Genomic DNA, 72,089 nt, shown 5'->3' with positions numbered 1-72,089 from the left:
TATTACGTTATATGGTATAACGTTATAACGTATTACGTTATATGGTATAACGTTATACCGTATTACGTTATATGGTATAACGTTATAACGTATTACGTTATATGGTATAACGTTATATCGTATTACGTTATATGGTATAACGTTATAACGTATTACGTTATATGGTATAACGTTATAACGTATTACGTTATATGGTATAACGTTATAACATATAACGCTATATGGCATTACGTTATAACGTATTACGTTATATGGTATAACGTTATAACGTATTACGTTATATGGTATAACGTTATAACGTGTTACGTTATATGGTATAACGTTATATCGTATTACGTTATATGGTATAGCGAAATGACGTTTTACGTTATATGTTATAACGTTATAACGTATCACGTTATATGGTATATCGAAATGACGTTTTACGTCATATGGTATAACGACATACCATATTACGTTATATGGAATAACGTTTTAACATATTACGTTATATGGTATAACGTTATATCGTATTACGTTATATGGTATAACGTTATAACGTATTACGTTATATGGTATAACGTTATAACGTATTACGTTATATGGTATAACGTTATAACATATAACGCTATATGGCATTACGTTATAACGTATTACGTTATATGGTATAACGTCATAACGTATTACGTTATATGGTATAACGTTATTCCGTATTACGTTATATGGTATAACGTTATAACGTATTACGTTATATGGTATAACGTTATATCGTATTACGTTATATGGTATAACGTTATAACGTATTACGTTATATGGTATAACGTTATAACGTATTACGTTATATGGTATAACGTTATAACCTATAACGCTATATGGCATTACGTTATAACGTATTACGTTATATGGTATAACGTTATAACGTATTACGTTATATGGTATAACGTTATAACGTATTACGTTATATGGTATAACGTTATATCGTATTACGTTATATGGTATAGCGAAATGACGTTTTACGTTATATGTTATAAGGTTATAACGTATCACGTTATATGGTATATCGAAATGACGTTTTACGTTATATGGTATAACGACATACCATATTACGTTATATGGAATAACGTTTTAACATATTACGTTATTTGGTATAACGTTATAACGTATTACGTTATATAGTATAACGTTATAACGTATTACGTTATATGGTATACCGTTATAACATATAACGCTATATGGCATTACGTTATAACGTATTACGATATATGGTATAACGTTATACCGTATTACGTTATATGGTATAACGTTATAACGTATTACGTTATATGGTATAACGTTATATCGTATTACGTTATATGGTATAACGTTATAACGTATTACGTTATATGGTATAACGTTATAACGTATTACGTTATATGGTATAACGTTATAACATATAACGCTATATGGCATTACGTTATAACGTATTACGTTATATGGTATAACGTTATAACGTATTACGTTATATGGTATAACGTTATAACGTGTTACGTTATATGGTATAACGTTATATCGTATTACGTTATATGGTATAGCGAAATGACGTTTTACGTTATATGTTATAACGTTATAACGTATCACGTTATATGGTATATCGAAATGACGTTTTACGTCATATGGTATAACGACATACCATATTACGTTATATGGAATAACGTTTTAACATATTACGTTATATGGTATAACGTTATAACGTATTACGTTATATGGTATAACGTTATAACGTGTTACGTTATATGGTATAACGTTATATCGTATTACGTTATATGGTATAGCGAAATGACGTTTTACGTTATATGTTATAACGTTATAACGTATCACGTTATATGGTATAACGTTATAACGTATTACGTTATATGGTATAACGTCATAACGTATTACGTTATATGGTATAACGTTATTCCGTATTACGTTATATGGTATAACGTTATATCGTATTACGTTATATGGTATAACGTTATAACGTATTACGTTATATGGTATAACGTTATAACGTATTACGCTATATGGTATAACGTTATAACATATAACGCTATATGGCATTACGTTATAACGTATTACGTTATATGGTATAACGTCATAACGTATTACGTTATATGGTATAACGTTATTCCGTATTACGTTATATGGTATAACGTTATAACGTATTACGTTATATGGTATAACGTTATATCGTATTACGTTATATGGTATAACGTTATAACGTATTACGTTATATGGTATAACGTTATAACGTATTACGTTATATGGTATAACGTTATAACATATAACGCTATATGGCATTACGTTATAACGTATTACGTTATATGGTATAACGTTATAACGTATTACGTTATATGGTATAACGTTATAACGTATTACGTTATATGGTATAACGTTATATCGTATTACGTTATATGGTATAGCGAAATGACGTTTTACGTTATATGTTATAAGGTTATAACGTATCACGTTATATGGTATATCGAAATGACGTTTTACGTTATATGGTATAACGACATACCATATTACGTTATATGGAATAACGTTTTAACATATTACGTTATTTGGTATAACGTTATAACGTATTACGTTATATAGTATAACGTTATAACGTATTACGTTATATGGTATACCGTTATATCATATTACGTTATATGGTATAACGTTATAACGTATTACGTTATATGGTATAACGTTATAACGTATTACGTCATATGGTATAACGTTATAACATATAACGCTATATGGCATTACGTTATAACGTATTACGATATATAGTATAACGTTATATCGTATTACGTTATATGGTATAACGTTATAACGTATTACGTTATATGGTATAACGTTGTAACGTATTACGTCATATGGTATAACGTTATAACATATAACGCTATATGGCATTATGTTATAACTTATTACGTTATATGGTATAACGTTATAACGTATTACGTTATATGGTATAGCGTTATACCGTATTACGTTATATGGTATAACGTTATAACGTATTACGTTATATGGTATAACGTTATATCGTATTACGTTATATGGTATAACGTTATAACGTATTACGTTATATGGTATAACGTTATAACGTATTACGTTATATGGTATAACGTTATAACATATAACGCTATATGGCATTACGTTATAACGTATTACGTTATATGGTATAACGTTATAACGTATTACGTTATATGGTATAACGTTATAACGTGTTACGTTATATGGTATAACGTTATATCGTATTACGTTATATGGTATAGCGAAATGACGTTTTACGTTATATGTTATAACGTTATAACGTATCACGTTATATGGTATATCGAAATGACGTTTTACGTCATATGGTATAACGACATACCATATTACGTTATATGGAATAACGTTTTAACATATTACGTTATATGGTATAACGTTATAACGTATTACGTTATATGGTATAACGTTATAACGTATTACGTTATATGGTGTAACGTTATATCGTATTACGTTATATGGTATAACGTTATAACGTATTACGTTATATGGTATAACGTTATAACGTATTACGTCATATGGTATAACGTTATAACATATAAAGCTATATGGCATTACGTTATAACGTATTACGTTATATGGTATAACGTTATAACGTATTACGTTATATGGTATAACGTTATATCGTATTACGTTATATGGTATAACGTTATAACGTATTACGTTATATGGTATAACGTTATAACGTATTACGTTATATGGTATAACGTTATAACATATAACGCTATATGGCATTACGTTATAACGTATTACGTTATATGGTATAACGTCATAACGTATTACGTTATATGGTATAACGTTATTCCGTATTACGTTATATGGTATAACGTTATAACGTATTACGTTATATGGTATAACGTTATATCGTATTACGTTATATGGTATAACGTTATAACGTATTACGTTATATGGTATAACGTTATAACGTATTACGTTATATGGTATAACGTTATAACATATAACGCTATATGGCATTACGTTATAACGTATTACGTTATATGGTATAACGTTATAACGTATTACGTTATATGGTATAACGTTATAACGTATTACGTTATATGGTATAACGTTATATCGTATTACGTTATATGGTATAGCGAAATGACGTTTTACGTTATATGTTATAAGGTTATAACGTATCACGTTATATGGTATATCGAAATGACGTTTTACGTTATATGGTATAACGACATACCATATTACGTTATATGGAATAACGTTTTAACATATTACGTTATTTGGTATAACGTTATAACGTATTACGTTATATAGTATAACGTTATAACGTATTACGTTATATGGTATACCGTTATAACATATAACGCTATATGGCATTACGTTATAACGTATTACGATATATGGTATAACGTTATATCGTATTACGTTATATGGTATAACGTTATAACGTATTACGTTATATGGTATAACGTTGTAACGTATTACGTCATATGGTATAACGTTATAACATATAACGCTATATGGCATTATGTTATAACTTATTACGTTATATGGTATAACGTTATAACGTATTACGTTATATGGTATAACGTTATACCGTATTACGTTATATGGTATAACGTTATAACGTATTACGTTATATGGTATAACGTTATATCGTATTACGTTATATGGTATAACGTTATAACGTATTACGTTATATGGTATAACGTTATAACGTATTACGTTATATGGTATAACGTTATAACATATAACGCTATATGGCATTACGTTATAACGTATTACGTTATATGGTATAACGTTATAACGTATTACGTTATATGGTATAACGTTATAACGTGTTACGTTATATGGTATAACGTTATATCGTATTACTTTATATGGTATAGCGAAATGACGTTTTACGTTATATGTTATAACGTTATAACGTATCACGTTATATGGTATAACGTTATAACGTATTACGTTATATGGTATAACGTCATAACGTATTACGTTATATGGTATAACGTTATTCCGTATTACGTTATATGGTATAACGTTATAACGTATTACGTTATATGGTATAACGTTATATCGTATTACGTTATATGGTATAACGTTATAACGTATTACGTTATATGGTATAACGTTATATCGTATTACGTTATATGGTATAACGTTATAACGTATTACGTTATATGGTATAACGTTATAACGTATTACGTTATATGGTATAACGTTATAACATATAACGCTATATGGCATTACGTTATAACGTATTACGTTATATGGTATAACGTCATAACGTATTACGTTATATGGTATAACGTTATTCCGTATTACGTTATATGGTATAACGTTATAACGTATTACGTTATATGGTATAACGTTATATCGTATTACGTTATATGGTATAACGTTATAACGTATTACGTTATATGGTATAACGTTATAACGTATTACGTTATATGGTATAACGTTATAACATATAACGCTATATGGCATTACGTTATAACGTATTACGTTATATGGTATAACGTTATAACGTATTACGTTATATGGTATAACGTTATAACGTATTACGTTATATGGTATAACGTTATATCGTATTACGTTATATGGTATAGCGAAATGACGTTTTACGTTATATGTTATAAGGTTATAACGTATCACGTTATATGGTATATCGAAATGACGTTTTACGTTATATGGTATAACGACATACCATATTACGTTATATGGAATAACGTTTTAACATATTACGTTATTTGGTATAACGTTATAACGTATTACGTTATATAGTATAACGTTATAACGTATTACGTTATATGGTATACCGTTATATCATATTACGTTATATGGTATAACGTTATAACGTATTACGTTATATGGTATAACGTTATAACGTATTACGTCGTATGGTATAACGTTATAACATATAACGCTATATGGCATTACGTTATAACGTATTACGATATATGGTATAACGTTATATCGTATTACGTTATATGGTATAACGTTATAACGTATTACGTTATATGGTATAACGTTGTAACGTATTACGTCATATGGTATAACGTTATAACATATAACGCTATATGGCATTATGTTATAACTTATTACGTTATATGGTATAACGTTATAACGTATTACGTTATATGGTATAGCGTTATACCGTATTACGTTATATGGTATAACGTTATAACGTATTACGTTATATGGTATAACGTTATATCGTATTACGTTATATGGTATAACGTTATAACGTATTACGTTATATGGTATAACGTTATAACGTATTACGTTATATGGTATAACGTTATATCGTATTACGTTATATGGTATAGCGAAATGACGTTTTACGTTATATGTTATAAGGTTATAACGTATCACGTTATATGGTATATCGAAATGACGTTTTACGTTATATGGTATAACGACATACCATATTACGTTATATGGAATAACGTTTTAACATATTACGTTATTTGGTATAACGTTATAACGTATTACGTTATATAGTATAACGTTATAACGTATTACGTTATATGGTATACCGTTATATCATATTACGTTATATGGTATAACGTTATAACGTGTTACGTTATATGGTATAACGTTATATCGTATTACGTTATATGGTATAGCGAAATGACGTTTTACGTTATATGTTATAACGTTATAACGTATCACGTTATATGGTATATCGAAATGACGTTTTACGTCATATGGTATAACGACATACCATATTACGTTATATGGAATAACGTTTTAACATATTACGTTATATGGTATAACGTTATAACGTATTACGTTATATGGTATAAGGATATAACGTATTACGTTATATGGTATAACGTTATAACGTATTACGTTATATGGTATAACGTTATAACATATAACGCTATATGGCATTACGTTATAACGTGTTACGTTATATGGTATAACGTTATATCGTATTACGTTATATGGTATAACGTTATATCGTATTACGTTATATGGTATAACGTTATAACGTATTACGTTATATGGTATAACGTTATAACGTGTTACGTTATATGGTATAACGTTATATCGTATTACGTTATATGGTATAACGTTATAACGTATTACGTTATATGGTATAACGTTGTACAGTATTATGTGGTATGGTATAGCGAAATGACGTTTTACGTTATATGTTATAACGATATAACGTATCACGTTATATGGTATAACGTTATAACGTATTACGTTATATGGTATAACGTTATAACGTATTACGTTATATGGTATAACGTTATATAGCATAATGTTATGTGGTATAACGTTATAGCGTATTACGTTATATGGTATAACGTTATAACGTATTACGTTATATGGTATTTCGTTACAACCTATTACGTTATATAGTATAACGTTATAACGTATTATGTTATATGGTATAACGTTATAACGTATTACGTTATATGGTATGACGTTATACCGTATTACGTTATATGGTATAACGTTATAACGTATTACGTTATATGGTATAACGTTATACCGTATTATGTTATATGGTATAGCGAAATGACGTTTTACGTTATATGTTATAACGTTATATCGTATCACGTTATATGGTATATCGAAATGACGTTTTACGTTATATGGTATAACGATATAACGTATTACGTTATATGGTATAACGTTATAATGTATTACGTTATATGGCATTACGTTATAACGTATTGCGTTATGTGGTATAACGAAATGACGTTTTACGTTACATGGTATAACGTTATAACGTATTACGTTATATGGTATAACGTTATAAAGTATTACGTTATATGGTATAACGACATACCATATTACGTTATATGGAATAACGTTTTAACCTATTACGTTATATGGTATAACGTTATAACGTATTACGTTATATGGTATAACGTTATAACGTATTACGTTATATGGTATAACGTTATATCGTATTACGTTATATGGTATAACGTTATAACGTATTACGTTATATGGTATAACGTTATAACGTATTACGTCATATGGAATAACGTTATAACATATAACGCTATATGGCATTACGTTATAACGTATTACGTTATATGGTATAACGTTATAACGTATTACGTTATATGGTATAACGACATACCGTATTACGTTATATGGTATAACCTTTTAACATATTACGTTATATGGTATTACGTTATAACGTATCACGTTATATGGTATAACGAAATGACGTTTTGCGTTATATGGTATAACGTTATAACGTGTTACGTTATATGGTATAACGTTATACCGTATTACGTTACATGGTATAGCGAAATGACGTTTTACGTTATGTGTTATAACGTTATAACGTATCACGTTATATGGTATATCGAAATGACGTTTTACGTTATATGGTATAACGATATATCGTATTACGTTATATGGTATAACGTTTTAACATATTACGTTATATGGTATAACGTTATAACGTATTACGTTATATGGTATAAGGATATAACGTATTACGTTATATGGTATAACGTTATAACATATAACGCTATATGGCATTACGTTATAACGTATTACGTTATATGGTATAACGTTATACCGTATTACGTTATATGGTATAACGTTATAACGTATTACGTTATATGGTATAACGTTATAAAGTATTACGTTATATGGTATTACGTTATAACGTATTACGTTATATGGTATAACGTTATACCGTATTACGTTATGTGGTATAACGTTATAACGTATCACGTTATACGGTATAAAGTAATAACGTATTACGTTATTTGGTATAACGTTATAACGTATTACGTTCTATGGTATAACGTTATAACGTATTACGTTATATGGTATAACGTTATAACGTATCACGTTATACGGTATAAAGTAATAACGTATTACGTTATATAGTATAACGTTTTAACGTATTTCGTTATATGGTATAACGTTATACCGTATTACGTTATAAGGTATAACGAAATGACGTTTCACGTTATATGGTATTACGTTATAACGTATTACGTTATATTTTAATAACGCTATACCGTACTACGTTATATGGTATAACGAAATGACGTTTTACGTTATATGGTATAACGTTATAACGTTTTACGTTATATGGTATAACGCTATAACGTATTACGTTACGTTACGTTATATGGTATAACGAAATGACGTTTTACGTTATATGTTATAACGTTATAACGTATCACGTTATATGGTATATCGAAATGACGTTTTACGTTATATGGTATAACGTTATAACGTATTACGTTATATGGTATAACGTTATACAGTATTATGTGATATGGTATAGCGAAATGACGTTTTACGTTATATGTTATAACGTTATAACGTATCACGTTATATGGCATATCGAAATGACGTTTCACGTTATATGGTATAACGATATAACGTATTTCGTTATATGGGATAACGTTTTAACATATTACGTTATATGGTACAACGTTATAACGTATTACGTTATATGGTATAAGGATATAACGTATTACGTTATATGGTATAACGTTATAACATATAACGCTATATGGCATTACGTTATAACGTATTACGTTATATGGTATAACGTTATAACGTATTACGTTATATGGTATAACGTTATACCGTATTACGTTATATGGTATAACGTTATAACGTATTACGTTATATGGTATTACGTTGCAACCTGTTAAGTTATTTAGTATAATGTTATAACGTATTACGTTATATGTTATAACGTTATAACGTATCACGTTATATGGTATATCGAAATGACGTTTTACGTTATATGGTATAACGATATAACGTATTACGTTATATGGTATAACGTTTTAACATATTACATTATATGGTATAACGTTATAACGTATTACGTTATATGGTATAACGTTATAACGTGTTACGTTATATGGTATAACGTTATATCGCATTACGTTATGTGGTATAACGTTATAACGTATTACGTTATATGGTGTAACGTTATAACGTCTTACGTTATATGGTATTTCGTTACAACCTATTACGTTATATAGTATAACGTTATAACGTATTATGTTATATGGTATAACGTCATAACGTATTACGTTATATGGTATAGCGAAATGACGTTTTACGTTATATGTTATAACGTTATAACGTATCACGTTATATGGTATATCGAAATGACGTTTTACGTTATATGGTATAACGACATACCATATTACGTTATATGGAATAACGTTTTAACATATTACGTTATATGGTATAACGTTATAACGTATTACGTTATATGGTATAACGTTATAACGTATTACGTTATATGGTATAACGTTATATCGTATTACGTTATATGGTATAACGTTATAACGTATTACGTTATATGGTATAACGTTATAACGTATTACGTTATATGGTATAACGTTATAACGTATTACGTCATATGGTATAACGTTATAACATATAAAGCTATATGGCATTACGTTATAACGTATTACGTTATATGGTATAACGTTATAACGTATTACGTTATATGGTATAACGACATACCGTATTACGTTATATGGTATAACCTTTTAACATATTACGTTATATGGTATAACGTTATAACGTATTACGATATATGGTATAACGTTATATCGTATTACGTTATATGGTATAACGTTATAACGTATTACGTTATATGGTATAACGTTGTACAGTATTATGTGGTATGGTATAGCGAAATGACGTTTTACGTTATATGTTATAACGATATAACGTATCACGTTATATGGTATATCGAAATGACGTTTTACGTTATATGGTATAACGATATAACGTATTACGTTATATAGTATAACGTTTTAACATATTACATTATATGGTATAACGTTATAACGTATTACGTTATATGGTATAACGTTATAACGTATTACGTTATATGGTATAACGTTATATCGCATAATGTTATGTGGTATAACGTTATAGCGTATTACGTTATATGGTATAACGTTATAACGTATTACGTTATATGGTATTTCGTTACAACCTATTACGTTATATAGTATAACGTTATAACGTATTACGTTATATGGTATTACGTTGCAACCTGTTAAGTTATTTAGTATAACGTTATAACGTATTACGTTATATGTTATAACGTTATAACGTATTACGTTATATGGTATAACGTTATACCGTATTATGTTATATGGTATAGCGAAATGACGTTTTACGTTATATGTTATAACGTTATAACGTATCACGTTATATGGTATATCGAAATGACGTTTTACGTTATATGGTATAACGATATAACGTATTACGTTATATGGTATAACGTTATAATGTATTACGTTATATGGCATTACGTTATAACGTATTGCGTTATATGGTATAACGAAATGACGTTTTACGTTATATGGTATAACGTTATAACGTTTTACGTTATATGGTATAACGTTATAAAGTATTACGTTATATGGTATAACGACATACCATATTACGTTATATGGAATAACGTTTTAACATATTACGTTATATGGTATAACGTTATAACGTATTACGTCATATGGTATAACGTTATAACGTATTACGTTATATGGTATAGCGACATACCGTATTACGTTATATGGTATAACCTTTTAACATATTACGTTATATGGTATAACGTTATAACGTATTACGATATATGGTATAACGTTATATCGTATTACGTTATATGGTATAACGTTATAACGTATTACGTTATATGGTATAACGTTGTAACGTATTACGTCATATGGTATAACGTTATAACATATAACGCTATATGGCATTATGTTATAACTTATTACGTTATATGGTATAACGTTATAACGTATTACGTTATATGGTATAACGTTATACCGTATTACGTTATATGGTATAACGTTATAACGTATTATGTCATATGGTATTACGTTATAACCTATTACGTTATATAGTATAACGTTATAACGTATTACGTTATATGGTATAACGTTATAACGTATTACGTTATATGGTATGACGTTATACCGTATTATGTGGTATGGTATAGCGAAATGACGTTTTACGTTATATGTTATAACGTTATAACGTATCACGTTATATGGTATATCGAAATGACGTTTTACGTTATATGGTATAACGATATAACGTATTACGTTATATGGTATAACGTTTTAACATATTACATTATATGGTATAACGTTATAACGTATTACGTTATATGGTATAACGTTATAACGTATTACGTTATATGGTATAACGTTATATCGCATTACGTTATATGGTATAACGTTATAACGTATTACGTCATATGGTATAACGTTATAACATATAAAGCTATATGGCATTACGTTATAACGTATTACGTTATATGGTATAACGTTATAACGTATTACGTTATATGGTATAACGACATACCGTATTACGTTATATGGTATAACCTTTTAACATATTACGTTATATGGTATAACGTTATAACGTATTACGATATATGGTATAACGTTATATCGTATTACGTTATATGGTATAACGTTATAACGTATTACGTTATATGGTATAACGTTGTACAGTATTATGTGGTATGGTATAGCGAAATGACGTTTTACGTTATATGTTATAACGATATAACGTATCACGTTATATGGTATATCGAAATGACGTTTTACGTTATATGGTATAACGATATAACGTATTACGTTATATAGTATAACGCTTTAACATATTACATTATATGGTATAACGTTATAACGTATTACGTTATATGGTATAACGTTATAACGTATTACGTTATATGGTATAACGTTATATCGCATAATGTTATGTGGTATAACGTTATAGCGTATTACGTTATATGGTATAACGTTATAACGTATTACGTTATATGGTATTTCGTTACAACCTATTACGTTATATAGTATAACGTTATAACGTATTATGTTATATGGTATAACGTTATAACGTATTACGTTATATGGTATGACGTTATACCGTATTACGTTATATGGTATAACGTTATAACGTATTACGTTATATGGTATAACGTTATACCGTATTATGTCATATGGTATAGCGAAATGACGTTTTACGTTATATGTTATAACGTTATAACGTATCACGTTATATGGTATATCGAAATGACGTTTTACGTTATATGGTATAACGATATAACGTATTACGTTGTATGGTATAACGTTATAATGTATTACGTTATATGGTATAACGTTATAAAGTATTACGTTATATGGTATAACGACATACCATATTACGTTATATGGAATAACGTTGTACAGTATTATGTGGTATGGTATAGCGAAATGACGTTTTACGTTATATGTTATAACGATATAACGTATTGCGTTATATGGTATAACGAAATGACGTTTTACGTTATATGGTACAACGTTATAACGTTTTACGTTATATGGTATAACGTTATAAAGTATTACGTTATATGGTATAACGACATACCATATTACGTTATATGGAATAACGTTTTAACATATTACGTTCTATGGTATAACGTTATAACGTATTACGTTATATGGTATAACGTTATAACGTATTACGTTATATGGTATAACGTTATATCGTATTACGTTATATGGTATAACGTTATAACGTATTACGTTATATGGTATAACGTTATAAAGTATTACGTCATATGGAATAACGTTATAACATATAACGCTATATGGCATTACGTTATAACGTATTACGTTATATGGTATAACGTTATAACGTATTACGTTATATGGTATAACGACATACCGTATTACGTTATATGGTATAACCTTTTAACATATTACGTTATATGGTATAACGTTATAACGTATTACGATATATGGTATAACGTTATATCGTATTACGTTATATGGTATAACGTTATAACGTATTACGTTATATGGTATAACGTTGTAACGTATTACGTCATATGGTATAACGTTATAACATATAACGCTATATGGCATTATGTTATAACTTATTACGTTATATGGTATAACGTTATAACGTATTACGTTATATGGTATAACGTTATACCGTATTACGTTATATGGTATAACGTTATAACGTATTACGTCATATGGTATTACGTTACAACCTATTACGTTATATAGTATAACGTTATAACGTATTACGTTATATGGTATAACGTTATAACGTATTACGTTATATGGTATGACGTTATACCGTATTATGTGGTATGGTATAGCGAAATGACGTTTTACGTTATATGTTATAACGTTATAACGTATCACGTTATATGGTATATCGAAATGACGTTTTACGTTATATGGTATAACGATATAACGTATTACGTTATATGGTATAACGTTTTAACATATTACATTATATGGTATAACGTTATAACGTATTACGTTATATGGTATAACGTTATAACGTATTACGTTATATGGTATAACGTTATATCGCATTACGTTATGTGGTATAACGTTATAACGTATTACGTTATATGGTATAACGTTATAACGTATTACGTTATATGGTATTTCGTTACAACCTATTACGTTATATAGTATAACGTTATAACGTATTATGTTATATGGTATAACGTTATAACGTATTACGTTATATGGTATGACGTTATACCGTATTATGTTATATGGTATAGCGAAATGACGTTTTACGTTATATGTTATAACGTTATAACGTATCACGTTATATGGTATATCGAAATGACGTTTTACGTTATATGGTATAACGATATATCGTATTACGTTATATGGTATAACGTTTTAACATATTACGTTATATGGTATAACGTTATAACGTATTACGTTATATGGTATAAGGATATAACGTATTACGTTATATGGTATAACGTTATAACATATAACGCTATATGGCATTACGTTATAACGTATTACGTTATATAGTATAACGTTATACCGTATTACGTTATATGGTATAACGTTATAACGTATTACGTTATATGGTATAACGTCATAACGTATTACGTTATATGGTATAACGTTATTCCGTATTACGTTATATGGTATAACGTTATAACGTATTACGTTATATGGTATAACGTTATATCGTATTACGTTATATGGTATAACGTTATAACGTATTACGTTATATGGTATAACGTTATATCGTATTACGTTATATGGTATAACGTTATAACGTATTACGTTATATGGTATAACGTTATAACGTATTACGTTATATGGTATAACGTTATAACATATAACGCTATATGGCATTACGTTATAACGTATTACGTTATATGGTATAACGTCATAATGTATTACGTTATATGGTATAACGTTATTCCGTATTACGTTATATGGTATAACGTTATAACGTATTACGTTATATGGTATAACGTTATATCGTATTACGTTATATGGTATAACGTTATAACGTATTACGTTATATGGTATAACGTTATAACGTATTACGTTATATGGTATAACGTTATAACATATAACGCTATATGGCATTACGTTATAACGTATTACGTTATATGGTATAACGTTATAACGTATTACGTTATATGGTATAACGTTATAACGTATTACGTTATATGTTATAAGGTTATAACGTATCACGTTATATGGTATATCGAAATGACGTTTTACGTTATATGGTATAACGACATACCATATTACGTTATATGGAATAACGTTTTAACATATTACGTTATTTGGTATAACGTTATAACGTATTACGTTATATAGTATAACGTTATAACGTATTACGTTATATGGTATACCGTTATATCGTATTACGTTATATGGTATAACGTTATAACGTATTACGTTATATGGTATAACGTTATAACGTATTACGTCATATGGTATAACGTTATAACATATAACGCTATATGGCATTACGTTATAACGTATTACGATATATGGTATAACGTTATATCGTATTACGTTATATGGTACAACGTTATAACGTATTACGTTATATGGTATAACGTTGTAACGTATTACGTCATATGGTATAACGTTATAACATATAACGCTATATGGCATTATGTTATAACTTATTACGTTATATGGTATAACGTTATAACGTATTACGTTATATGGTATAACGTTATACCGTATTACGTTATATGGTATAACGTTATAACGTATTACGTTATATGGTATAACGTTATATCGTATTACGTTATATGGTATAACGTTATAACGTATTACGTTATATGGTATAACGTTATAACGTATTACGTTATATGGTATAACGTTATAACATATAACGCTATATGGCATTACGTTATAACGTATTACGTTATATGGTATAACGTTATAACGTATTACGTTATATGGTATATCGTTATACCGTATTACGTTATATGGTATAACGTTACAACCTATTACGTTATATAGTATAACGTTATAACGTATTACGTTATATGGTATAACGTTATAACGTATTACGTTATATGGTATAACGTTATACAGTATTATGTGGTATGGTATAGCGAAATGACGTTTTACGTTATATGTTATAACGTTATAACGTATCACGTTATATGGTATATCGAAATGACGTTTTACGTTATATGGTATAACGATATAACGTATTACGTTATATGGTATAACGTTTTAACATATTACATTATATGGTATAACGTTATAACGTATTACGTTATATGGTATAACGTTATAACGTATTACGTTATATGGTATAACGTTATATCGCATTACGTTATGTGGTATAACGTTATAACGTATTACGTTATATGGTATAACGTTATAACGTATTACGTTATATGGTATTTCGTTACAACCTATTACGTTATATAGTATAACGTTATAACGTATTATGTTATATGGTATAACGTTATAACGTATTACGTTATATGGTATGACGTTATACCGTATTATGTTATATGGTATAGCGAAATGACGTTTTACGTTATATGGTATAACGTTATATCGCATTACGTTATGTGGTATAACGTTATAACGTATTACGTTATATGGTATAACGTTATAACGTATTACGTTAAATGGCATTACGTTATAACGTATTACGTTATATGATATAACGTTATAACTTATTACGTTATGTGGTATAACGCTATTACCTATTCCGTTATATGGTATAACGTTATAACGTATTAAGTTATATGGTATAACGTTATAACGTATTACGTTATATGGTATAACGTTATAAAGTATTACGTTATATGGTATAACGTTATAACGTATTACGTTACATGGTATTACGTTACAACCTATTACGTTATATAGTATAACGTTATAACGTATTACGTTATATGGTATAACGTCATAACGTATTACGTTATATGGTATAACGACATACCGTACTACGTTATATGGTATAACCTTTTAACATATTACGTTATATGGTATAACGTTATAACGTATTACGTTATATGGTATAACGTTATATCGTATTACGTTATATGGTATAACGTTGTAACGTATTACGTTATATGGTATAACGTTATAACGTATTACGTTATATGGTATAACGTTATAACATATAACGCTATATGGCATTACGTTATAACGTATTACGTTATATGGTATAACGTTATAACGTATTACGTTATATGGTATAACGTTATAACGTATTACGTTATATGGTATAACGTTATATCGTATTACGTTATATGGTATAGCGAAATGACGTTTTACGTTATATGTTATAACGTTATAACGTATCACGTTATATGGTATATCGAAATGACGTTTTACGTTATATGGTATAACGACATACCATATTACGTTATATGGAATAACGTTTTAACATATTACGTTATATGGTATAACGTTATAACGTATTACGTTATATGGTATAACGTTATAACGTATTACGTTATATGGTATAAAGTTATATCGTATTACGTTATATGGTATAACGTTATAACGTATTACGTTATATGGTATAACGTTATAACGTATTACGTCATATGGTATAACGTTATAACATATAACGCTATATGGCATTACGTTATAACGTATTACGTTATATGTTACAACGTTATAACGTATCACGTTATATGGTATATCGAAATGACGTTTTACGTTATGTGGTATAACGATATAACGTATTACGTTATATGGTATAACGTTTTAACATATTACATTATATGGTATAACGTTATAACGTATTACGTTATATGGTATAACGTTATAACGTATTACGTTATATGGTATAACGTTATATCGCATTACGTTATGTGGTATAACGTTATAACGTATTACGTTATATGGTACAACGTTATAACGTATTACGATATATGGTATTTCGTTACAACCTATTACTTTATATAGTATAACGTTATAACGTATTATGTTATATGGTATAACGTTATAACGTATTACGTTATATGGTATGACGTTATACCGTATTATGTTATATGGTATAGCGAAATGACGTTTCACGTTATATGTTATAACGTTATAACGTATCACGTTATATGGTATATCGAAATGACGTTTTACGTTATATGGTATAACGATATAACGTATTACGTTATATGGTATAACGTTATAATGTATTACGTTATATGGCATTACGTTATAACGTATTACGTTATATGGTATAACGTTATAACGTATTACGTTATATGGTATAACGACATACCGTATTACGTTATATGGTATAACGTTTTAACGTATTACGTTATATGGTATAACGACATACCGTATTACGTTATATGGTATAACGTTTTAACGTATTACGTTATATGGTATAACGTTATAACATATAACGCTATATGGCATTACGTTATAACGTATTACGTTATATGGTATAACGTTATAACGTATTACGTTATATGGTATAACGTTATAACGTATTACGTTATATGGTATAACGTTATAACGTATTACGTTATATGGTATAACGTTATATCGCATTACGTTATGTGGTATAACGTTATAACGTATTACGTTATATGGTATAACGTTATAACGTATTACGTTATATGGTATTTCGTTACAACCTATTACGTTATATAGTATAACGTTATAACGTATTATGTTATATGGTATAACGTTATAACGTATTACGTTATATGGTATGACGTTATACCGTATTATGTTATATGGTATAGCGAAATGACGTTTTACGTTATATGTTATAACGTTATAACATATAACGCTATATGGCATTACGTTATAACGTATTACGTTATATGGTATAACGTTATAACGTATTACGTTATATGGTATAACGTTATAACGTATTACGTTATATGGTATAACGTTATAACGTATTACGTTATATGGTATAACGTTATATCGCATTACGTTATGTGGTATAACGTTATAACGTATTACGTTATATGGTATAACGTTATAACGTATTACGTTATATGGTATTTCGTTACAACCTATTACGTTATATAGTATAACGTTATAACGTATTATGTTATATGGTATAACGTTATAACGTATTACGTTATATGGTATGACGTTATACCGTATTATGTTATATGGTATAGCGAAATGACGTTTTACGTTATATGTTATAACGTTATAACGTATCACGTTATATGGTATATCGAAATGACGTTTTACGTTATATGGTATAACGATATATCGTATTACGTTATATGGTATAACGTTTTAACATATTACGTTATATGGTATAACGTTATACCGTATTACGTTATATGGTATAACGAAATGACGTTTTACGTTATATGGAATAACGTTATAACGTATTACGTTATATGGTATAACGTTATAAAGTATTACGTTATATGGTATAACGTTATACCGTATTACGTTATATGGTATAACGTTATAACGTATTACGTTATATGGTATAACGTTATATCGTATTACGTTAAATGGCATTACGTTATAACGTATTACGTTATATGATATAACGTTATAACTTATTACGTTATGTGGTATAACGCTATTACCTATTCCGTTATATGGTATAACGTTATAACGTATTAAGTTATATGGTATAACGTTATAACGTATTACGTTATATGGTATAACGTTATAAAGTATTACGTTATATGGTATAACGTTATAACGTATTACGTTACATGGTATTACGTTACAACCTATTACGTTATATAGTATAACGTTATAACGTATTACGTTATATGGTATAACGTCATAACGTATTACGTTATATGGTATAACGACATACCGTATTACGTTATATGGTATAACCTTTTAACATATTACGTTATATGGTATAACGTTATAACGTATTACGTTATATGGTATAACGTTATATCGTATTACGTTATATGGTATAACGTTATAACGTATTACGTTATATGGTATAACGTTATAACGTATTACGTTATATGGTATAACGTTATAACATATAACGCTATATGGCATTACGTTATAACGTATTACGTTATATGGTATAACGTTATAACGTATTACGTTATATGGTATAACGTTATAACGTATTACGTTATATGGTATAACGTTATAACGTATTACGTTATATGGTATAACGTTATAACGTATTACGTTATATGGTATAACGTTATATCGCATTACGTTATGTGGTATAACGTTATAACGTATTACGTTATATGGTATAACGTTATAACGTATTACGTTATATGGTATAACGTTATAACGTATTATGTTATATGGTATAACGTTATAACGTATTACGTTATATGGCATAACGAAATGACGTTTTACGTTATATGGAATAACGTTATAACGTATTACGTTATATGGTATAACGTTATAAAGTATTACGTTATATGGTATAACGTTATACCGTATTACGTTATATGGTATAACGTTATAACGTATTACGTTATATGGTATAACGTTATAACGTATTACGTTATATGGTATAACGTTATAACATATAACGCTATATGGCATTACGTTATAACGTATTACGTTATATGGTATAACGTTATAACGTATTACGTTATATGGTATAACGTTATAACGTATTACGTTATATGGTATAACGTTATAACGTATTACGTTATATGGTATAACGTTATATCGCATTACGTTATGTGGTATAACGTTATAACGTATTACGTTATATGGTATAACGTTATAACGTATTACGTTATATGGTATTTCGTTACAACCTATTACGTTATATAGTATAACGTTATAACGTATTATGTTATATGGTATAACGTTATAACGTATTACGTTATATGGTATGACGTTATACCGTATTATGTTATATGGTATAGCGAAATGACGTTTTACGTTATATGTTATAACGTTATAACATATAACGCTATATGGCATTACGTTATAACGTATTACGTTATATGGTATAACGTTATAACGTATTACGTTATATGGTATAACGTTATAACGTATTACGTTATATGGTATAACGTTATAACGTATTACGTTATATGGTACAACGTTATATCGCATTACGTTATGTGGTATAACGTTATAACGTATTACGTTATATGGTATAACGTTATAACGTATTACGTTATATGGTATTTCGTTACAACCTATTACGTTATATAGTATAACGTTATAACGTATTATGTTATATGGTATAACGTTAGAACGTATTACGTTACATGGTATGACGTTATACCGTATTATGTTATATGGTATAGCGAAATGACGTTTTACGTTATATGTTATAACGTTATAACGTATCACGTTATATGGTATATCGAAATGACGTTTTACGTTATATGGTATAACGATATATCGTATTACGTTATATGGTATAACGTTTTAACATATTACGTTATATGGTCTAACGTTATACCGTATTACGTTATATGGTATAACGAAATGACGTTTTACGTTATATGGAATAACGTTATAACGTATTACGTTATATGGTATAACGTTATAAAGTATTACGTTATATGGTATAACGTTATACCGTATTACGTTATATGGTATAACGTTATAACGTATTACGTTATATGGTATAACGTTATATCGTATTACGTTAAATGGCATTACGTTATAACGTATTACGTTATACGATATAACGTTATAACTTATTACGTTATGTGGTATAACGCTATTACCTATTCCCTTATATGGTATAACGTTATAACGTATTAAGTTATATGGTATAACGTTATAACGTATTACGTTATATGGTATAACGTTATAAAGTATTACGTTATATGGTATAACGTTATAACGTATTACGTTACATGGTATTACGTTACAACCTATTACGTTATATAGTATAACGTTATAACGTATTACGTTATATGGTATAACGTCATAACGTATTACGTTATATGGTATAACGACATACCGTATTACGTTATATGGTATAACCTTTTAACATATTACGTTATATGGTATAACGTTATAACGTATTACGTTATATGGTATAACGTTATATCGTATTACGTTATATGGTATAACGTTATAACGTATTACGTTATATGGTATAACGTTATAACGTATTACGTTATATGGTATAACGTTATAACATATAACGCTATATGGCATTACGTTATAACGTATTACGTTATATGGTATAACGTTATAACGTATTACGTTATATGGTATAACGTTATAACGTATTACGTTATATGGTATAACGTTATATCGTATTACGTTATATGGTATAGCGAAATGACGTTTTACGTTATATGTTATAACGTTATAACGTATCACGTTATATGGTATATCGAAATGACGTTTTACGTTATATGGTATAACGACATACCATATTACGTTATATGGAATAACGTTTTAACATATTACGTTATATGGTATAACGTTATAACGTATTACGTTATATGGTACAACGTTATAACGTATTACGTTATATGGTATAAAGTTATATCGTATTACGTTATATGGTATAACGTTATAACGTATTACGTTATATGGTATAACGTTATAACGTATTACGTCATATGGTATAACGTTATAACATATAACGCTATATGGCATTACGTTATAACGTATTACGTTATATGTTACAACGTTATAACGTATCACGTTATATGGTATATCGAAATGACGTTTTACGTTATATGGTATAACGATATAACGTATTACGTTATATGGTATAACGTTTTAACATACTACATTATATGGTATAACGTTATAACGTATTACGTTATATGGTATAACGTTATAACGTATTACGTTATATGGTATAACGTTATATCGCATTACGTTATGTGGTATAACGTTATAACGTATTACGTTATATGGTATAACGTTATAACGTATTACGATATATGGTATTTCGTTACAACCTATTACTTTATATAGTATAACGTTATAACGTATTATGTTATATGGTATAACGTTATAACGTATTACGTTATATGGTATGACGTTATAACGTTTTACGTTATATGATATAACGTTATAAAGTATTACGTTATATGGTATAATGTTATACCGTATTACGTTATATGGTATAACGTTATAACGTATTACGTTATATGGTATAACGTTATATCGTATTACGTTATATGGTATAACGTTATAACGTATTACGTTATATGGTATAACGTTATACCGTATTATGTTATATGGTATAGCGAAATGACGTTTTACGTTATATGCTTTAACGTTATAACGTATCACGTTATACGGTATATCGAAATGACGTTTTGCGTTATATGGTATAACGATATATCGTATTACGTTATATGGTATAACGTTTTAACATATTACGTTATATGGCATTACGTTATAACGTATTACGTTATATGGTATAACGAAATGACGTTTTACGTTATATGGTATAACGTTATAACGTTTTACGTTATATGATATAACGTTATAAAGTATTACGTTATATGGTATAATGTTATACCGTATTACGTTATATGGTATAACGTTATAACGTATTACGTTATATGGTATAACGTTATATCGTATTACGTTATATGGTATAACGTTATAACGTATTACGTTATATGGTATAACGTTATACCGTATTATGTTATATGGTATAGCGAAATGACGTTTTACGTTATATGGTATAACGTTATATCGTATTACGTTATATGGTATAACGTTATAACGTTTTACGTTATATGATATAACGTTATAAAGTATTACGTTATATGGTATAATGTTATACCGTATTACGTTATATGGTATAACGTTATACCGTATTACGTTATATGGTATAACGAAATGACGTTTTACGTTATATGGTATAACGTTAGAACGTATTACGTTATATGGTATAACGTTATAAAGTATTACGTTATATGGTATAACGTTATACCGTATTACGTTATATGGTATAACGTTATAACGTATTACGTTATATGGTATAACGTTATATCGTATTACGTTAAATGGCATTACGTTATAACGTATTACGTTATATGATATAACGTTATAACTTATTACGTTATATGGTATAACGCTATTACCTATTACGTTATATGGTATAACGTTATAACGTATTAAGTTATATGGTATAACGTTATAACGTATTACGTTACATGGTATTACGTTACAACCTATTACGTTATATAGTATAACGTTATAACGTATTACGTTATATGGTATAACGTTATAACGTATTACGTTATGTGGTATAGCGTTATACCGTATTACGTTATATGGTATAACGTTATAACGTATTACGTTACACGGTATTACGTTACAACCTATTACGTTATATAGTATAACGTTATAACGTATTACGTTATATGGTATAACGTTATCACATATAACGCTATATGGCATTACGTTATAACGTATTACGTTATATGGTATAACGTTATAACGTATTACGTTATATGGTATAACGACATACCGTATTACGTTATATGGTATAACGTTTTAACGTATTACGTTATATGGTATAACGTTATAACATATAACGCTATATGGCATTACGTTATAACGTATTACGTTATATGGTATAACGTTATAACGTATTACGTTATATGGTATAACGACATACCGTATTACGTTATATGGTATAACGTTTTAACGTATTACGTTATATGATATAACGTTATAACATATAACGCTATATGGCATTACGTTATAACGTATTACGTTATATGGTATAACGTTATAACGTATTACGTTATATGGTATAACGTTATAACGTATTACGTTATATGGTATAACGTTATAACGTATTACGTTATATGGTATAACGTTATATCGCATTACGTTATGTGGTATAACGTTATAACGTATTACGTTATATGGTATAACGTTATAACGTATTACGTTATATGGTATTTCGTTACAACCTATTACGTTATATAGTATAACGTTATAACGTATTATGTTATATGGTATAACGTTATAACGTATTACGTTATATGGTATGACGTTATACCGTATTATGTTATATGGTATAGCGAAATGACGTTTTACGTTATATGTTATAACGTTATAACATATAACGCTATATGGCATTACGTTATAACGTATTACGTTATATGGTATAACGTTATAACGTATTACGTTATATGGTATAACGTTATAACGTATTACGTTATATGGTATAACGTTATAACGTATTACGTTATATGGCATAACGTTATATCGCATTACGTTATGTGGTATAACGTTATAACGTATTACGTTATATGGTATAACGTTATAACGTATTACGTTATATGGTATTTCGTTACAACCTATTACGTTATATAGTATAACGTTATAACGTATTATGTTATATGGTATAACGTTATAACGTATTACGTTATATGGTATGACGTTATACCGTATTATGTTATATGGTATAGCGAAATGACGTTTTACGTTATATGTTATAACGTTATAACGTACCACGTTATATGGTATATCGAAATGACGTTTTACGTTATATGGTATAACGATATATCGTATTACGTTATATGGTATAACGTTTTAACATATTACGTTATATGGTATAACGTTATACCGTATTACGTTATATGGTATAACGAAATGACGTTTTACGTTATATGGAATAACGTTATAACGTATTACGTTATATGGTATAACGTTATAAAGTATTACGTTATATGGTATAACGTTATACCGTATTACGTTATATGGTATAACGTTATAACGTATTACGTTATATGGTATAACGTTATATCGTATTACGTTAAATGGCATTACGTTATAACGTATTACGTTATATGATATAACGTTATAACTTATTACGTTATGTGGTATAACGCTATTACCTATTCCGTTATATGGTATAACGTTATAACGTATTAAGTTATATGGTATAACGTTATAACGTATTACGTTATATGGTATAACGTTATATCGCATTACGTTATGTGGTATAACGCTATAACGTATTACGTTATATGGTATAACGTTATAACGTATTACGATATATGGTATTTCGTTACAACCTATTACTTTATATAGTATAACGTTATAACGTATTATGTTATATGGTATAACGTTATAACGTATTACGTTATATGGTATGACGTTATAACGTTTTACGTTATATGATATAACGTTATAAAGTATTACGTTATATGGTATAATGTTATACCGTATTACGTTATATGGTATAACGTTATAACGTATTACGTTATATGGTATAACGTTATATCGTATTACGTTATATGGTATAACGTTATAACGTATTACGTTATATGGTATAACGTTATACCGTATTATGTTATATGGTATAGCGAAATGACGTTTTACGTTATATGCTTTAACGTTATAACGTATCACGTTATACGGTATATCGAAATGACGTTTTGCGTTATATGGTATAACGATATATCGTATTACGTTATATGGTATAACGTTTTAACATATTACGTTATATGGCATTACGTTATAACGTATTACGTTATATGGTATAACGAAATGACGTTTTACGTTATATGGTATAACGTTATAACGTTTTACGTTATATGATATAACGTTATAAAGTATTACGTTATATGGTATAATGTTATACCGTATTACGTTATATGGTATAACGTTATAACGTATTACGTTATATGGTATAACGTTATATCGTATTACGTTATATGGTATAACGTTATAACGTATTACGTTATATGGTATAACGTTATACCGTATTATGTTATATGGTATAGCGAAATGACGTTTTACGTTATATGCTTTAACGTTATAACGTATCACGTTATACGGTATATCGAAATGACGTTTTGCGTTATATGGTATAACGATATATCGTATTACGTTATATGGTATAACGTTCTAACATATTACGTTATATGGTATAACGTTATACCGTATTACGTTATATGGTATAACGAAATGACGTTTTACGTTATATGGTATAACGTTAGAACGTATTACGTTATATGGTATAACGTTATAAAGTATTACGTTATATGGTATAACGTTATACCGTATTACGTTATATGGTATAACGTTATAACGTATTACGTTATATGGTATAACGTTATATCGTATTACGTTAAATGGCATTACGTTATAACGTATTACGTTATATGATATAACGTTATAACTTATTACGTTATATGGTATAACGCTATTACCTATTACGTTATATGGTATAACGTTATAACGTATTAAGTTATATGGTATAACGTTATAACGTATTACGTTACATGGTATTACGTTACAACCTATTACGTTATATAGTATAACGTTATAACGTATTACGTTATATGGTATAACGTTATAACGTATTACGTTATGTGGTATAGCGTTATACCGTATTACGTTATATGGTATAACGTTATAACGTATTACGTTACACGGTATTACGTTACAACCTATTACGTTATATAGTATAACGTTATAACGTATTACGTTATATGGTATAACGTTATCACATATAACGCTATATGGCATTACGTTATAACGTATTACGTTATATGGTATAACGTTATAACGTATTACGTTATATGGTATAACGACATACCGTATTACGTTATATGGTATAACGTTTTAACGTATTACGTTATATGGTATAACGTTATAACATATAACGCTATATGGCATTACGTTATAACGTATTACGTTATATGGTATAACGTTATAACGTATTACGTTATATGGTATAACGACATACCGTATTACGTTATATGGTATAACGTTTTAACGTATTACGTTATATGGTATAACGTTATAACATATAACGCTATATGGCATTACGTTATAACGTATTACGTTATATGGTATAACGTTATAACGTATTACGTTATATGGTATAACGTTATAACGTATTACGTTATATGGTATAACGTTATAACGTATTACGTTATATGGTATAACGTTATATCGCATTACGTTATGTGGTATAACGTTATAACGTATTACGTTATATGGTATAACGTTATAACGTATTACGTTATATGGTATTTCGTTACAACCTATTACGTTATATAGTATAACGTTATAACGTATTATGTTATATGGTATAACGTTATAACGTATTACGTTATATGGTATGACGTTATACCGTATTATGTTATATGGTATAGCGAAATGACGTTTTACGTTATATGTTATAACGTTATAACATATAACGCTATATGGCATTACGTTATAACGTATTACGTTATATGGTATAACGTTATAACGTATTACGTTATATGGTATAACGTTATAACGTATTACGTTATATGGTATAACGTTATAACGTATTACGTTATATGGCATAACGTTATATCGCATTACGTTATGTGGTATAACGTTATAACGTATTACGTTATATGGTATAACGTTATAACGTATTACGTTATATGGTATTTCGTTACAACCTATTACGTTATATAGTATAACGTTATAACGTATTATGTTATATGGTATAACGTTATAACGTATTACGTTATATGGTATGACGTTATACCGTATTATGTTATATGGTATAGCGAAATGACGTTTTACGTTATATGTTATAACGTTATAACGTATCACGTTATATGGTATATCGAAATGACGTTTTACGTTATATGGTATAACGATATATCGTATTACGTTATATGGTATAACGTTTTAACATATTACGTTATATGGTATAACGTTATACCGTATTACGTTATATGGTATAACGAAATGACGTTTTACGTTATATGGAATAACGTTATAACGTATTACGTTATATGGTATAACGTTATAAAGTATTACGTTATATGGTATAACGTTATACCGTATTACGTTATATGGTATAACGTTATAACGTATTACGTTATATGGTATAACGTTATATCGTATTACATTAAATGGCATTACGTTATAACGTATTACGTTATATGATATAACGTTATAACTTATTACGTTATGTGGTATAACGCTATTACCTATTCCGTTATATGGTATAACGTTATAACGTATTAAGTTATATGGTATAACGTTATAACGTATTACGTTATATGGTATAACGTTATAAAGTATTACGTTATATGGTATAACGTTATAACGTATTACGTTACATGGTATTACGTTACAACCTATTACGTTATATAGTATAACGTTATAACGTATTACGTTATATGGTATAACGTCATAACGTATTACGTTATATGGTATAACGACATACCGTATTACGTTATATGGTATAACCTTTTAACATATTACGTTATATGGTATAACGTTATAACGTATTACGTTATATGGTATAACGTTATATCGTATTACGTTATATGGTATAACGTTATAACGTATTACGTTATATGGTATAACGTTATAACGTATTACGTTATATGGTATAACGTTATAACATATAACGCTATATGGCATTACGTTATAACGTATTACGTTATATGGTATAACGTTATAACGTATTACGTTATATGGTATAACGTTATAACGTATTACGTTATATGGTATAACGTTATATCGTATTACGTTATATGGTATAGCGAAATGACGTTTTACGTTATATGTTATAACGTTATAACGTATCACGTTATATGGTATATCGAAATGACGTTTTACGTTATATGGTATAACGACATACCATATTACGTTATATGGAATAACGTTTTAACATATTACGTTATATGGTATAACGTTATAACGTATTACGTTATATGGTATAACGTTATAACGTATTACGTTATATGGTATAAAGTTATATCGTATTACGTTATATGGTATAACGTTATAACGTATTACGTTATATGGTATAACGTTATAACGTATTACGTCATATGGTATAACGTTATAACATATAACGCTATATGGCATTACGTTATAACGTATTACGTTATATGTTACAACGTTATAACGTATCACGTTATATGGTATATCGAAATGACGTTTTACGTTATATGGTATAACGATATAACGTATTACGTTATATGGTATAACGTTTTAACATATTACATTATATGGTATAACGTTATAACGTATTACGTTATATGGTATAACGTTATAACGTATTACGTTATATGGTATAACGTTATATCGCATTACGTTATGTGGTATAACGTTATAACGTATTACGTTATATGGTATAACGTTATAACGTATTACGATATATGGTATTTCGTTACAACCTATTACTTTATATAGTATAACGTTATAACGTATTATGTTATATGGTATAACGTTATAACGTATTACGTTATATGGTATGACGTTATACCGTATTATGTTATATGGTATAGCGAAATGACGTTTCACGTTATATGTTATAACGTTATAACGTATCACGTTAAAAGGTATTACGTTATAACGTATTACGTTACATGGTATAACGTTATACCGTATTATGTTATATGGTATAACGAAATGATGTTTTACGTTATATGGTATAACGTTATAACGTATTACGTTATATGGTATAACGACATACCGTATTACGTTATATGGAATAACGTTTTAACGTATTACGTTATATGGTATAACGTTTTAACGTATTACGTTATATGGTATAACGTTATAACGTATTACGTTATATGCTATAACGATATAACGTATTACGTTATATGGTGTAACGTTATACCGTATTACGTTATATGGTATAACGTTATAACGTATTACGTTAAATGGCATTTCGTTATAACGTATTACGTTATATGATATAACGTTATAACTTATTACGTTATGTGGTATAACGAAATGACGTTTTGCGTTATATGGTATAACGTTATAACGTATTACGTTATATGGTATAACGTTATACCGTATTACGTTATATGGTATAACGTTATAACGTATTACGTTATATGGTATAACGTTATATCGTATTACGTTAAATGGCATTTCGTTATAACGTATTACGTTATATGATATAACGTTATAACTTATTACGTTATGTGGTATAACGAAATGACGTTTTGCGTTATATGGTATTACGTTATAACGTATTACGTTATATGGTATAATGTTATACCGTATTATGTTATATGGTACAACGATATGACGTTTTACGTTATATGTTATAACGTTATAACGTATCACGTTATATGATATATCGAAATGACGTTTTACGTTATATGGTATTAGGTTATAACGTATTACGTTAAAAGGTATTACGTTATAACGTATTACGTTACATGGTATAACGTTATACCGTATTATGTTATATGGTATAACGAAATGATGTTTTACGTTATATGGTATAACGTTATAACGTATTACGTTATACGGTATAACGAAATGACGTATTACGTTATATGGTATAACGTTATAACGTATTACGTTATATGGTATAACGTTTTAACGTATTACGTTATATGGTATAACGTTATAACGTATTACGTTATATGCTATAACGATATAACGTATTACGTTATATGGTGTAACGTTATACCGTATTACGTTATATGGTATAACGTTATAACGTATTACGTTATACGGTATCACGTTATAACGTATTGCGTTATATGGTACAACGTTCTAACTCATTACGTTATATGGTATATCGAAATGACGTTTTGCGTTATATGGTATTACGTTATAACGTATTACGTTATATGGTATAACGTTATAACGTATTACGTTATATGGTATTACGTTATAACGTATTACGTTATATGGTATAACGTTGTAACGTATTACGTTATATTGTATAACATTATAACGTATCACGTTATATGGTATATCGAAATGACGTTTTACGTTATATGGTATTACGTTATAACGTATTACCTTATATGGTATAACGTTATACCGTATTACGTTATATGGTATAACGAAATGACGTTTTGCGTAATATGGTATAACGTTATAACGTATTACGTTATATGGTATAACGTTATACCGTATTACGTTATACGGTATAACGAAATGACCTTTTACGTTATGTGGTATAACGTTATACCGTATTACGTTATATGGTATTAAGTTATAACGTATTACGTTATATGGTATTAAGTTATAACGTACTACGTTAAATGGTATAATGTTATACCGTATTATGTTATATGGTATAACGAAATGACGTTTTACGTTATATGTTATAACGTTATAACGTATCACGTTAGATGGTATAACGAAATGACGCTTTACGTTATATGCTACTACGTTATAACGTATTACGTTATACGGTATAACGAAATGACGTTTCACGTTATATGGTATAACGTTGTAAAGTATTACGTTATATGGTATAGCGATATACCGTATTACGTTATGTGGTAAAACGAAATGACGTTTTACGTTATATGGTATTACGTTTTAACGTATTACGTTATATGGTATAACGTTATAGAGTATTACGTTATATGGTGTAACGAAATGAAGTTTCACGTTATATGGTATAACGTTATAACGTATTACGTTTTATGGTATTACGTTATAACGTATTACGTTATATGGTATAACGTTTTAACGTATTAAGTTATATGCTATAACGTTATAACGTATTGCGTTATATGGTATAACGTTATAACCTATTACGTTATATGGTATAACGTTATAGAGTATTACGTTATATGGTGTAACGAAATGAAGTTTCACGTTATATGGTATAACGTTATAACGTATTACGTTATGTGGTATAACGTTATAACGCATGACGTTATATGGTACATCGAAATGACGTTTTACGTTATATGGTATTACGTTATAACGAATTACATTATATGGTATAACGTTATACCGTATTACGTTATATGGTATAAAGAAATGACGTTTTACGTTATATGGTATTACGTTATAACGAATTACGTTATATGGTATAACGTTATAACGCATGACGTTATATGGTACATCGAAATGACGTTTTACGTTATATGGTATTACGTTATAACGAATTACATTATATGGTATAACGTTATACCGTATTACGTTACATGGTATAAAGAAATGACGTTTTACGTTATATGGTATTACGTTATAACGTATTACGTTATATGGTACAACGTTATAACGTTTTAAAGTATTACGTTATATGATATAACGTTATAACGCATCACGTTATATGGTATATCGAAATGACGTTTTACGTTATATGGTATAACGTTATAACGTATTTCGCTATATGGTATAACGTTATAACGTATTACGTTATATGGTATTACGTTATAACGTATTACGTTATATGGTATAACGTTGTAACGTATTACGTTATATTGTATAACATTATAACGTATCACGTTATATGGTATATCGAAATGACGTTTTACGTTATATGGTATTACGTTATAACGTATTACCTTATATGGTATAACGTTATACCGTATTACGTTATATGGTATAACGAAATGACGTTTTGCGTTATATGGTATAACGTTATAACGTATTACGTTGTATGGTATAACGTTATAACGTCTTACGTTATATGGTATAACGTTATAACGTATTACGTTATATGGTATTACGATATAACGTATTACGTTATATGGTATAACGTTATACCGTATTACGTTATATGGTATAACGAAATGACGTATTGCGTTATATGGTATAACGTTATAACGTATTACGTTATATGGTATAACGTTATAACGAATGACGTTATATGGTATAACGTTATACCGTATTACGTTATATGGTATAACGAAATGACGTTTTGCGTTATATGGTATAACGTTATAACGTATTACGTTATATGGTATAACGTTATACCGTATTACGTTATATGGTATAACGTTATAACGTATTGCGTTATATGGTATAACGTTATAACTTATTACGTTATATGGTATAACGTTATAACGTATTACGTTATGTGGTATAACGTTATACCGTATTACGTTATATGGTATTAAGTTATAACGTATTACGTTATATGGTATAACGAAATGCCGTTTCACGTTATATGGTATAACGTTGTAAAGTATTACGTTATATGGTATAGCGATATACCGTATTACGTTATGTGGTAAAACGAAATGACGTTTTACGTTATATGGTATTACGTTATAACGTATTACGTTATATGGTATAACGTTATAGAGTATTACGTTATATGGTGTAACGAAATGAAGTTTCACGTTATATGGTATAGCGAAATGACGTTTTACGTTATATGTTATAACGTTATAACGTATCACGTTATATGGTATATCGAAATGACGTTTTACGTTATATGGTATAACGATATAACGTATTACGTTATATGGTATAACGTTATAACGTATTACGTTATATGGTATAACGTTATACCGTATTACGTTATATGGTATAACGAAATGACGTTTTACGTTATATGGTATAACGTTATAACGTATTACGTTATATGGTATAACGTTATAAAGTATTACGTTATATGGTATAACGTTATAACGTATTACGTTATATGGTATAACGTTATAACGTATTACGTTATATGGTATAACGTTATATCGTATTTCGTTAAATGGCATTACGTTATAACGTATTACGTTATATGATATAACGTTATAACGCATCACGTTATATGGTATATCGAAATGACGTTTTAGGTTATATGGTATAACGTTATAACGTATTTCGCTATATGGTATAACGTTATAACGTATTACGTTATATGGTATAATGTTATACCGTATTATGTTATATGGTATAACGAAATGACGTTTTACGTTATATGTTATAACGTTATAACGTATCACGTTATATGGCATATCGAAATGACGTTTTACGTTATATGGTACTACGATATAACGTATTACGTTAAAAGGTATTACGTTATAACGTATTACGTTACATGGTATAACGTTGTACCGTATTATGTTATATGGTATAAGGAAATGATGTTTCACGTTATATGGTATAACGTTATAACGTATTACGTTATACGGTATAACGAAATGACGTTTTACGTTATATGATATTATGTTATAACGTATTACGTTTTATGGTATAACGTTGTAACGTATTACGTTATATGGTATAACGTTATAACGTATTACGTTATATGGTATAACGTTATAACGTATTACGTTATATGGTATAACGTTATAAAGTATTACGTTATATGGTATAACGAAATGACGTTTTGCGTTATATGGTATAACGTTATAACGTGTTACGTTATATGGTATAACGTTATACCGTATTACGTTACATGGCATATGGAAATAAAGTTTTACGTTATATGGTATAACGTTGTAACGCATTACGTTATACGGTATAGCGTTATACCGTGTTACGTTATATGGTATAACGAAATGACGTTTTACGTTATATGGAATTACGTTATAACGTATTAAGTTATATGGTATAACGTTATACCGTATTACGTTATATGGAATAACGTTATAACGTATTACGCTATATGGTATAACGTTATATCGTATTACGTTATATGGTATAACGTTATAACGTATTACGTTACATGGTATAACGAAATGACGTTTTACGTTATATGGTATAACGTTGTAACGTATTACGTTATATGGTATAGCGTTGTACCGTGTTACGTTATATGGTATAACGAAATCACGTTTTACGTTATATGGTATTACGTTATAACGTATTACGTTATATGGTATAACGTTATACGGTATTACGTTATATGGTATTACGTTATAACGTATTACGTTATATGGTATAACGAAATGACGTTTTGCGTTATATGGTATAACGTTATAACGTGTTACGTTATATGGTATAACGTTATACCGTATTACGTTACATGGTATAGCGAAACGACGTTTTACGTTATATGGTATAACGTTGTAACGTATAACGTTATATGGTACAGCGTTATACCGTGTTACGTTATATGGTATAACGAAATGACGTTTTACGTTATATGGTATTACGTTATAACGTATTACGTTATATGGTATAACGTTATACCGTATTACGTTATGTGGTATAACGTTACACCGTATTATGTTATATGGTGTAACGAAATGACGTTTTACGTTATATGTTATAACGTTATAACGTATCACGTTATATGGTATATCGAAATGACGTTTTACGTTATATGGTATTACGTTATAACGTATTACGTTATACGGTATAACGTTATACCGTATTATGTTATATAGTATAACGAAATGAAGTTTTACGCATATGGTATAACGTTATAACGTATTACGTTATACGGTATAACGAAATGACGTTTTACGTTATATGGTATTACGTTATAACGTATTACGTTATATGGTATAACGTTATACCGTGTTACGTTATATGTTATTACGTTATAACGTATTACGTTATATGGTATAACGTTGTAACGTATTACGTTATATTGTATAACATTATAACGTATCACGTTATATGGTATATAGAAATGACGTTTTACGTTATATGGTATTACGTTATAACGTATTACGTTATACGGTATCACGTTATAACGTGTTACGTTATATGGTATAACGATTTAACGTTTTACGTTATACGGTATAACGAAATGACGTTTTGCGTTATATGGTATAACGTTATAACGTATTAGGTTATATGGTATAACGTTATACCGTATTACGTTATATGGTATAACGAAATGACGTTTTGCGTTATATGGTATAACGTTAAACGTATTACGTTATATGGTATAACGTTATACCGTATTACGTTATGTGGTATAACGTTACACCGTATTATGTTATATGGTATAACGAAATGACGTTTTACGTTATATGTTATAACGTTATAACGTATCACGTTATATGGTATATCGAAATGACGTTTTACGTTATATGGTATTACGTTATAACGTATTACGTTATACGGTATAACGTTATACCGTATTATGTTATATAGTATAACGAAATGAAGTTTTACGCATATGGTATAACGTTATAACGTATTACGTTATACGGTATAACGAAATGACGTTTTACGTTATATGGTATTACGTTATAACGTATTACGTTATATGGTATAACGTTATACCGTGTTACGTTATATGTTATTACGTTATAACGTATTACGTTATATGGTATAACGTTGTAACGTATTACGTTATATTGTATAACATTATAACGTATCACGTTATATGGTATATAGAAATGACGTTTTACGTTATATGGTATTACGTTATAACGTATTACGTTATATGGTATAACGTTATAACGAATTACGTTATTTGGTGTAACGAAATGAAGTTTCACGTTATATGGTATAGCGAAATGACGTTTTACGTTATATGTTATAACGTTATACCGTATTACGTTATATGGTATAACGAAATGACGTTTTGCGTTATATGGTATAACGTTATAACGTATTACGTTATATGGTATAACGTTATACCGTATTACGTTATATGGTATAACGTTATAACGTATTGCGTTATATGGTATAACGTTATAACCTATTACGTTATATGGTATAACGTTATAACGTATTACGTTATGTGGTATAACGTTATACCGTATTACGTTATATGGTATTAAGTTATAACGTATTACGTTATATGGTATAACGAAATGACGTTTCACGTTATATGGTATAACGTTGTAAAGTATTACGTTATATGGTATAGCGATATACCGTATTACGTTATGTGGTAAAACGAAATGACGTTTTACGTTATATGGTATTACGTTATAACGTATTACGTTATATGGTATAACGTTATAGAGTATTACGTTATTTGGTGTAACGAAATGAAGTTTCACGTTATATGGTATAGCGAAATGACGTTTTACGTTATATGTTATAACGTTATAACGTATCACGTTATATGGTATATCGAAATGACGTTTTACGTTATATGGTATAACGATATAACGTATTACGTTATATGGCATAACGTTATAACGTATTACGTTATATGGTATAACGTTATACCGTATTACGTTATATGGTATAACGAAATGACGTTTTACGTTATATGGTATAACGTTATAACGTATTACGTTATATGGTATAACGTTATAAAGTATTACGTTATATGGTATAACGTTATAACGTATTACGTTATATGGTATAACGTTATAACGTATCACGTTATATGGCATATCGAAATGACGTTTTACGTTATATGGTACTACGATATAACGTATTACGTTAAAAGGTATTACGTTATAACGTATTACGTTACATGGTATAAGGTTGTACCGTATTATGTTATATGGTATAAGGAAATGATGTTTCACGTTATATGGTATAACGTTATAACGTATTACGTTATACGGTATAACGAAATGACGTTTTACGTTATATGATATTATGTTATAACGTATTACGTTATATGGTATAACGTTGTAACGTATTACGTTATATGGTATAACGTTATAACGTATTACGTTATATGGTATAACGTTATAACGTATTACGTTATATGGTATAACGTTATAAAGTATTACGTTATATGGTATAACGAAATGACGTTTTGCGTTATATGGTATAACGTTATAACGTATTACGTTATATGGTATAACGTTATAGAGTATTACGTTATATGGTGTAACGAAATGAAGTTTCACGTTATATGGTATAGCGAAATGACGTTTTACGTTATATGTTATAACGTTATAACGTATCACGTTATATGGTATAACGTTATAACGTATTACGTTATATGGTATAACGTTATAAAGTATTACGTTATATGGTATAACGTTATAACGTATTACGTTATATGGTATAACGTTATAACGTATTACGTTATATGGTATAACGTTATATCGTATTTCGTTAAATGGCATTACGTTATAACGTATTACGTTATATGATATAACGTTATAACGCATCACGTTATATGGTATATCGAAATGACGTTTTAGGTTATATGGTATAACGTTATAACGTATTTCGCTATATGGTATAACGTTATAACGTATTACGTTATATGGTATAATGTTATACCGTATTATGTTATATGGTATAACGAAATGACGTTTTACGTTATATGTTATAACGTTATAACGTATCACGTTATATGGCATATCGAAATGACGTTTTACGTTATATGGTACTACGATATAACGTATTACGTTAAAAGGTATTACGTTATAACGTATTACGTTACATGGTATAACGTTGTACCGTATTATGTTATATGGTATAAGGAAATGATGTTTCACGTTATATGGTATAACGTTATAACGTATTACGTTATACGGTATAACGAAATGACGTTTTACGTTATATGATATTATGTTATAACGTATTACGTTTTATGGTATAACGTTGTAACGTATTACGTTATATGGTATAACGTTATAACGTATTACGTTATATGGTATAACGTTATAACGTATTACGTTATATGGTATAACGTTATAAAGTATTACGTTATATGGTATAACGAAATGACGTTTTGCGTTATATGGTATAACGTTATAACGTGTTACGTTATATGGTATAACGTTATACCGTATTACGTTACATGGCATATGGAAATAAAGTTTTACGTTATATGGTATAACGTTGTAACGCATTACGTTATACGGTATAGCGTTATACCGTGTTATGTTATATGGTATAACGAAATGACGTTTTACGTTATATGGAATTACGTTATAACGTATTAAGTTATATGGTATAACGTTATACCGTATTACGTTATATGGAATAACGTTATAACGTATTACGATATATGGTATAACGTTATATCGTATTACGTTATATGGTATAACGTTATAACGTATTACGTTACATGGTATAACGAAATGACGTTTTACGTTATATTTGTATAACGTTGTAACGTATTACGTTATATGGTATAGCGTTGTACCGTGTTACGTTATATGGTATAACGAAATCAGGTTTTACGTTATATGGTATTACGTTATAACGTATTACGTTATATGGTATAACGTTATACGGTATTACGTTATATGGTATTACGTTATAACGTATTACGTTATATGGTATAACGAAATGACGTTTTGCGTTATATGGTATAACGTTATAACGTGTTACGTTATATGGTATAACGTTATACCGTATTACGTTACATGGTATAGCGAAACGACGTTTTACGTTATATGGTATAACGTTGTAACGTATAACGTTATATGGTATAGCGTTATACCGTGTTACGTTATATGGTATAACGAAATGACGTTTTACGTTATATGGTATTACGTTATAACGTATTACGTTATATGGTATAACGTTATACCGTATTACGTTATGTGGTATAACGTTACACCGTATTATGTTATATGGTATAACGAAATGACGATTTACGTTATATGTTATAACGTTATAACGTATCACGTTATATGGTATATCGAAATGACGTTTTACGTTATATGGTATTACGTTATAACGTATTACGTTATACGGTATAACGTTATACCGTATTATGTTATATAGTATAACGAAATGAAGTTTTACGCATATGGTATAACGTTATAACGTATTACGTTATACGGTATAACGAAATGACGTTTTACGTTATATGGTATTACGTTATAACGTATTACGTTATATGGTATAACGTTATACCGTGTTACGTTATATGTTATTACGTTATAACGTATTACGTTATATGGTATAACGTTGTAACGTATTACGTTATATTGTATAACATTATAACGTATCACGTTATATGGTATATAGAAATGACGTTTTACGTTATATGGTATTACGTTATAACGTATTACGTTATACGGTATCACGTTATAACGTGTTACGTTATATGGTATAACGATTTAACGTTTTACGTTATATGGTATAACGAAATGACGTTTTGCGTTATATGGTATAACGTTATAACGTATTAGGTTATATGGTATAACGTTATACCGTATTACGTTATATGGTATAACGAAATGACGTTTTGCGTTATATGGTATAACGTTAAACGTATTACGTTATATGGTATAACGTTATACCGTATTACGTTATATGGTATAACGAAATGACGTTTTGCGTTATATGGTATAACGTTATAACGTATTACGTTATATGGTATAACGTTATAACGAATTACGTTATATGGTATAACGTTATACCGTATTACGTTATATGGTATAACGAAATGACGTTTTGCGTTATATGGTATAACGTTATAACGTATTACGTTATATGGTATAACGTTATACCGTATTACGTTATATGGTATAACGTTATAACGTATTGCGTTATATGGTATAACGTTATAACCTATTACGTTATATGGTATAACGTTATAACGTATTACGTTATGTGGTATAACGTTATACCGTATTACGTTATATGGTATTAAGTTATAACGTATTACGTTATATGGTATAACGAAATGACGTTTCACGTTATATGGTATAACGTTGTAAAGTATTACGTTATATGGTATAGCGATATACCGTATTACGTTATGTGGTAAAACGAAATGACGTTTTACGTTATATGGTATTACGTTATAACGTATTACGTTATATGGTATAACGTTATAGAGTATTACGTTATTTGGTGTAACGAAATGAAGTTTCACGTTATATGGTATAGCGAAATGACGTTTTACGTTATATGTTATAACGTTATAACGTATCACGTTATATGGTATATCGAAATGACGTTTTACGTTATATGGTATAACGATATAACGTATTACGTTATATGGCATAACGTTATAACGTATTACGTTATATGGTATAACGTTATACCGTATTACGTTATATGGTATAACGAAATGACGTTTTACGTTATATGGTATAACGTTATAACGTATTACGTTATATGGTATAACGTTATAAAGTATTACGTTATATGGTATAACGTTATAACGTATTACGTTATATGGTATAACGTTATAACGTATCACGTTATATGGCATATCGAAATGACGTTTTACGTTATATGGTACTACGATATAACGTATTACGTTAAAAGGTATTACGTTATAACGTATTACGTTACATGGTATAAGGTTGTACCGTATTATGTTATATGGTATAAGGAAATGATGTTTCACGTTATATGGTATAACGTTATAACGTATTACGTTATACGGTATAACGAAATGACGTTTTACGTTATATGATATTATGTTATAACGTATTACGTTATATGGTATAACGTTGTAACGTATTACGTTATATGGTATAACGTTATAACGTATTACGTTATATGGTATAACGTTATAACGTATTACGTTATATGGTATAACGTTATAAAGTATTACGTTATATGGTATAACGAAATGACGTTTTGCGTTATATGGTATAACGTTATAACGTATTACGTTATATGGTATAACGTTATAGAGTATTACGTTATATGGTGTAACGAAATGAAGTTTCACGTTATATGGTATAGCGAAATGACGTTTTACGTTATATGTTATAACGTTATAACGTATCACGTTATATGGTATAACGTTATAACGTATTACGTTATATGGTATAACGTTATAAAGTATTACGTTATATGGTATAACGTTATAACGTATTACGTTATATGGTATAACGTTATAACGTATTACGTTATATGGTATAACGTTATATCGTATTTCGTTAAATGGCATTACGTTATAACGTATTACGTTATATGATATAACGTTATAACGCATCACGTTATATGGTATATCGAAATGACGTTTTAGGTTATATGGTATAACGTTATAACGTATTTCGCTATATGGTATAACGTTATAACGTATTACGTTATATGGTATAATGTTATACCGTATTATGTTATATGGTATAACGAAATGACGTTTTACGTTATATGTTATAACGTTATAACGTATCACGTTATATGGCATATCGAAATGACGTTTTACGTTATATGGTACTACGATATAACGTATTACGTTAAAAGGTATTACGTTATAACGTATTACGTTACATGGTATAACGTTGTACCGTATTATGTTATATGGTATAAGGAAATGATGTTTCACGTTATATGGTATAACGTTATAACGTATTACGTTATACGGTATAACGAAATGACGTTTTACGTTATATGATATTATGTTATAACGTATTACGTTTTATGGTATAACGTTGTAACGTATTACGTTATATGGTATAACGTTATAACGTATTACGTTATATGGTATAACGTTATAACGTATTACGTTATATGGTATAACGTTATAAAGTATTACGTTATATGGTATAACGAAATGACGTTTTGCGTTATATGGTATAACGTTATAACGTGTTACGTTATATGGTATAACGTTATACCGTATTACGTTACATGGCATATGGAAATAAAGTTTTACGTTATATGGTATAACGTTGTAACGCATTACGTTATACGGTATAGCGTTATACCGTGTTATGTTATATGGTATAACGAAATGACGTTTTACGTTATATGGAATTACGTTATAACGTATTAAGTTATATGGTATAACGTTATACCGTATTACGTTATATGGAATAACGTTATAACGTATTACGATATATGGTATAACGTTATATCGTATTACGTTATATGGTATAACGTTATAACGTATTACGTTACATGGTATAACGAAATGACGTTTTACGTTATATTTGTATAACGTTGTAACGTATTACGTTATATGGTATAGCGTTGTACCGTGTTACGTTATATGGTATAACGAAATCAGGTTTTACGTTATATGGTATTACGTTATAACGTATTACGTTATATGGTATAACGTTATACGGTATTACGTTATATGGTATTACGTTATAACGTATTACGTTATATGGTATAACGAAATGACGTTTTGCGTTATATGGTATAACGTTATAACGTGTTACGTTATATGGTATAACGTTATACCGTATTACGTTACATGGTATAGCGAAACGACGTTTTACGTTATATGGTATAACGTTGTAACGTATAACGTTATATGGTATAGCGTTATACCGTGTTACGTTATATGGTATAACGAAATGACGTTTTACGTTATATGGTATTACGTTATAACGTATTACGTTATATGGTATAACGTTATACCGTATTACGTTATGTGGTATAACGTTACACCGTATTATGTTATATGGTATAACGAAATGACGATTTACGTTATATGTTATAACGTTATAACGTATCACGTTATATGGTATATCGAAATGACGTTTTACGTTATATGGTATTACGTTATAACGTATTACGTTATACGGTATAACGTTATACCGTATTATGTTATATAGTATAACGAAATGAAGTTTTACGCATATGGTATAACGTTATAACGTATTACGTTATACGGTATAACGAAATGACGTTTTACGTTATATGGTATTACGTTATAACGTATTACGTTATATGGTATAACGTTATACCGTGTTACGTTATATGTTATTACGTTATAACGTATTACGTTATATGGTATAACGTTGTAACGTATTACGTTATATTGTATAACATTATAACGTATCACGTTATATGGTATATAGAAATGACGTTTTACGTTATATGGTATTACGTTATAACGTATTACGTTATACGGTATCACGTTATAACGTGTTACGTTATATGGTATAACGATTTAACGTTTTACGTTATATGGTATAACGAAATGACGTTTTGCGTTATATGGTATAACGTTATAACGTATTAGGTTATATGGTATAACGTTATACCGTATTACGTTATATGGTATAACGAAATGACGTTTTGCGTTATATGGTATAACGTTAAACGTATTACGTTATATGGTATAACGTTATACCGTATTACGTTATATGGTATAACGAAATGACGTTTTGCGTTATATGGTATAACGTTATAACGTATTACGTTATATGGTATAACGTTATAACGAATTACGTTATATGGTATAACGTTATACCGTATTACGTTATATGGTATAACGAAATGACGTTTTGCGTTATATGGTATAACGTTATAACGTATTACGTTATATGGTATAACGTTATACCGTATTACGTTATATGGTATAACGTTATAACGTATTGCGTTATATGGTATAACGTTATAACCTATTACGTTATATGGTATAACGTTATAACGTATTACGTTATGTGGTATAACGTTATACCGTATTACGTTATATGGTATTAAGTTATAATGTATTACGTTATATGGTGTAACGAAATGACGTTTCACGTTATATGGTATAACGTTGTAAAGTATTACGTTATATGGTATAGCGATATACCGTATTACGTTATGTGGTAAAACGAAATGACGTTTTACGTTATATGGTATTACGTTATAACGTATTACGTTATATGGTATAACGTTATAGAGTATTACGTTATTTGGTTTAACGAAATGAAGTTTCACGTTATATGGTATAGCGAAATGACGTTTTACGTTATATGTTATAACGTTATAACGTATCACGTTATATGGTATATCGAAATGACGTTTTACGTTATATGGTATAACGATATAACGTATTACGTTATATGGTATAACGTTATAACGTATTACGTTATATGGTATAACGTTATACCGTATTACGTTATATGGTATAACGAAATGACGTTTTACGTTATATGGTATAACGTTATAACGTATTACGTTATATGGTATAACGTTATAAAGTATTACGTTATATGGTATAACGTTATAACGTATTACGTTATATGGTATAACGTTATAACGTATCACGTTATATGGCATATCGAAATGACGTTTTACGTTATATGGTACTACGATATAACGTATTACGTTAAATGGTATTACGTTATAACGTATTACGTTACATGGTATAAGGTTGTACCGTATTATGTTATATGGTATAAGGAAATGATGTTTCACGTTATATGGTATAACGTTATAACGTATTACGTTATACGGTATAACGAAATTACGTTTTACGTTATATGATATTATGTTATAACGTATTACGTTATATGGTATAACGTTGTAACGTATTACGTTATATGGTATAACGTTATAACGTATTACGTTATATGGTATAACGTTATAACGTATTACGTTATATGGTATAACGTTATAAAGTATTACGTTATATGGTATAACGAAATGACGTTTTGCGTTATATGGTATAACGTTATAACGTGTTACGTTATATGGTATAACGTTATACCGTATTACGTTACATGGCATAACGAAATAAAGTTTTACGTTATATGGTATAACGTTGTAACGCATTACGTTATACGGTATAGAGTTATACCGTGTTACGTTATATGGTATAACGAAATGACGTTTTACGTTATATGGTATTACGTTGTAACGTATTACGTTATATGGTATAACGTTATAACGTATTACGTTATATGGTATAACGTTATAACGTATTACGTTATATGGTATAACGTTATAAAGTATTACGTTATATGGTATAATGAAATGACGTTTTGCGTTATATGGTATAACGTTATAATGTGCTACGTTATATGGTATAACGTTATACCGTATTACGTTACATGGCATAACGAAATAAAGTTTTACGTTATATGGTATAACGTTATAACGTATTACGTTATATGGTATAACGAAATGACGTTTTGCGTTATATGGTATAACGTTATAACGTGTTACGTTATATGGTATAACGTTATACCGTATTACGTTATGTGGAATAACGTTATAACGTATTACGCTATATGGTACAACGTTATATAGTATTACGTTATATGGTATAACCTTATAACGTATTACGTTACATGGTATAACGAAATGACGTTTTACGTTATATGGTATAACGTTGTAACGTATTACGTTATATGGTATAGCGTTGTACCGTGTTACGTTATATGGTATAACGAAATCACGTTTTACGTTATATGGTATTACGTTATAACGTATTACGTTATATGGTATAACGTTATACGGTATTACGTTATGTGGTATTACGTTATAACGTATTACGTTATATGGTATAACGAAATGACGTTTTGCGTTATATGGTATAACGTTATAACGTGTTACGTTATATGGTATAACGTTATACCGTATTACGTTACATGGTATAGCGAAACGACGTTTTACGTTATATGGTATAACGTTGTAACGTATAACGTTATATGGTATAGCGTTATACCGTGTTACGTTATATGGTATAACGAAATGACGTTTTACGTTATATGGTATTACGTTATAACGTATTACGTTATATGGTATAACGTTATACCGTATTACGTTATGTGGTATAACGTTACACCGTATTATGTTATATGGTATAACGAAATGACGTTTTACGTTATATGTTATAACGTTATAACGTATCACGTTATATGGTATATCGAAATGACGTTTTACGTTATATGGTATTACGTTATAACGTATTACGTTATACGGTATAACGTTATACCGTATTATGTTATATAGTATAACGAAATGAAGTTTTACGCATATGGTATAACGTTATAACGTATTACGTTATACGGTATAACGAAATGACGTTTTACGTTATATGGTATTACGTTATAACGTATTACGTTATATGGTATAACGTTATACCGTATTACGTTATATGGTATTACGTTATAACGTATTACGTTATATGGTATAACGTTGTAACGTATTACGTTATATTGTATAACATTATAACGTATCAGGTTATATGGTATATAGAAATGACGTTTTACGTTATATGGTATTACGTTATAACGTATTACGTCATACGGTATCACGTTATAACGTGTTACGTTATATGGTATAACGTTTTAACGTTTTACGTTATATGGTATAACGAAATGACGTTTTGCGTTATATGGTATAACGTTATAACGTATTAGGTTATATGGTATAACGTTATACCGTATTACGTTATATGGTATAACGAAATGACGTTTTGCGTTATATGGTATAACGTTAAACGTATTACGTTATATGGTATAACGTTATACCGTATTACGTTATATGGTATAACGAAATGACGTTTTGCGTTATATGGTATAACGTTATAACGTATTACGTTATATGGGATAACGTTATAACGTATTATGTTATATGGTATAACGAAGTGACATTTTACGTTATATGGTATTACGTTATAACGTATTACGTTATATGGCATAACGTTATAATGTCTTACGTCATATGGTATAACGTTGTAACGTATTACGATATATCGTATAGTGTTTTAATGTATCACGTTATATGGTATAACATTATAACGTATTACGTTATATGGTATAACGTTTTAACGTATTAAGTTATATGCTATAACGTTATAACGTATTACGTTATATGGTATAACGTTATAACGTATTGCGTTATATGGTATAACGTTATAACCTATTACGTTATATGGTATAACGTTATAACGTATTGCGTTATGTGGTATAACGTTATACCGTATTATGTTATATGGTATAACGAAATGATGTTTCACGTTATATGGTATAACGTTATAACGTATTACGTTATACGGTATAACGAAATGACGTTTTACGTTATATGATATTATGTTATAACGTATTACGTTATATGGTATAACGTTATAATGTATTACGTTATATGGTGCAACGTTATAACGTTTTAAAGTATTACGTTATATGATATCACGTTATAACGCATCACGTTATATGGTATATCGAAATGACGTTTTACGTTATATGGTATAACGTTATAACGTATTTCGCTATATGGTATAACGTTATAACGTATTACGTTATATGGTATAACGTTATAACGTATTGCGTTATATGGTATAACGTTATAACCTATTACGTTATATGGTATAACGTTATAACGTATTACGTTATGTGGTATAACGTTATACCGTATTACGTTATATGGTATAAAGAAATGACGTTTTACGTTATATGGTATTACGTTATAACGTATTACGTTATATGGTACAACGTTATAACGTTTTAAAGTATTACGTTATATGATATAACGTTATAACGCATCACGTTATATGGTATATCGAAATGACGTTTTACGTTATATGGTATTACGTTATAACCAATTACATTATATGGTATAACGTTATACCGTATTACGTTATATGGTATAAAGAAATGATGTTTTACGTTATATGGTATTACGTTATAACGTATTACGTTATATGGTACAACGTTATAACGTTTTAAAGTATTACGTTATATGATATAACGTTATAACGCATCGCGTTATATGGTATATCGAAGTGACGTTTTACGTTATATGGTATTACGTTATAACCAATTACATTATATGGTATGACGTTATACCGTATTACGTTATATGGTATAAAGAAATGACGTTTTACGTTATATGGTATTACGTTATAACGTATTACGTTATATGGTACAACGTTATAACGTTTTAAAGTATTACGTTATATGATATAACGTTATAACGCATCACGTTATATTGTATATCGAAATGACGTTTTACGTTATATGGTATAACGTTATAACGTATTTCGCTATATGGTATAACGTTATAACGTATTACGTTATATGGTATAATGTTATACCGTATTATGTTATATGGTATAACGAAATGATGTTTCACGTTATATGGTATAACGTTATAACGTATTACGTTATACGGTATAACGAAATGACGTTTTACGTTATATGATATTATGTTATAACGTATTACGTTATATGGTATAACGTTATAATGTATTACGTTATATGGTACAACGTTATAACGTTTTAAAGTATTACGTTATATGATATCACGTTATAACGCATCACGTTATATGGTATATCGAAATGACGTTTTACGTTATATGGTATAACGTTATAACGTATTTCGCTATATGGTATAACGTTATAACGTATTACGTTATATGGTATAACGTTATAACGTATTGCGTTATATGGTATAACGTTATAACCTATTACGTTATATGGTATAACGTTATAACGTATTACGTTATGTGGTATAACGTTATACCGTATTACGTTATATGGTATAAAGAAATGACGTTTTACGTTATATGGTATTACGTTATAACGTATTACGTTATATGGTACAACGTTATAACGTTTTAAAGTATTACGTTATATGATATAACGTTATAACGCATCACGTTATATGGTATATCGAAATGACGTTTTACGTTATATGGTATTACGTTATAACCAATTACATTATATGGTATAACGTTATACCGTATTACGTTATATGGTATAAAGAAATGATGTTTTACGTTATATGGTATTACGTTATAACGTATTACGTTATATGGTACAACGTTATAACGTTTTAAAGTATTACGTTATATGATATAACGTTATAACGCATCGCGTTATATGGTATATCGAAATGACGTTTTACGTTATATGGTATTACGTTATAACCAATTACATTATATGGTATGACGTTATACCGTATTACGTTATATGGTATAAAGAAATGACGTTTTACGTTATATGGTATTACGTTATAACGTATTACGTTATATGGTACAACGTTATAACGTTTTAAAGTATTACGTTATATGATATAACGTTATAACGCATCACGTTATATTGTATATCGAAATGACGTTTTACGTTATATGGTATAACGTTATAACGTATTTCGCTATATGGTATAACGTTATAACGTATTACGTTATATGGTATAATGTTATACCGTATTATGTTATATGGTATAACGAAATGATGTTTCACGTTATATGGTATAACGTTATAACGTATTACGTTATACGGTATAACGAAATGACGTTTTACGTTATATGATATTATGTTATAACGTATTACGTTATATGGTATAACGTTATAATGTATTACGTTATATGGTACAACGTTATAACGTTTTAAAGTATTACGTTATATGATATCACGTTATAACATATCACGTTATATGGTATATCGAAATGACGTTTTACGTTATATGTTATAACGTTATAACGTATCACGTTATATGGCATATCGAAATGACGTTTTACGTTATATGGTATTACGATATAACGTATTACGTTAAAAGGTATTACGTTATAACGTATTACGTTACATGGTATAATGTTGTACCGTATTATGTTATATGGTATAACGAAATGACGTTTTACGTTATATGTTATAACGTTATAACGTATCACGTTATATGGCATATCGAAATGACGTTTTACGTTATATGGTATTGCGATATAACGTATTACGTTAAAAGGTATTACGTTATAACGTATTACGTTACATGGTATAACGTTGTACCGTATTATGTTATATGGTATAACGAAATGACGTTTTACGTTATATGTTATAACGTTATAACGTATCACGTTATATGGTATAACGAAATGACGTTTTGCGTTATATGGTATAACGTTATAACGTGTTACGTTATATGGTATAACGTTATACCGTATTACGTTACATGGCATAACGAAATAACGTTTTACGTTATATGGTATAACGTTGTAACGCATTACGTTATACGGTATAGCGTTATACCGTGTTACGTTATATGGTATAACGAAATGACGTTTTACGTTATATGGTATTACGTTATAACGTATTACGTTATATGGTATAACGTTATACCGTATTACGTTATATGGAATAACGTTATAACGTATTACGCTATATGGTATAACGTTATATCGTATTACGTTATATGGTATAACGTTATAACGTATTACGTTACATGGTATAACGAAATGACGTTTTACGTTATATGGTATAACGTTGTAACGTATTACGTTATATGGTATAGCGTTGTACCGTGTTACGTTATATGGTATAACGAAATCACGTTTTACGTTATATGGTATTACGTTATAACGTATTACGTTATATGGTATAACGTTATACGGTATTACGTTATATGGTATTACGTTATAACGGATTACGTTATATGGTATAACGAAATGACGTTTTGCGTTATATGGTATAACGTTGTAACGTATTACGTTATATGGTATAGCGTTGTACCGTGTTACGTTATATGGTATAACGAAATCACGTTTTACGTTATATGGTATTACGTTATAACGTATTACGTTATATGGTATAACGTTATACGGTATTACGTTATATGGTATTACGTTATATGGTATAACGAAATGACGTTTTGCGTTATATGGTATAACGTTATAACGTGTTACGTTATATGGTATAACGTTATACCGTATTACGTTACATGGCATAGCGAAACGACGTTTTACGTTATATGGTATAACGTTGTAACGTATAACGTTATATGGTATAGCGTTATACCGTGTTACGTTATATGGTATAACGAAATGACGTTTTACGTTATATGGTATTACGATATAACGTATTACGTTAAAGGGTATTACGTTATAACGTATTACGTTACATGGTATAACGTTGTACCGTATTATGTTATATGGTATAACGAAATGACGTTTTACGTTATATGTTATAACGTTATAACGTATCACGTTATATGGTATAACGAAATGACGTTTTGCGTTATATGATATAACGTTATAACGTGTTACGTTATATGGTATAACGTTATACCGTATTACGTTACATGGCATAACGAAATAACGTTTTACGTTATATGGTATAACGTTGTAACGCATTACGTTATACGGTATAGCGTTATACCGTGTTACGTTATATGGTATAACGAAATGACGTTTTACGTTATATGGTATTACGTTATAACGTATTACGTTATATGGTATAACGTTATACCGTATTACGTTATATGGAATAACGTTATAACGTATTACGCTATATGGTATAACGTTATATCGTATTACGTTATATGGTATAACGTTATAACGTATTACGTTACATGGTATAACGAAATGACGTTTTACGTTATATGGTATAACGTTGTAACGTATTACGTTATATGGTATAGCGTTGTACCGTGTTACGTTATATGGTATAACGAAATCACGTTTTACGTTATATGGTATTACGTTATAACGTATTACGTTATATGGTATAACGTTATACGGTATTACGTTATATGGTATTACGTTATAACGGATTACGTTATATGGTATAACGAAATGACGTTTTGCGTTATATGGTATAACGTTGTAACGTATTACGTTATATGGTATAGCGTTGTACCGTGTTACGTTATATGGTATAACGAAATCACGTTTTACGTTATATGGTATTACGTTATAACGTATTACGTTATATGGTATAACGTTATACGGTATTACGTTATATGGTATTACGTTATATGGTATAACGAAATGACGTTTTGCGTTATATGGTATAACGTTATAACGTGTTACGTTATATGGTATAACGTTATACCGTATTACGTTACATGGCATAGCGAAACGACGTTTTACGTTATATGGTATAACGTTGTAACGTATAACGTTATATGGTATAGCGTTATACCGTGTTACGTTATATGGTATAACGAAATGACGTTTTACGTTATATGGTATTACGATATAACGTATTACGTTAAAGGGTATTACGTTATAACGTATTACGTTACATGGTATAACGTTGTACCGTATTATGTTATATGGTATAACGAAATGACGTTTTACGTTATATGTTATAACGTTATAACGTATCACGTTATATGGTATAACGAAATGACGTTTTGCGTTATATGATATAACGTTATAACGTGTTACGTTATATGGTATAACGTTATACCGTATTACGTTACATGGCATAACGAAATAACGTTTTACGTTATATGGTATAACGTTTTAACGTATTACGTTATATGGTATAGCGTTGTACCGTGTTACGTTATATGGTATAACGAAATGACGTTTTACGTTATATGGTATTACGTTATAACGTATTACGTTATATGGTATAACGTTATACCGTATTACGTTATGTGGTATACCGTTACAACGTATTATGTTATATGGTATAACGAAATGACGTTTTACGTTATATGTTATAACGTTATAACGTATCACGTTATATGGTATATCGAAATGACGTTTTACGTTATATGGTATTACGTTATAACGTATTACGTTATATGGTATAACGTTATACCGTATTACGTTATGTGGTATAACGTTACACCGTATTATGTTATATGGTATAACGAAATGACGTTTTACGTTATATGGTATAACGTTTTAACGTATTACGTTATATGGTATAACGTTATAACGTATTACGTTATACGGTATCACGTTATAACGTATTACGTTATATGGTATAACGTTTTAACGTAGTACGTTATATGGTATAACGTTATAACGTATTACGTTGTATGGTATAACGTTATAACGTATTACGTTATATGGTATAACGTTATACCGTATTACGTTACATGGTATAACGTTATAACGTATTACGTTATGTGGTATAACGTTACACCGTATTATGTTATATGGTATAACGAAATGACGTTTTACGTTATATGGTATAACGTTATAACGTATTACGTTATATGGTATATCGAAATGACGTTTTACGTTATATGGTATAACGTTTTAACGTAGTACGTTATATGGTATAACGTTATACCGTATTACGTTACATGGCATAGCGAAACGACGTTTTACGTTATATGGTATAACGTTGTAACGTATAACGTTATATGGTATAGCGTTATACCGTGTTACGTTATATGGTATAACGAAATGACGTTTTACGTTATATGGTATTACGATATAACGTATTACGTTAAAGGGTATTACGTTATAACGTATTACGTTACATGGTATAACGTTGTACCGTATTATGTTATATGGTATAACGAAATGACGTTTTACGTTATATGTTATAACGTTATAACGTATCACGTTATATGGTATAACGAAATGACGTTTTGCGTTATATGATATAACGTTATAACGTGTTACGTTATATGGTATAACGTTATACCGTATTACGTTACATGGCATAACGAAATAACGTTTTACGTTATATGGTATAACGTTGTAACGCATTACGTTATACGGTATAGCGTTATACCGTGTTACGTTATATGGTATAACGAAATGACGTTTTACGTTATATGGTATTACGTTATAACGTATTACGTTATATGGTATAACGTTATACCGTATTACGTTATATGGAATAACGTTATAACGTATTACGCTATATGGTATAACGTTATATCGTATTACGTTATATGGTATAACGTTATAACGTATTACGTTACATGGTATAACGAAATGACGTTTTACGTTATATGGTATAACGTTGTAACGTATTACGTTATATGGTATAGCGTTGTACCGTGTTACGTTATATGGTATAACGAAATCACGTTTTACGTTATATGGTATTACGTTATAACGTATTACGTTATATGGTATAACGTTATACGGTATTACGTTATATGGTATTACGTTATAACGGATTACGTTATATGGTATAACGAAATGACGTTTTGCGTTATATGGTATAACGTTGTAACGTATTACGTTATATGGTATAGCGTTGTACCGTGTTACGTTATATGGTATAACGAAATCACGTTTTACGTTATATGGTATTACGTTATAACGTATTACGTTATATGGTATAACGTTATACGGTATTACGTTATATGGTATTACGTTATATGGTATAACGAAATGACGTTTTGCGTTATATGGTATAACGTTATAACGTGTTACGTTATATGGTATAACGTTATACCGTATTACGTTACATGGCATAGCGAAACGACGTTTTACGTTATATGGTATAACGTTGTAACGTATAACGTTATATGGTATAGCGTTATACCGTGTTACGTTATATGGTATAACGAAATGACGTTTTACGTTATATGGTATTACGATATAACGTATTACGTTAAAGGGTATTACGTTATAACGTATTACGTTACATGGTATAACGTTGTACCGTATTATGTTATATGGTATAACGAAATGACGTTTTACGTTATATGTTATAACGTTATAACGTATCACGTTATATGGTATAACGAAATGACGTTTTGCGTTATATGATATAACGTTATAACGTGTTACGTTATATGGTATAACGTTATACCGTATTACGTTACATGGCATAACGAAATAACGTTTTACGTTATATGGTATAACGTTTTAACGTATTACGTTATATGGTATAGCGTTGTACCGTGTTACGTTATATGGTATAACGAAATGACGTTTTACGTTATATGGTATTACGTTATAACGTATTACGTTATATGGTATAACGTTATACCGTATTACGTTATGTGGTATACCGTTACAACGTATTATGTTATATGGTATAACGAAATGACGTTTTACGTTATATGTTATAACGTTATAACGTATCACGTTATATGGTATATCGAAATGACGTTTTACGTTATATGGTATTACGTTATAACGTATTACGTTATATGGTATAACGTTATACCGTATTACGTTATGTGGTATAACGTTACACCGTATTATGTTATATGGTATAACGAAATGACGTTTTACGTTATATGGTATAACGTTTTAACGTATTACGTTATATGGTATAACGTTATAACGTATTACGTTATACGGTATCACGTTATAACGTATTACGTTATATGGTATAACGTTTTAACGTAGTACGTTATATGGTATAACGTTATAACGTATTACGTTGTATGGTATAACGTTATAACGTATTACGTTATATGGTATAACGTTATACCGTATTACGTTACATGGTATAACGTTATAACGTATTACGTTATGTGGTATAACGTTACACCGTATTATGTTATATGGTATAACGAAATGACGTTTTACGTTATATGGTATAACGTTATAACGTATTACGTTATATGGTATATCGAAATGACGTTTTACGTTATATGGTATAACGTTTTAACGTAGTACGTTATATGGTATAACGTTATAACGTATTACGTTATATGGTATAACGTTATAACATATTACGTTACATGGTATAACGTTATAACGTATTACGTTATATGGTATAACGTTTTAACGTATTACGTTATATGGTATAACGTTATAACGTATTACGATATATGGTATAACGATGTAACGTATTACGTTATATGGTATAACGTTATACCGTATTACGTTATATGGTATATCGAAATGACGTTTTGCGTTATATGGTATAACGTTATAACGTATTACATTATATGGTATAACGTTATACCGTAGTACGTTATATGGTACACCGAAATGACGTTTTGCGTTATATGGTATAACGTTGTAACGTATTAGGTTATATGGTACAGAGTTATATCGTATTACGTTATATGGTATAACGAAATGACGTTTTTCGTTATATGGTATTACGTTATAACGTATTACGTTATATGGTATTACGTTATATGGTATTACGTTATAACGTATTACGTTATATGGTATAACGTTATAACGTATTACGTTATACGGTATAACGTTATACCGTATTACGTTATATGGTATAACGAAATGACGTTTTACGTTATATGGTATAACGTTGTAACGGATTAAGTTATATGGTATAACGTTATACCGTATTACGTTATATGGTATAACGAAATGACGTTTTACGTTATATGGTTTTACGTTATAACGTATTACGTTATATCGTATTACGTTATACCGTATTACGTTATATGGTATAACGAAATGACGTTTTACGTTATATGGTATAACGTTGTAACGTATTAAGTTATATGGTATAACGTTATACCGTATTACGTTATATGGTATAACGAAATGACGTTTTACGTTATATGGTATTACGTTATAACGTATTACGTTATATGGTATTACGTTATATGGTATTACGTTATAACGTATTACGTTATATGGTATAACGTTATAACGGATTAAGTTATATGGTATAACGTTATACCGTATTACGTTATATGGTATAACGAAATGACGTTTTACGTTATATGGTTTTACGTTATAACGTATTACGTTATATCGTATTACGTTATTCCGTATTACGTTATATGGTATAACGAAATGACGTTTTACGTTATACGGTATAACGTTATACCGTATTACGTTATATGGTATAACGTTATACCGTATTACGTTATATGGTATAACGAAATGACGTTTCACGTTATATGGTATAACGTTGTAAAGTATTACGTTATACGGTATAACGTTATACCGTATTACGTTATATGGTATAACGTTATACCGTATTACGTTATATGGTATAACGAAATGACGTTTCACGTTATATGGTATAACGTTGTAAAGTATTACGTTATACGGTATAATGATGTGACGTTTTATGTTATATGGTATTACGTTATAACGTATTACGTTATATCGTATAACGAAATGACGTTTTACGTTATATGGTATTACGTTATAACGTATTACGTTATATGGTATTACGTTATAACGTATTACGTTATATGGTATAACGTTATAACGTATTACGTTATACGGTATAACGTTATACCGTATTACGTTATATGGTATAACGTTATACCGTATTACGTTATATGGTATAACGGAATGACGTTTCACGTTATATGGTATAACGTTGTAAAGTATTACGTTATATGGTATAGCGATATACCGTATTACGTTATATGGTATAACGAAATGGCTTTTTACGTTATATGGTATTACGTTATAACGTATTACGTTATATAGTATAACGTTATAACGTATTACGTTATATGGTATAACGAAATGACGTTTCACGTTATATGGTATTACCTTATAACGTACTACGTTATATGGTATAACGTAATAACGTATTACATTATATGGTATAACGAAATTACATTTTACGTTATATAGTATTACGCTATAACGTATTACGTTATACGGTATAACGTTATACCGTATTACGTTATATGGTATATCGTTATACAGTATTACGTTATATGGTATAACGAAATTACGTTTCACGTTATATGGTATAACGTTGTAAAGTATTACGTTATATGGTATAGCGATATACCGTATTACGTTATATGGTATAACGAAATGGCGATTTACGTTATATGGTATAACGTTATAACGTATTACGTTATATGGTATAACGTTATACCGTATTACGTTACATGGTATCACGTTATAACGTATTACGTTATATGGTATTACGTTATAACGTATTATGTTATATGGTATAACGTTATACCGTATTATGTTATATAGTATAACGAAATGACGTTTTACGTTATATGGTATAACGTTCTAACTTATTACGTTATACGGTATAACGAAATGACGTTCTACGTTATATGGTATTACGTTATAACGTATTACGTTATATGGTATAACGTTATAACGTATTACGTTATATGGGATAACGTTATAACGTATTACGTTATATGGTATAACGTTATAACGTATTACGTTATACGGTATAACGTTATAACGTATTACGTTATACGGTATAACGTTATACCGTATTTCGTTATATGGTATAACGTTATACCGTATTACGTTATATGGTATAACGAAATGACGTTTCACGTTATATGGTATAACGTTGTAAAGTATTACGTTATATGGTATAGCGATATACCGTATTACGTTATATGGTATAACGAAATGGCGTTTTACGTTATATGGTATTACGTTATAACGTATTACGTTATATAGCATAACGTCATACCGTATTACGTTATATGGTATAACGAAATGACGTTTCACGTTATATGGTATTACCTTATAACGTATTACGTTATATGGTATAACGTAATAACGTATTACATTATATGGTATAACGAAATTACATTTTACGTTATATAGTATTACGCTATAACGTATTACGTTATACGGTATAACGTTATACCGTATTACGTTATATGGTATATCGTTATACAGTATTACGTTATATGGTATAACGAAATTACGTTTCACGTTATATGGCATAACGTTGTAAAGTATTACGTTATATGGTATAACGTTATACCGTATTATGTTATATAGTATAACGAAATGACGTTTTACGTTATATGGTATAACGTTCTAACTTATTACGTTATACGGTATAACGAAATGACGTTTTACGTTATATGGTATTACGTTATAACGTATTACGTTATATGGTATAACGTTATAACGTATTACGTTATATGGGATAACGTTATAACGTATTACGTTATATGGTATAACGTTATAACGTATTACGTTATACGGTATAACGTTATAACGTATTACGTTATACGGTATAACGTTATAACGTATTAGGTTATACGGTATAACGTTATACCGTATTACGTTATATGGTATAACGTTATACCGTATTACGTTACATGGTATAACGTTATAACGTATTACGTTATATGGTATTACGTTATAACGTATTATGTTATATGGTATAACGTTATACCGTATTATGTTATATAGTGAAACGAAATGACGTTTTACGTTATATGGTATAACGTTCTAACGTATTACGTTATACGGTGTAACGAAATGACGTTTTACGTTATATGGTATTCCGTTATAACGTATTACGTTACATGGTATAACGTTATAACGTATTATGTTATATGGTATAACGTTATACCGTATTATGTTATATAGTGTAACGAAATGACGTTTTACGTTATATGGTATAACGTTCTAACGTATTACGTTATACGGTATAACGAAATGACGTTTTACGTTATATGGTATTCCGTTATAACGTATCACGTTACATGGTATAACGTTTCAACGTATTACGTTATATGGTATAACGTTATAACGTATTACGTTATATGCTATAACGTTTTAACGTAGTACGTTATATGGTATTGCGTTATAACGTGTTACGTTATATTGTATAACGAAATGACGTTTTATGTTATATGTTATAACGTTATAACGTATCACGTTATATGGTATATCGAAATGACGTTTTACGTTATATGGTATTACGTTATAACGTATTACGTTATATGGTATAACGTTATACCGTATTACGTTACATGGTATAACGTTATAACGTATTACGTTATATGGTATTACGTTATAACGTATTATGTTATATGGTATAACGTTATACCGTATTATGTTATATAGTGTAACGAAATGACGTTTTACGTTATATGGTATAACGTTCTAACGTATTAAGTTATACGGTATAACGAAATGACGTTTTACGTTATATGGTATTCCGTTATAACGTATTACGTTATATGGTATAACGTTATACCGTATTACGTTACATGGTATAACGTTATAACGTATATCGTTATATGGTATTACGTTATAACGTATTATGTTACATGGTATAACGTTATAACGTATTACGTTATATGGTATAACGTTATACCGTATTACGTTACATGGTATAACGTTATAACGTATTACGTTATATGGTATTACGTTATAACGTATTATGTTATATGGTATAACGTTATACCGTATTATGTTATATAGTATAACGAAATGACGTTTTACGTTATATGGTATAACGATCTAACTTATTACGTTATACGGTAAAACGAAATGACGTTTTACGTTATATGGTATTACGTTATAACGTATTACGTTATATGGTATAACGTTATAACGTATTACGTTATATGGGATAACGTTATAACGTATTACGTTATATGGTATAACGTTATAACGTATTACGTTATATGGTATAACGTTTTAACGTATTACGTTATATGGTATAACGCTATAACGTATTACGTTATATGCTATAACGTTTTAACGTAGTACGTTATATGGTATAACGTTATAACGTATTACGTTACATGGTATAACGTTATAACGTATTACATTACATGGTATAACGTTATAACGTATTACGTTATATGGTATAACGTTTTAACGTATTACGTTACATGGTATAACGTTATAACGTATTACGATATATGGTATAACGTTGTAACGTATTACGTTATATGGTATAACGTTATAACGTATTACGTTATATGGTATAGCGTTATACCGTGTTACGTTATATGGTATAACGAAATGACGTTTTACGTTATATGTTATAACGTTATAACGTATCACGTTATATGGTATATCGAAATGACGTTTTACGTTATATTGTATTACGTTATAACGTATTACGTTATATGGTATTACGTTATAACGTATTATGTTATATGGTATAACGTTATAGCGTATTATGCTATATAGTATAACGAAATGACGTTTTACGTTATATGGTATAAAGTTATAACGTATTACGTTATATGGGATAACGTTATAACGTATTACGTTATATGGTATAACGTTATACAGTATTACGTTACATGGTATAACGTTATAACGTATTACGTTATATGGTATTACGTTATAACGTATTATGTTACATGGTATAACGTTATACCGTATTGGGTTATATAGTGTAACGAAATGACGTTTTACGTTATATGGTATAACGTTCTAACGTATTACGTTATACGGTATAACGAAATGACGTTTTACGTTATATGTTATAACGTTATAACGTATCACGTTATATGGTATATCGAAATGACGTTTTACGTTATATGGTATTACGTTATAACGTATTACGTTATATGGTATTACGTTATAACGTATTATGTTATATGGTATAACGTTATACCGTATTATGTTATATAGTATAACGAAATGACGTTTTACGTTATATGGTATAAAGTTATAACGTATTACGTTATATGGGATAACGTTATAACGTATTACGTTATATGGTATAACGTTATAACGTATTACGTTATATGGTATAACGTTTTAACGTATTACGTTATATGGTATAACGTTATAACGTATTACGTTATACGGTATCACGTTATAACGTATTACGTTATATGGTATAACGTTATACCGTATTACGTTACAAGGTATAACGTTATAACGTATTACGTTATATGGTATTACGTTATAACGTATTATGTTATATGGTATAACGTTATACCATATTATGATATATAGTGTAACGAAATGACGTTTTACGTTATATGGTATAAGGTTCTAACGTATTACGTTATACGGTATAACGAAATGACGTTTTACGTTATATGGTATTCCGTTATAATGTATTACGTTATATGGTATAACGTTATAACGTATTACGTTATATGGTATAACGTTACAACGTATTACGTTATATCGTATAACGTTTTAACGTATTTCGTTATATGGTATAACGTTATAAGGTATTACGTTATATGGTATAACGTTTTAACGTAGTACGTTATATGGTATAACGTTATAACGTATTACGTTGTATGGTATAACGTTATAACGTATAATGTTATATGGTATAACGTTATACCGTATTACGTTACATGGTATAACGTTATAACGTATTACGTTATATGGTATTACGTTATAACGTATTATGTTATATGGTATAACGTTATACCGTATTATGTTATATAGTGTAACGAAATGACGTTTTACGTTATATGGTATAACGTTCTAACGTATTACGTTATACGGTATAACGAAATGACGTTTTACGTTATATGGTATTCCGTTATAACGTATTACGTTATATGGTATAACGTTATAACGTATTACGTTATATGGTATATCGAAATGACGTTTTGCGTTATATGGTATAACGTTATAACGTATTACATTATATGGTATAACGTTATACCGTATTACGTTATATGGTACACCGAAATGACGTTTTGCGTTATATGGTATAACGTTATAACGTATTAGGTTATATGGTACAGCGTTATACCGTATTACGTTATATGGTATTACGAAATGACATTTTACGTTATACCGTATTACGTTACATGGTATAACGAAGTGACGTTTCACGTTATATGGTATAAAGTTGTAAAGTATTACGTTATATGTTATAACGTTATAACGTATTACGTTATATGGTATAACGTTATAACATATTACGTTATATGGTATAACGTAATAACGTATTACATTATATGGTATAACGAAATTACATTTTACGTTATATAGTATAACGTTATAACGTATTACGTTATACGGTATAACGTTATACCGTATTACGTTATATGGTATATCGTTATACAGTATTACGTTATATGGTATAACGAAATTACGTTTCACGTTATATGGTATAACGTTGTAAAGTATTACGTTATATGGTATAGCGATATACCGTATTACGTTATATGGTATAACGAAATGGCGATTTACGTTATACGGTATAACGTTATACCGTATTACGTTATATGGTATAACGTTATACCGTATTACGTTACATGGTATAACGTTATAACGTATTACGTTATATGGTATTACGTTATAACGTATTATGTTATATGGTATAACGTTATACCGTATTATGTTATATAGTATAACGAAATGACGTTTTACGTTATATGGTATAGCGTTCTAACTTATTACGTTATACGGTATAACGAAATGACGTTTTACGTTATATGGTATTACGTTATAACGTATTACGTTATATGGTATAACGTTATAACGTATTACGTTATATGGGATAACGTTATAACGTATTACGTTATATGGTATAACGTTATAACGTATTACGTTATCCGGTATAACGTTATAACGTATTACGTTATACGGTATAACGTTATACCGTATTACGTTATATGGTATAACGTTATACCGTATTACGTTACATGGTATAACGTTATAACGTATTACGTTATATGGTATTACGTTATAACGTATTATGTTATATGGTATAACGTTATACCGTATTATGTTATATGGTATAACGAAATTACATTTTACGTTATATAGTATTACGCTATAACGTATTACATTATATGGTATAACGAAATTACATTTTACGTTATATAGTATTACGCTATAACGTATTACGTTATACGGTATAACGTTATACCGTATTACGTTATATGGTATAACGAAATTACATTTTACGTTATATAGTATTACGCTATAACGTATTACGTTATACGGTATAACGTTATACCGTATTACGTTATATGGAATTACGTTATAACGTATTATGTTATATGGTATAACGTTATACCGTATTATGTTATATGGTATAACGAAATGACGTTTTACGTTATATGGTATTACGTTATAACGTATTACGTTATATGGTATAACGTTATAACGTATTACGTTATATGGGATAACGTTATAACGTATTACGTTATATGCTATAACGTTATAACGTATTACGTTATATGCTATAACGTTTTATCGTATTACGTTATACGGTATAACGTTATAACGTATTACGTTATATGCTATAACGTTTTAACGTAGTACGTTATATGGTATAACGTTATAACGTATTACGTTACATGGTATAACGTTATAACCTATTACGTTACATGGTATAACGTTATAACGTATTACGTTATATGGTATAACGTTTTAACGTATTACGTTATATGGTATAACGTTATAACGTATTACGATATATGGTATAACGTTGTAACGTATTACGATATATGGTATAACGTTGTAACGTATTACGTTATATGTTATAACGTTATAACGTATCACGTTATATGGTATATCGAAATGACGTTTTACGTAATATGGTATTACGTTATAACGTATTACGTTATATGGTATTACGTTATAACGTATTATGTTATATGGTATAACGTTATACCGTATTATGTTATATAGTATAACGAAATGACGTTTTACGTTATATGGTATAAAGTTATAACGTATTACGTTATACGGTATAACGAAATGACGTTTTACGTTATATGTTATAACGTTATAACGTATTACGTTATATGGGATAACGTTATAACGTATTACGTTATATGCTATAACGTTATAACGTATTACGTTATATGCTATAACGTTTTATCGTATTACGTTATACGGTATAACGTTATAACGTATTACGTTATATGCTATAACGTTTTAACGTAGTACGTTATATGGTATAACGTTATAACGTATTACGTTACATGGTATAACGTTATAACCTATTACGTTACATGGTATAACGTTATAACGTATTACGTTATATGGTATAACGTTTTAACGTATTACGTTATATGCTATAACGTTTTAACGTAGTACGTTATATGGTATAACGTTATAACGTATTACGTTACATGGTATAACGTTATAACCTATTACGTTACATGGTATAACGTTATAACGTATTACGTTATATGGTATAACGTTATACCGTATTACGTTACATGGTATAACGTTATAACGTATTACGTTATATGGTATTACGTTATAACGTATTATGTTATATGGTATAACGTTATACCGTATTATGTTATATAGTGTAACGAAATGACGTTTTACGTTATATGGTATAACGTTCTAACGTATTACGTTATACGGTATAACGAAATGACGTTTTACGTTATATGTTATAACGTTATAACGTATCACGTTATATGGTATATCGAAATGACGTTTTACGATATATGGTATTACGTTATAACGTATTACGTTATATGGTATTACGTTATAACGTATTATGTTATATGGTATAACGTTATACCGTATTATGTTATATAGTATAACGAAATGACGTTTTACGTTATATGGTATAAAGTTATAACGTATTACGTTATATGGGATAACGTTATAAAGTATTACGTTATATGGTATAACGTTATAACGTATTACGTTATACGGTATCACGTTATAACGTATTACGTTATATGGTATAACGTTATACCGTATTACGTTACAAGATATAACGTTATAACGTATTACGTTATATGGTATTACGTTATAACGTATTATGTTATATGGTATAACGTTATACCGTATTATGCTATATAGTGTAACGAAATGACGTTTTACGTTATATGGTATAACGTTCTAACGTATTACGTTATACGGTATAACGAAATGACGTTTTACGTTATATGGTATTCCGTTATAACGTATTACGTTATATGGTATAACGTTATAACGTATTACGTTATATGGTATAACGTTACAACGTATTACGTTATATCGTATAACGTTTTAACGTATTTCGTTATATGGTAAAACATTATAAGGTATTACGTTATATGGTATAACGTTTTAACGTAGTACGTTATATGGTATAACGTTATAACGTATTACGTTATATGGTACAACGTTATACCGTATTATGCTATATAGTGTAACGAAATGACGTTTTACGTTATATGGTATAACGTTCTAACGTATTACGTTATACGGTATAACGAAATGACGTTTTACGTTATATGGTATTCCGTTATAACGTATTACGTTATATGGTATAACGTTATACCGTATTATGCTATATAGTGTAACGAAATGACGTTTTACGTTATATGGTATAACGTTCTAACGTATTACGTTATACGTTATAACGAAATGACGTTTTACGTTATATGGTATTCCGTTATAACGTATTACGTTATATGGTATAACGTTATACCGTATTACGTTACATGGTATAACGTTATAACGTATTACGTTATATGGTATTACGTTATAACGTATTATGTTATATGGTATAACGTTATACCGTATTATGCTATATAGTGTAACGAAATGACGTTTTACGTTATATGGTATAACGTTCTAACGTATTACGTTATACGGTATAACGAAATGACGTTTTATGTTATATGGTATTCCGTTATAACGTATTACGTTATATGGTATAACGTTATACCGTATTATGCTATATAGTGTAACGAAATGACGTTTTACGTTATATGGTATAACGTTCTAACGTATTACGTTATACGGTATAACGAAATAACGTTTTACGTTATATGGTATTCCGTTATAACGTATTACGTTATATGGTATAACGTTATACCGTATTACGTTACATGGTATAACGTTATAACGTATTACGTTATATGGTATTACGTTATAACGTATTATGTTATATGGTATAACGTTATACCGTATTATGTTATATAGTGTAACGAAATGACGTTTTACGTTATATGGTATAACGTTCTAACGTATTACGTTATACGGTATAACGAAATGACGTTTTACGTTATATGGTATTCCGTTATAACGTATTACGTTATATGGTATAACGTTATAACGTATTACGTTATATGGTATATCGAAATGACGTTTTACGTTATATGGTATTCCGTTATAACGTATTACGTTATATGGTATAACGTTATAACGTATTACGTTATACGGTATAACGAAATGACGTTTTACGTTATATGTTATAACGTTATAACGTATCACGTTATATGGTATATCGAAATGACGTTTTACGTTATATGGTATTACGTTATAACGTATTACGTTATATGGTATTACGTTATAACGTATTATGTTATATGGTATAACGTTATACCGTATTATGTTATATAGTATAACGAAATGACGTTTTACGTTATATGGTATAAAGTTATAACGTATTACGTTATATGGGATAACGTTATAACGTATTACGTTATATGGTATAACGTTTTAACGTATTTCGTTATATGGTATAACGTTATACCGTATTATGTTATATAGTATAACGAAATGACGTATTTCGTTATATGGTACAACGTTATAAGGTATTACGTTATATGGTATAACGTTTTAACGTATTACGTTATATGGTATAACGTTATAACGTATTACGATATATGGTATAACGATGTAACGTATTACGTTATATGGTATAACGTTATACCGTATTACGTTATATGGCATATCGAAATGACGTTTTGCGTTATATGGTATAACGTTATAACGTATTACATTATATGGTATAACGTTATACCGTATTACGTTATATGGTACACCGAAATGACGTTTTGCGTTATATGGTATAACGTTATAACGTACTAGGTTATATGGGATAACGTTATAACGTATTACGTTATATGGTATAACGTTTTAACGTATTAAGTTATACGGTATAACGAAATGACGTTTTACGTTATATGGTATTCCGTTATAACGTATTACGTTATATGGTATAACGTTATACCGTATTACGTTACATGGTATAACGTTATAACGTATATCGTTATATGGTATTACGTTATAACGTATTATGTTACATGGTATAACGTTATAACGTATTACGTTATATGGTATAACGTTATACCGTATTACGTTACATGGTATAACGTTATAACGTATTACGTTATATGGTATTACGTTATAACGTATTATGTTATATGGTATAACGTTATACCGTATTATGTTATATAGTATAACGAAATGACGTTTTACGTTATATGGTATAACGATCTAACTTATTACGTTATACGGTAAAACGAAATGACGTTTTACGTTATATGGTATTACGTTATAACGTATTACGTTATATGGTATAACGTTATAACGTATTACGTTATATGGGATAACGTTATAACGTATTACGTTATATGGTATAACGTTATAACGTATTACGTTATATGGTATAACGTTTTAACGTATTACGTTATATGGTATAACGCTATAACGTATTACGTTATATGCTATAACGTTTTAACGTAGTACGTTATATGGTATAACGTTATAACGTATTACGTTACATGGTATAACGTTATAACGTATTACATTACATGGTATAACGTTATAACGTATTACGTTATATGGTATAACGTTTTAACGTATTACGTTACATGGTATAACGTTATAACGTATTACGATATATGGTATAACGTTGTAACGTATTACGTTATATGGTATAACGTTATAACGTATTACGTTATATGGTATAGCGTTATACCGTGTTACGTTATATGGTATAACGAAATGACGTTTTACGTTATATGTTATAACGTTATAACGTATCACGTTATATGGTATATCGAAATGACGTTTTACGTTATATTGTATTACGTTATAACGTATTACGTTATATGGTATTACGTTATAACGTATTATGTTATATGGTATAACGTTATAGCGTATTATGCTATATAGTATAACGAAATGACGTTTTACGTTATATGGTATAAAGTTATAACGTATTACGTTATATGGGATAACGTTATAACGTATTACGTTATATGGTATAACGTTATACAGTATTACGTTACATGGTATAACGTTATAACGTATTACGTTATATGGTATTACGTTATAACGTATTATGTTACATGGTATAACGTTATACCGTATTGGGTTATATAGTGTAACGAAATGACGTTTTACGTTATATGGTATAACGTTCTAACGTATTACGTTATACGGTATAACGAAATGACGTTTTACGTTATATGTTATAACGTTATAACGTATCACGTTATATGGTATATCGAAATGACGTTTTACGTTATATGGTATTACGTTATAACGTATTACGTTATATGGTATTACGTTATAACGTATTATGTTATATGGTATAACGTTATACCGTATTATGTTATATAGTATAACGAAATGACGTTTTACGTTATATGGTATAAAGTTATAACGTATTACGTTATATGGGATAACGTTATAACGTATTACGTTATATGGTATAACGTTATAACGTATTACGTTATATGGTATAACGTTTTAACGTATTACGTTATATGGTATAACGTTATAACGTATTACGTTATACGGTATCACGTTATAACGTATTACGTTATATGGTATAACGTTATACCGTATTACGTTACAAGGTATAACGTTATAACGTATTACGTTATATGGTATTACGTTATAACGTATTATGTTATATGGTATAACGTTATACCATATTATGATATATAGTGTAACGAAATGACGTTTTACGTTATATGGTATAAGGTTCTAACGTATTACGTTATACGGTATAACGAAATGACGTTTTACGTTATATGGTATTCCGTTATAATGTATTACGTTATATGGTATAACGTTATAACGTATTACGTTATATGGTATAACGTTACAACGTATTACGTTATATCGTATAACGTTTTAACGTATTTCGTTATATGGTATAACGTTATAAGGTATTACGTTATATGGTATAACGTTTTAACGTAGTACGTTATATGGTATAACGTTATAACGTATTACGTTGTATGGTATAACGTTATAACGTATTAGGTTATACGGTATAACGTTATACCGTATTACGTTATATGGTATAACGTTATACCGTATTACGTTACATGGTATAACGTTATAACGTATTACGTTATATGGTATTACGTTATAACGTATTATGTTATATGGTATAACGTTCTAACTTATTACGTTATACGGTATAACGAAATGACGTTTTACGTTATATGGTATTACGTTATAACGTATTACGTTATATGGTATAACGTTATAACGTATTACGTTATATGGGATAACGTTATAACGTATTACGTTATATGGTATAACGTTATAACGTATTACGTTATACGGTATAACGTTATAACGTATTACGTTATACGGTATAACGTTATAACGTATTAGGTTATACGGTATAACGTTATACCGTATTACGTTATATGGTATAACGTTATACCGTATTACGTTACATGGTATAACGTTATAACGTATTACGTTATATGGTATTACGTTATAACGTATTATGTTATATGGTATAACGTTATACCGTATTATGTTATATAGTGAAACGAAATGACGTTTTACGTTATATGGTATAACGTTCTAACGTATTACGTTATACGGTGTAACGAAATGACGTTTTACGTTATATGGTATTCCGTTATAACGTATTACGTTACATGGTATAACGTTATAACGTATTATGTTATATGGTATAACGTTATACCGTATTATGTTATATAGTGTAACGAAATGACGTTTTACGTTATATGGTATAACGTTCTAACGTATTACGTTATACGGTATAACGAAATGACGTTTTACGTTATATGGTATTCCGTTATAACGTATCACGTTACATGGTATAACGTTTCAACGTATTACGTTATATGGTATAACGTTATAACGTATTACGTTATATGCTATAACGTTTTAACGTAGTACGTTATATGGTATTGCGTTATACCGTGTTACGTTATATTGTATAACGAAATGACGTTTTATGTTATATGTTATAACGTTATAACGTATCACGTTATATGGTATATCGAAATGACGTTTTACGTTATATGGTATTACGTTATAACGTATTACGTTATATGGTATAACGTTATACCGTATTACGTTACATGGTATAACGTTATAACGTATTACGTTATATGGTATTACGTTATAACGTATTATGTTATATGGTATAACGTTATACCGTATTATGTTATATAGTGTAACGAAATGACGTTTTACGTTATATGGTATAACGTTCTAACGTATTAAGTTATACGGTATAACGAAATGACGTTTTACGTTATATGGTATTCCGTTATAACGTATTACGTTATATGGTATAACGTTATACCGTATTACGTTACATGGTATAACGTTATAACGTATATCGTTATATGGTATTACGTTATAACGTATTATGTTACATGGTATAACGTTATAACGTATTACGTTATATGGTATAACGTTATACCGTATTACGTTACATGGTATAACGTTATAACGTATTACGTTATATGGTATTACGTTATAACGTATTATGTTATATGGTATAACGTTATACCGTATTA

The sequence above is a fragment of the Bombus vancouverensis genome, chromosome 2, assembly GCF_051014615.1.
Source record: "Bombus vancouverensis nearcticus chromosome 2, iyBomVanc1_principal, whole genome shotgun sequence".
Classification (NCBI taxonomy): Eukaryota; Metazoa; Arthropoda; class Insecta; order Hymenoptera; family Apidae; genus Bombus; species Bombus vancouverensis.
Note: the sequence above shows the minus strand (reverse complement) of the source record.